Source organism: Lactuca sativa, chromosome 7 (assembly GCF_002870075.4).
Source record: "Lactuca sativa cultivar Salinas chromosome 7, Lsat_Salinas_v11, whole genome shotgun sequence".
In the NCBI taxonomy this organism is placed as follows: Eukaryota; Viridiplantae; Streptophyta; class Magnoliopsida; order Asterales; family Asteraceae; genus Lactuca; species Lactuca sativa.
In genome coordinates, this window is record NC_056629.2 from 163428325 (window position 1) to 163500413 (window position 72089).

At 36.4% G+C, this 72089-nt stretch overlaps 2 protein-coding genes and 1 non-coding gene across 3 annotated transcripts; 1 reads left to right on the top strand and 2 right to left on the bottom strand.

Annotated features, from left to right (window-relative positions):
* Positions 1 to 8434: 8434 nt before the first annotated feature.
* Positions 8435 to 13198, bottom strand: LOC111895672 (cyclase-associated protein 1). The gene is made up of 10 exons (XM_023891749.3): positions 12849 to 13198; positions 12095 to 12263; positions 11937 to 12001; positions 11545 to 11836; positions 10789 to 10939; positions 10353 to 10462; positions 9265 to 9320; positions 9129 to 9185; positions 8884 to 9027; positions 8435 to 8706 (listed from the first exon to the last, which is right to left on the bottom strand). The coding sequence occupies exons 1-10, from the start codon at positions 13119 to 13121 to the stop codon at positions 8620 to 8622; spliced, it is 1404 nt and encodes a 467-aa protein (XP_023747517.1). The 5' UTR covers positions 13122 to 13198; the 3' UTR covers positions 8435 to 8619.
* A 3253-nt stretch (positions 13199 to 16451) lies between these two features.
* Positions 16452 to 20933, bottom strand: LOC111895671 (probable receptor-like serine/threonine-protein kinase At4g34500). Its single transcript, XM_023891748.3, has 7 exons — positions 20192 to 20933; positions 18701 to 18805; positions 18317 to 18439; positions 18051 to 18221; positions 17829 to 17958; positions 16982 to 17191; positions 16452 to 16712 (listed from the first exon to the last, which is right to left on the bottom strand). Exons 1-7 carry the CDS (start codon positions 20767 to 20769, stop codon positions 16635 to 16637), a joined length of 1395 nt encoding a protein of 464 aa, XP_023747516.1. The 5' UTR covers positions 20770 to 20933; the 3' UTR covers positions 16452 to 16634.
* Positions 20934 to 65010: 44077 nt separating this feature from the next.
* Positions 65011 to 65116, top strand: LOC111895755 (small nucleolar RNA R71). Its single transcript, XR_002851674.1, has one exon. It is a non-coding gene; the product is annotated as a small nucleolar RNA R71 (small nucleolar RNA).
* The last annotated feature ends 6973 nt before the right edge of the window (positions 65117 to 72089 follow it).

Below are 72089 nucleotides of genomic sequence, written 5' to 3' on the forward strand. Positions count from 1 at the left end.
GGCATTCACTTCTCTTCACACCTCTCCAACATTCTTTCTCTCTCTAGTTTCTCTCTCTAGCCTCCCAAACCCTCCCTAAAGCCTAGGTAAACCCCCTAGCACCCGAAGGAAGCCCCGAGGCTCCCGGAGTCTCGAGAAAAAGGGTCTTTCGGCTCGGAAACGCTGCTCCAGCGAAGCCCGGTTTTGCGAAAAACCCGCTGTAAGTGAGCTGTACCTACCCTATCTTTAGTATAGCTTATGTTTTAATATAGTAACATTATTAGGAACTTATAATGAGTATTTGGACTATTATTATGAGTTATATTGAGTGTTATTTAACGCTTATATAATAATAATAATAATAATAGCTAGACTATTAGTTTGTCGCGGTTATCGTTAGACTAAACCCTAGTAGTATTGGTACTAGGTTTTCTCGAAGGAAATTGTTTTGAGAGTATCGAAGCGCTGTTCGAGTGTTGAGTCACCACCTACTCAGGTGAGTGCATAGTTACTTTCAGCTTACACATAGATATGAAGTATTTTATAAATTACGTGCTATGTGTGCATATTATCTGATTACTTGCTATCTATGCTGGATGAACGTTGTTATACATGTTTTCAATGATTTAAACTGTATATGTATTTTATATCTACGAAAATGTTGGGGTAAAACATGGGTAGATGAATGACGAGGGATAAAAGCTGAAATAGAGGAACATTAGTAGCATGGACCTAGTGCCCTATAGGTATACATTGGCAGCAGTGGACCTAGTACCCTATAGATGAGCACTGGCAGCTGCGCCACAACCCGTAGATGTTTTTGATCTACGGTAAACGTCCTAGCAGCTGCGCTCTAAGGATAGTATCGGCAGCTGCGCCTAATGGGGAGCCTTATGACCACCTCATAGAAAATGTCACAATTCTGGCAGCTGCGCCTAAGTGACAAGATTAGCAGCTGCGCTTGACCAAAGTGTCATTGGCAACAATGGACTTCATGTTGTTTCCTTAGGATGATCCTTAGGAATGAATGAACGAGAAATAGTTGATTCTTAGGGGAGACCCTTAAAGAATAAAGAAGATAATGGGGATGGGTAATTGGGTTAACTGTTTGATGATTGAACATAATAATTATATTATTGTGGGTTGAAAACCCTATGTACTCACCAGGTTTCCCAACCTGACCCACTCAGTTTATTTATATCACAGGTGTTGATATGAAGTCACATTACACAGAGAGATTTAAAGAGATGTAGATCACTAGTGTAAATAATTGTAAGTTCTGTTTATGCTTATGTTTCTGTATTAACGATGACATCCCAAACGTTTTAAAATGAAATAAATACGTTTCTTCGAAAATGTTTTAATAACGTATTTACCATGTTTTTCTGGGAACAAATTCCGCAACCTTTTTATAAAATGAAGTACTCTGATTTTTTTATAAAGCATAAACAAACCGGTCTTTTCTGGCCGTGATTTTGGGGATGTCACAGTAATTGTAACGCCCGCAAATCCGGGCTAGTCAAATTAGAGGCAATAGGGGTCGAAAACGACTTTTCGACAAAAGATTATTTAGAATAAATAATCTTAACCAAGTTCTAGAGTATGTCACAAGGTTTCCGTACATATAAAGAACGCCGAAATCCGAGTTATAACGAAGAAGTTATGGCCCGTCGAAGTTTTACGGCAAAACCGGCACGGCACCGGGAAGCGTAAATAGTGAATTTACGATAGAGTGAGATTTAGCTTTAGCAATCTAAACAAAAGTTGTAGAATATGTTAAACTAAGAGCGTCGATAAAAAGAACGCCCAAATCTGACTTCGTATGAGGAAGTTATGATTTTTCTAAGATTCAGCTTAGCAGTGCACGGCCCGAAACTCGAATTTTAGTTCGAGCGGTTTTTGGCTTACGCGACCTAAATGAGAGTTGAAGATCTCATTAATAGGAACTCAACGGTAAAAAGATGGATGAAAACGGAGTTCGTATGAAGGAGTTACGAATTCTTCGCGGTCATTTAACAGTCTAAACGCCTCCTACTGTTAAATTTGAGATCGGTCGAGAATTAGCTGACGGAGTCTAAATGAAAGTTGTAGATCTTGATTTTACCTACGCGTGGATATAAAGAACGTCGAAAACGGAGCTCGTATGCGAAAGTTATGATTTTTCTAAGTTTGAGGGCTGATACGCGATAGGGGGTGACGTGGCACCACCAGAATTGGACACGTGGCACCACCAGAAGGCCACCACATGGACCAACTCGACGAGTCATGACTCAGACTCGGCGAGTCCACCAGTCAGGCCTCCTATAAATAGAGGTGCCGGGCATTCACTTCTCTTCACACCTCTCCAACATTCTTTCTCTCTCTAGTTTCTCTCTCTAGCCTCCCAAACCCTCCCTAAAGCCTAGGTAAACCCCCTAGCACCCGAAGGAAGCCCCGAGGCTCCCGGAGTCTCGAGAAAAAGGGTCTTTCGGCTCGGAAACGCTGCTCCAGCGAAGCCCGGTTTTGCGAAAAACCTGCTGTAAGTGAGCTGTACCTACCCTATCTTTAGTATAGCTTATGTTTTAATATAGTAACATTATTAGGAAATTATAATGAGTATTTGGACTATTATTATGAGTTATATTGAGTGTTATTTAACGCTTATATAATAATAATAATAATAGCTAGACTATTAGTTTGTCGCGGTTATCGTTAGACTAAACCCTAGTAGTATTGGTACTAGGTTTTCTCGAAGGAAATTGTTTTGAGAGTATCGAAGCGCTGTTCGAGTGTTGAGTCACCACCTACTCAGGTGAGTGCATAGTTACTTTCAGCTTACACATAGATATGAAGTATTTTATAAATTACGTGCTATGTGTGCATATTATCTGATTACTTGCTATCTATGCTGGATGAACGTTGTTATACATGTTTTCAATGATTTAAACTGTATATGTATTTTATATCTACGAAAATGTTGAGGTAAAACATGGGTAGATGAATGACGAGGGATAAAAGCTGAAATAGAGGAACACTAGTAGCATGGACCTAGTGCCCTATAGGTATACATTGGCAGCAGTGGACCTAGTACCCTATAGATGAGCACTGGCAGCTGCGCCACAACCCGTAGATGTTTTCGATCTACGGTAAACGTCCTAGCAGCTGTGCTCTAAGGATAGTATCGGCAGTTGCGCCTAATGGGGAGCCTTATGACCATGACAGTAGCGTTTAAAGGTTAATACCGGCAGAAGCACCTCATAGAAAATGTCACAATTCTGGCAGTTGCGCCTAAGTGACAAGATTAGCAGCTGCGCTTGACCAAAGTGTCATTGGCAACAATGGACTTCATGTTGTTTCCTTAGGATGATCCTTAGGAATGAATGAACGAGAAATAGTTGATTCTTAGGGGAGACCCTTAAAGAATAAAGAAGATAATGGGGATGGGTAATTGGGTTAACTGTTTGATGATTGAACATAATAATTATATTATTGTGGGTTGAAAACCCTATGTACTCACCAGGTTTCCCAACCTGACCCACTCAGTTTATTTATATCACAGGTGTTGATATGAAGTCACATTACACAGAGAGATTTAAAGAGATGTAGATCACTAGTGTAAATAATTGTAAGTTCTGTTTATGCTTATGTTTCTGTATTAACGATGACATCCCAAACGTTTTAAAATGAAATAAATACGTTTCTTCGAAAATGTTTTAATAACGTATTTACCATGTTTTTCTGGGAACAAATTCCGCAACCTTTTTATAAAATGAAGTACTCTGATTTTTTTATAAAGCATAAACAAACCGGTCTTTTCTGGCCGTGATTTTGGGGATGTCACAATATATATATATATATATATATATATATATATATATATATATATATATATATATATATATATATATATTAATCTTCTAATAATATAATAGTATAGGGTGTATTTTAAAAATTTCAAAATACTAGGGTTTTAATTTCAATTTTAAAATTTTTGAAATTTAAAACTTTTAAATTTTTTAAAATTTTAAATATTAAAACTCTTGATTTAATAATTATCCTTAAATTAAACAAATAATTTAAATTATCAAATCAAGAAGGATTATCTTTTAAATTAAGCAATTAATTTAACCTAATCCCTTAAATCCCCTAAAATTCGAAAATATGGGATGGGATAATTCAAAATATTTAATTACCATATTTAAACTATTAAAAGATAATTACAAGATATGAGATTATCCAAATCCCTAAAATTTAAGATCTTATCTTGGGGAGGAGGCAAATTTCGAAAACCCTAGGATTTGCAAACCCTAGATTTCGAAATCTTGGGGGCTAAGGAAAGGGTTTGAAAAACCCTTATCAAATTTCGAAAATCAGGGTTCAAGAACCCTAATTTCGAAATCCTTGCGTCCTAGGGTTTATTGGTCATAAACCATAAAGTGTCAAATTCATACAATTGTATAATTCTAATTGAAAACAAAAAACCATATGCTCTGATACCACTGATAGGTTTTATACAAACAATCTTATGTATGCATGCAACCCTAGATTTGGATATATGTTTTCACTATTAGATACACAACATTATGAACACATGAAGAACCCTAGAATGCTCCTAGGTATTTCGAAATCTAGATAGTAGAAGGGATTACATACCTCTTGTTGTTATATTGTAATATCAACTCAAATCTTCAATCTTCTTGTCTTTGAAAGCAAGTACCACAAGTGTAGTACCTCTAATGGCTCACAAACACCAAGAGCAAATGGAGAGGCAAGAGAGAGAAGGAGGAGGCTACAAAATTCGGACTTAGGGTTCTTAGAGAAGCAAGTGGGCGAATTCTTGTAGCCTGGGGTCCTTATTTATACTGTGAGCAACTAGGGTTTCCTCCAAAACCCTAATGGACAGCTTAGACATTAAGCAGCCCATGGAACCTTCTGGAATAAGGCCATGGACGAAAATATGATGGGCTCCCATCATAATTTCATTCATCCCTTTGTCCCATTGGGTTCCCCAGCCCAAAATCCAACTATCACACATTTGACAGTTTAAGTCCCTTTATTCAATTAATTTCTTTTACTCACCAAATTAATTCCTAATTAATTTATGACTAATATTAATTAAATAATATGATTTATCTTTTAATATATTATTCTTATAATATATTAATAAATCATAATAACCTCTTTCTCTATTATTTCTCCAGTCAAGTTGCTTTGGTGAAGGCAACCCAAAATGACCATGCACAACCGGGTCAAGTACTTACCAAATATGGTTATGGGCTTAGACACTAATCCAACAATATATATATATATATATATATATATATATATATATATATATATATATATATATATATATTGGAACCGACAAATATTATTAAAACATCCAACCAACAAGTTGCTAGGCGTTGGGAGGGGAATACTTTACGGTTTTACAAGATTGCAATTAGGGTGGGGGTCTTATACGCACATAAATGGACTCCCACACCAATCCACCCATCGAAATGTGCATATAAATCTCCTATGCTTGACCCATGTAAAGACTGTCGACTTGACCATATCAGCCACAAGAGCAGGTGATGTTCGAGTTTTCTTGAAAATCCAGTCACACCTTGCCTTCCATATGAGCCAAGGTGTCCCATAACATATAGCAATTAGACTCCTCCATTTTTTGTGTCATGTTCCCCATTTAGAGGCAAATTCCACAAGGTCTTTTATATGTTTGAAATGCAAACCAGGTATCCCACACTATCAGAATATCTATTCCCAAACTGTCACAACTTTTGGACATCGGAGAATCACATGGTATGTATCTTCAGGTTCTAATCCACACCAGGTGCAAGTAGGGGATGGGATTTGAATGTCACATCTGATTAGGGCTGTAGCAGTAGGCAGCCGATCGAGAACTGCTCTCCACATAAAGCAACTCACCTTTATTGGGATGTCGTTTATCCAGTCTATCAATACTTCGCCATTAACTCGATCCCTTCCATCAATTTGTGACCCGAATGCACTCACCTGGAATACACCATCATGCGAAAGGATACATACCCTTTTGTCACGTCTGGGTAATGGGTGGAAACCTTCGATTCGTGCTCTAATCACTTTGAATTGGTGTATTTGACCGGGTGAAGTAAGGTTTGATTTCCAGTTCCATACCAGATGGCTATGGAGTTACTCGATCGGAGACTTTACATATCTTGTACCTTTCCAGTTTGTAGAGCGCGGGGAAGGAGTCTTTCAGTGTTGTGTCCCCGCTTCACCTATCATGCTAGAACATGGTTTCTTCACCGGATCCAACATCTTTCACAATCACCTCATCAATGTCAATGTCTAATTCTTCTAACGCACTACGGATTCCAGCCACATATTTCCATACACCAGTTAATGTTTTTTTGAACATGTAATATGCCGGTTTGTTATGTAAGTTGTGGATTCCTTTTATGACCTTGCTCCACTGGCTCGTCCCGTCGACCTTAAACCTCCACCACCATTTCAAAATCTGGGCCAAATTAAGTGCCTTCAACGATCCAAGGCCCAACCCACCTGTATTTTTTGGGCATAATACCTTCTGCCATTTGACCCAATTTATCTTTCTCGATTCCTCTGCACCTCCCCAGAGGAAGTTTCGGCGTAATCTTTCTAGAGTTTTAATAACACTGCAAGAGCAACAAACAGTGAGAAATAAAAGGTGGGTAGGCTGCCAAGGAAAACCTTGGTTAATGTAAGACGTCCCCCCCAGTGAAAATGTCTTGGATTTCCAAGAGCTAAGTCGTGTGCGGAATCTTTCAATCACAGGGCGCCAATGCTTTGTGAGGTTCATGTTTGCCCCAACAAGGACACCGAGGTATGTGAATAGGAGTTTAGTGGGTTCACATCCAAGCAGTTCAGCTAAAGTTGCGATCTCATTGGACTCTACCCCAATCCCAAAGACCCGAGATTTATTGAAGTTAACTTGGAGTCCAAAGGATACATGGAAGCATCGGAGGATTCTCGCGAGGTTTTTAATATTTTCAGCACTCCATACGCCAACGAAAAGTGCATCGTCCGCATAGAAGAGATGAGACACGCTACGATTTCCATTTGGGATTTGCCACCCTTTGAATATCCCTTTCTCACATGCCCCTTTCATAGCAATGTGTAGCCCTTCCATCGTAATGATGAAAATGAATGGTGATAATGGATCGCCTTGTTGAATATTATCTATAATGGATGTCTATCACATTTAATTATGGTAATATTCATCATAATTAATACTTCAATTAATGCTTCTTATATGTGCCCTTAGGACATATATTAGAAAAATCCTTTAAATGAATTATTAAAACCTAATGACCGGAAGTTTCCACTAACATTAAACATGCTTCTTACTTTTATAAATTGAAATTTTAATCATTTGTCATTAAGTGTGCTTCTACTTTCCTAAGTTGATATTTTCTATAATTTTACTTTTTAAAAGACTTTGTAAAAAATATTTTCACCTTTCTACTTTTTAAATTGTTATTTTAACTCTCTTTATTTTGAATTTTATAAAATATCATTTTCACTCTTTCTGTTTTGTAAACTTTCCTGTTTATGTATGTGTCGGTATAAATTCGAGGTGATCAATTTTTCAACGTAAATTTAGAACTTACGTTCGTTATTTTTTTTTCTTTAAAAAAAGACTTCGTTTTTTTATGTACGTGTCAACATAAATTCGAGTTTGTCTATGTTTCGACATAATTTTTTTCGACAACGTTTTCTTACTTATTTTTTTGTATGCTTTCTACGTATGTTACATGTCACGCATTAAATTATTTGAATTTCCTTTCGTTAACTTAAGAAAGTCATATATACTTATTTTTTTGTACGTATCAGTATAAATTTTATTTTATTTACGTTTTAGTGTTTATTTTTATATACGTTTCCTAAATTTGATCACATATAATACGTTTTCATTTAACCTTATATATCGAAGTTAATCAGAGATACCAACCTTGTATATTTATCTACCAACAAATGCAACGATACCTAGTTTTTATCTATACAATCGTCAAAATTCAACTTACAAAATGAAATTGATGCTGCTGCAACGTGCATGTAAAATCCTAGTTCCAATTTAATTTCTATGTATTACAACATTATACATTCATCACCAAAATCTATCCAATCATAACATTCATTTTGAACCTTTTTTCTCTATTAAAATATTATACTTTAAAAAAATCTCCATATTTATGGCATTGATTTTCAATTTTTCTTTGTTAGGATATTACACTTTTAAAAAAAATCAGCATCCATTTTCAGTTTCTCTCTCTTAAAAATTTAAAATGTAATACTTTGAAAAATCTATCCAATTATTTCAAAATTTAAGTACAACGCTATAATTATAACGTTTTCGTTGTCGAACATTAATCTTTGTAAAAGAAAGAAAGTGTTTGTAAACTGTAAAGCAATGTATCATGAACACAAATGACAAATCGAATCCCACAAAAAAAAACAAAACTCTTGAGCAATGATTCAGACTTTTTAATCAGACAAATAAAAAAAAAGCCGAAAAGCAACAAAATTTTGAAATAAATGAATATGTGAAGCACTTTGAGGCTTCTAAAAAGAATCAAAGTAATGAGGAAAATGGCTGAAACATTAAACTTGCATGACGAATGAATGTTTCACCGGTTTAAATTAGCCTCCAGAATGTGAGACAGGGTTTGTAACAAAGTTTCCATCCTGGTAAGTGTGAATGTATTGCTGTGGCAAAGGGTGTTCCGCCTGTAACCATATCATTACATTAAACAGTACATGACATGACAACACAGAACAACTTTTACTGTGTTTGACCTGTATTGGACTGAGACAGAAACTTTGCTTTCGATCTCTTGTGTGTGCAAATGACGTAACTACCCCTAGAAAGTTTTTTAAGAAAAAAAAAAACGGAAGCAAGCATACCAGATCAGCATCAGGATCTGAGGAAGGCACCATGACATTAACTTCAGTTGCTTTAGCAGTTGTTATAGAAGTTTCTAGAGACTCTCGGCTCAAGTACAGCTGGCATCCTGCTGTGTTATCTATAGAAATCGTAGGGGCTGCACCCTATACATTTATATAATAACAAAATAACATATTTCTCTTTCACCATATTATTATTATTAACTAATATTAATTCAACAAAACTGATATGTAGGAAATATTACCTGGCATTGCACCTCAATACTGCTACAGTTAACAGTCTCAAAAGCAGCAACCACATCCTGTTTTCCAAATTTAACACTCAGTCATCACACATACACAAATTTACATTAAAAAAATAATCAATAATGTTTTACTTACAGTGAATAAAACGCCCATTTTTGTGCATTTGTCAACAGTGATGTTGTTAACTTTTCCTGCATGCAGTAAACAAGGTCAAATTAATTATCGTGAAAGAATTAGTTAAGTTGTGGGACAGAATGCCTCGTCATCAGTTAGTTGATTCCTTGTTTGGATTTTGTATATGGGCAAATTGCAGGAAGTAAGTAGTAATGTATTTTTTTTCCTTTTTTTCACTTTATTTTCTTCTATAACTAGGGTGATATTACCCCCGTTTTGCGGGGCCGTAATCTGTAAATTTTGTATTAGGCAAGGACCATTTTTGTAATTTTTTTAAACACATTGACTGTTTTTGTGAAAAAAATATGCACAGAGACTTTTTCTGTAAATTACAGGGACTGTTTTCGCAATTTATTTTCTATGTAGCACCAAATCTCACTTTCGTAAATTTGTTATTAGGAAGGGGCATATATGTAGATTTTTTAAACATATGCACCACTCCTGTAAATATAATTATGCACAGGGACCTATTCTGTAAGTTACAAGGACCGTTCTTGTAATTTACTTTCTGTGTAGCGACCAAATTTCTATGTAGGGACCAACATGCCAATATACGAAAGGTGAAGGGGTGGAAAATGTTGTTGTTCAAATTTGAGGGGGGTAAAACTAACATTTTACAAAGTATGGGGGTGGAAAGTGGCATTCGACAAAGTAACAGTGAGGGAAGTGAGAACGTACGAAAATGTAGGGACCAAATCTGCCAACATAAGAAAGTTTTGTGGCAAAAGTCTGAAATAAAAAAATTTGTGGCCAAAATCTAAAATAACAAACTTTTGTGGCCAAAGTGTAAAACTCTAAAACTATACTTTGTGGCCAAAATCTAAAATAAGAAACTTTTGTGGCCAAAGTATAAAACCATAAAACTATACTATTTATAAGTACTTTTGTTTTAATATATGTATCATAATATCATTCTTATTCAATGGGAGTTGAATTTATAGTTCATCATGATACCAAAGCTATGTTTTTTTAGTAAGTCTTTTCAACTTCTAATAATTAAATTTAAATTCTTTTAATTATGGAGGGAGAAAAAAAATCTAATTTATTACCTTTGATCTGTAGAACTGAATCTTTGCATCCAAAAATATATACAGTCTGCTTAGGATCACAATCATCAATCAACAAATCCTTCACACCAATTTGATTCTCAACAACCCATCTGTATATTGTGTAAAAAGTATACAAATAAACATATAATAACCTTATATGTCCAAATGTATTACAAAGCATATAATATAAATCTAAAATCAAGAAATAGCAACCTGCTTTCATTTCTTTCCATTACAACATTACACTTTCAGTTTTTTTTTTCTTATTAAGGCATTGTACTATGAAAAATCTATCCAATTATAACGATGATTGGGTAGATTTTTCAAAGTACAATGTAGTAAAAGGAAGAAGTGAAAGTGAAATGCTATAAATATAATAAACAAATAAATGGAAGTATGTTGCTATTTCTTGCATTTTACACTGTAAAATACTCACTTGCGACCCATTACAAGCTCAAGCTTTGGAGGCCCAGTTTTAGCAGCAGTTTTTGGCGCACTCTTTTGAACTTCATTTTCACCAGAACTCACAAACCCTGCTCTATCTTTGCGATTTTTGGTCTTCATATCATCTGTAACCTTTCTCAATCCTGAAACCATGAAACCATGAGTCAATAACTTTACAATGTACCTGGAAACAAAAAAGGAATAAATGCAATAAATAGCAACACACTTTCATTTCTTTCTATTATAGCATTGTACTTTTAGTTTTCTTTTTTTTATATAGACATTTTCTTATGAAAAATCTATCCAATTCTCGCATTGATGACAAGTGTCTTAAAATATTATTAATTTTATAAAAATGTGACAGTTGTCACCATTTTACATCGGTAGAAAAATAAGTAGGAAGAAAATGTAGGAGAATATTTAATTTCTCCACTTTAAAAACTCTACCAAATTATGGCATTGAAAATTGCTATTCATAAGGCATTGTACATTTGTACTATGATAAATCTACCCAATTATAGCACTGTACTTTCAGTTTTCATTATTAGGACATTATACTTTATAAAATCTACCCAATTATAGCACTAAAAATTGCTATATATTTGGATAACATTAGGTTTTTTCAAAGTACAATATTAAAATAACGAAAATGAAAGTAAGGTGTTATAATGAACAAATCAATAGAAGTACATTGCTACTTCTTACATTTAACCCAAAACAAAAATGGCGTTTTAGAAATTAAACTTACCAGAAGTAACCGGCTTTGAACTAATTTCCTGAAAAACAGCAGCCATTCCTTGGCCTTGCTTTGGTCGGGATGAAGAAGAAGATGCCAAGTTGGCAAGTGAAGCTGATGGAGGATTTGGGGCAGATGGTTGGGCAGATTTTGGGGCAGAAACAACTGCACCCGTTGTACTCCATAAAGGTCCCAAAGGATAGTGAGCTTTCACATAATCCCTTAACCCTGGAACATAAAGTTCCTTAAGAGCTTTAGCCCATTCCACATGATATGGATCTTTATTTTTGTATTCTACAAGAACCTACAATCAATATACCAACAATCAGTCAATCACAAGTCACAACCCCTGTTAACTTTAAGAAAAGGGGGTGGATAAAGATGAAATGATAAGTGATAAGTACCTTGTTGTTGTAAAATTCAGCTGATTGCCAACATTCTTCCACGTGTCCAATAGGCATGCTCATTCCTGAAAAGATAAGAGCAAATAATTGTTGCTTTGATGCAAGATTGATGTTGAAAATGGGAAAATATGAAGTGAGAAGTAAGAGTTTTTGCTTACCACAGCCTTTCCCTGTATATGCAATCCAGATTAAAGCTGATAGACTCTCAGAAGCAGCTTTTAAGTGGTTGAAGAAATCAGAACGCTTTCCTTCTGACATGTTATTTGCTTGAGCTAACTTATCATTTAATGGTTTTAAAAATTCTGTCATTCCTCCCCCATCAGGTTTCTGCATGATTGATATGTAGAAATTAAACTTTGAATACAATGATTCACATTACTTCACATTCACTAACAAAAGAGTCTATGGGTATATAATAGGATTAATGTAAAAAATAAAAGTAGAAGAAAGAAAAGAATACTTCATCTTCTAAATCAATCGGAGACTTTTAGGTTTTGTTTTTATCCCAAAATAAATGTGGCTTCGATTTTTTTTGGTTTTAATCAAATTCAACTACATCTTGATGGAGCTTTTTTCATAACAATCTGTTTTATCGAATCCAAGGAATGTTCATGTCTCGTTTTTCATCCAATTTCACAAACACAAAAGAATTAAATATAATGTACGTAACATATGTGCATGAAACAGCTACTTAGATGTTTAAACACGATGCATTTCTAGTTTTTAATACCTAATTGATCAATCGCGATGATTTACATGATAAATTCTCTTCTGATTTGGTAGAAACACACGAAATACGTGAATTAAACAGAAGAAACGAGTCCCAAACTTCATTCACGATAATCAACATGATTCCATTTATACGCGTAATGCCGATCACGATTGTAAATGAAAAAAATGTAAAAAATTCACCTGAGTTTGTTTGATCTTCATGAGAAGCTCCTTCTGAGTAGCGAAAGCCTGACTGAGAACAATCGTAATATCATGAACTTGTCCGCCGATCTTCTCGGCAGCAAGGGATACCTTAACGACGTATTCCACGAGCAGATCGTCATATGCAACGATTGACGGTTCCGATGCCGCTGATACGGCGTCAAGTGTGCCGGATGGGGGCTTGGAACCGGGGGAGAGCGATTCCAGCCGAGCTATGGCGGACTCCAATCTCTGAATCAACTTCTCATCCATTTGGACGAGCGACTTCCTGTATCGGATCTGGTGTTTGGTGTGTGTGAAGGTGATGCTTTTTTGGTTTTTGAAACGCCAAAACCGGTGAGTGCGTTTGCCGGTGATTTCAGGGGAACAACATGCAATCGTGCGTGTGACACGTGTCGTTTATAAAATATTCTCCCTTTTTCTACGTTCATGTAAAAATAAAAATAGCAAAAAGTAATGTAATGTCAGTTTGTTTAATACGACATAGCTTTAATCGTTTTTTTTTTTTTATGAAGCGTATTTATTTATTATGAGTAACAAGGTTACTTGTTAGTTGTTTCACATTGTAACATAAATGTTTAAACATTAATAATAAAAAAATATCAATATCAGCATCAAGATGCTTTAATGGTGAACTTTCTAAAATGGAGAGATCAATGTTCATTGTCTAAATTATATTGATGTTTTTTTTCTTTAAATTTATTCGATTTAGAGAGTATCGGGTTAATGAGTTGAAGAGATCTCCAATTGATGAGGTACAAACATAAAGTGTGCATATACACCAACTCATGGGTTATAAATTAAAGAATACGACAGAATTTAATACTTTCTAAAAAATGATCATATAATTTCTTTTCTCATAAAGGAAATAAGAGACCAAAATCTTAGAACATTTTGGCATGTCTACTTATAATCTCATTTCATAATCTTCTAATAGACGAATCGTTATATCTCAATCTAGCATAAAGGTTGAATATCAGGGGTGAAAAACCTAGTTAATGAAACATGTTGATTCGAAACTAATAACGGGAGTTATGCATGTCCCTTCTCAAGACCACAATTATCTATATGAAGTTTATATGTATTTGTGTGAAACATGTATCATCAACATACAAAACACATTCAACTTACATTCACCATACCTTGAAAAAAACACAAAAGGTCGAATTTGGGTGTTACATATTCATTTTTTTATATCAGTTAGCCGAGATCTTTACCAAATGACTACCATGACATTTACTTGGTGACATTCATGACAATCAAATAATATGTTTTCATCTTCTTGGACTGACCGAGAGAAATAAAAAAGAGTCGTGATGAAAAAAGTGGAATTTTTCTACGGTTCATTGCTTATTTTTTTGCATGTTTTACTTCCAAAATACAAAGAGACCGAGATGGTGTATTAGATAAATATTTGGTAAATATTGTTGTTGGAATATGAGATCCAAAACACACAATGAAAACATTAAAAAACGTTGACCATCACATAGCACCACAAATCCATGTTCGTCGAATTACAAGCAACAAAAACTAACCTATAGTTACCTAGAGAACCATAATGGAATGTGTGCGCTTTAGAGGTTTTTGTGCTTTATTTTTTTGTATTTACGTTGTTAGTATGTTTTATGGATGATGATGTTAGGTCCATTGACATGACCTAAACAACACTGATTGACAACACCGCATAGCAGCATGACGTGACAACACCGCCAAACAACATTGCATGGACAACCAACCAACTAGTCAGGGGCTAGGCTGGGAAACCAAGTAATACTGTCGGGTGGTCATGTCATTCGGTGCTGCCACGTCGTGCTACCATGCGGTGCAGTCATGCGGTGTTGCAAAATGTGTTGTCAAAATGTTTAGGTCATGTCAATTTACCTAACATCATCACCCATAAAAACATACTAACATTGTAAATACAAAAATAAAATATAGTTGCCTCTAAAGCACACACATTACATAATAGTTTTTTGGGTAACGGGCTTTGAATTTTGTCCATATTTAAACAACCATGTTTTTTTCGTACACGTTTGACCATTAAACTTGTTTGAACTTATAAATGGCTAATATTATTGGTAACTAGAAAAGATTCACCGGCGTTGCCGGGGTCGGAAGGTATTGTTTTGTAAAGTAAAGTAGCATGTTGAATTGCATTGAGATAATCTAGTAAAGGAAGATAAACAATGTCATCTAATTATATAAGTAAGAAATCTAAATCATTATTTCTTGCAATAAATGAGGAAAATAAAGAAATGGTCTCACAAATTGAACTTTATTGTCATGTATGGCAGCGGCCGGAAAACCAATCCGGAAAATATAGACTGTTGTTTTTTGTCCGTTAATGTGAGGGTAATTTGGTCTTTTAAGGTAGTAGGGACTGAATTTGTGACGACGGGTAAACCATATGGACCATTTATGTAATTTGGCGGTGGTGGTGGTGGTGGTGATGACAGCTGGTGGGTGGCTTTATGATATTGGGTGAGTATTTTCTAATAAATAAAACATTAATTTAAAACCAAAAAGAGAAATATAAATTAATAAAAAAATCGGATTAAGAGTAAAAGAGTGATTTCAGTTTCTATTCTTGTCCTCAATGTGTTAAATCTGGTAAACCATAGGGACCAATCGTGTAGTTTTGTCTAATAATAATAATAATAATAATAATAATGAGGGACCATTTCTGCCAAAAGACTAAATACTAATAATATGTAATAAAATGCGAGGGTTATGAAAAATTCAAACGAAAGTGAAAAGGGTTGTTTGTGAACAAAAGCATAAAGGTGAAGGGTCAATGTTGTAAGTAGTTTTTTAAAACCAACATAAGTTGGTTGGAGGACCAAAGTGACAAAAAAAAATTAACAAAAGAAAAGGAGCAAACATACATAACCTTAGAAACCAATCTTGTCAAAGACTTAGAAAGTTTATTATCAAAATAAGTTTACCGATCAAGGACAAAAACAAGTTTACTGGTCAACTACAAAAAAAAAAGGTTTACTTATATCAAGTATTAATAGAAAACAAAATATTGTTACTCGTTTATTATGATTTTGTCAAAATATATTAAAATTCATGTTTTATAAAGATAAAAATAAATTTTATAATAACAAAAGTTTATCGAAACATATTCAATATTGAATGTATTGATTAACTTTATTAAACGGTATAATTTATTTGGAATACTATCTAAATTTTATCAAGAATTAAATAAAAAAAGAAATGATATAAAATGTGTATTGGATGTAATGTAATGACTATAAATGAAATAATAAATTATGTTAATAAAAATGGTGAGGGCCATCCATGGCATATCATTATCCACTTTAATTAACTTCACAGATACCTTTCATATCATTATCCACTATAACTTCACAAATACCTTTCAAGAAAACACCATTAAAAATCTTGTTGTATGTCTTGAATGGCGTTTCTTTTGGCTAAATAAAAGAAGGAATGGAAAGCCATTACTACTACTAGTCCACTTCCTTACCTAGTTGATTCTATTCCATCAAACCAAATATACTCACACTCATATAAAAATAAAAAATAAAAAAAAAAAAGTGACACTTCACGATTTCCCTGTGGTTCTAAAAGCTACCATCTTTAATAAACTAATAATTTCAAGTAAAAAAATGCAAATAATTCGCTAATATTTACAATGCTCTTTGATGTCCATGTTTTAAAACATATGCATATGTGTGTATATATATTATCATATTAGCAATAAAGAACAAACAAATTATGATAACGCGACCCACAACAAAACTATTTCATCGAAGTTGTTTTACTTGCGGCATCCACACCCGAATTGAGCATACCCGTGTCTCTAGGCGGACGATGCTCCTACAAATTGCAACCAAGAAAAACTCATCGTTAGTACGTTAACAACCTTATTCTTCCATCAACCTCTGAGCTGGCTCACACTCACATTACATTATTATCTGTGAGGCTTAGGGCCCACAAGGAGCCCAATCCACGTTGGAAATGAAACTCCCACACTCTGTTTGTTGACACAAACCTTTCAATCCACATTGGAATTGAAACTCCAGCACTGCGTCTGCTGACGCGCTGGTCTGCAAAGATACTATGGGTTAAAGTTTGAGATGACTCACGGTGCGGAAAGGGAAATCGTCTGCTTCGAGCATGTGTACGATTTGGCCCATTTTTGGACGCTTATTTGCATCCATATCTATACAACGAAGACACACTAGCAACACGCGCTTTAAAGCTCTTGAAGGAGGTTGTATGCTAATTTTGGGATCTAACAATTCTTCTCCACGACGACTTGCCACCATTCCTTTAAACCAGTCGACCAAATTCATCTAAAATAAAAAAACCAACACAAACAAGTTTTATCTAAAATGAATAATTTACATTTTTGGTCCTTGAATATAGCTATTTTTTCAATTTTGGTTTTAAACAATTCTCTTGCAATTTTGGCCCTTATTTGCGGTTTTGGTTGGTCCATGTTTCTAGTAAAATGATTAAAGAGTAAATTACATATTTGGTCCAAAAACGTTTTCTCTAGCAATTTTTGTCCTTATTTGAGGTATTTATTGCTAACTTTGGTCCATGTTCCAAGTAAAATGATTATATAGTAAATTACATATTTGGTTTTGAGCATAGTTGATTTTTTGAATTTTTGGTCCCAAAAGGTTTTCTTTTGCAATTTTGGTCCTACATCATTTTTTTTTTTTTTTTTGAATCATGTTCCAGATAAAATGACTATTTTGGGACCAAAACTGCAAAAATCAGCTATACTCAGAGACCCAAAAATAGTAATTTTACTTGGAACATGGACCAGAATAGTTACAAGAAACTCGAATAAGGACCAAAATTGTAAGAGAAAACCTTTTGGGACCAAAATTGCAAAAACCAGCTATACTTAGGACCAAAAATGTAAATTACTCTAAAAAATATAAATCTACAACATGAAAAAGTTAAAAATTTGAGTTATACCTCTCCGGGTGCTCTAGAATAATCAACGGGGCTTCTTCCTGTAACCATTTCCATAAGTAAAACTCCAAAACTGTAAACATCACTACACTCATTCAACATCCCCGTGCTTGCATAGTCGGGTGATACGTATCTGGAGATTAATATATTTGTGGTGTAAGATTAATATAAAATGTAAAAATGTTAATTTCTTTTTTTAAAAGAAAAAGTAAATTTTTTACTAACCCGAATGTGCCCATTACACGTGTGGTGACATGGCTTTTTTCGGATCCTAATAATTTGGCAAGTCCAAAATCGGATACTTTTGCATTCCATTTTCTATCGAGGAGAATGTTGCTTGATTTAACATCACGATGAACAACTTTTGGTTCCAATCCTTCGTGTAAATATGCCAACCTAATGCAAATAAACCACTTTCAATATATATTAAAAAAACAAGCAAAAATATAAAATTATTAGTTGTAAGAAATAAAAGAAAAGTACACACGTACCCTTTAGCTGTCCCAATTGCAATCTTCATTCGAATATCCCATGTTAAAGGGCTTATTGGTCCAACATCACCATGCAACCATTGTTCCAAATTTCCATTATCAACATACTCATACACAAGCAACCTACATTGACCAAGTCAAACCATCCTTAACTAGCATACTCTACTCGATCTTTAAATGTCGCATAACTTACTAAATTAAATATCTAAACAATGACAGATAACAGATAACAGACAGATGACAGATAAAAGATAACAGACAGATGACATGTGATTGTCAAAAGGTTATGACGTTCTGTCTCACTAAAAAAAGTGGGACAATGGCTCCCTTTGGATCTCTTGACTGTTCAAAAGACATGAATGCCCTTCTAATAATTCATTATACCTTTTAGCACCATCTGCGCAAAATCCAAGGAGACCCACCAAGTTTTTATGCCTAACTTTTCCAATGGCTTCAACCTCCACCTTAAATTCCTTTTCTGCTTGACCCCTATAAAATTTTGACATTATTAAAATTAAGTTAGTTAACACACTATGCATTATTTTGGTAATAAAAGTTTCAAGTATGAAAAAAATAATAGTAAAAAAAATAGTATGCACCAAGAGTAACGCATAATCTACATCTAAATTCTAAAGTCTCCTCGAGCCCCATATAAACAGATCAAGGGCATAAATAAAATAAGACCACTAAAAGTAGCAAACATGTTAAAATAAGATATTAAAGATATTCAACACTTTGGAAAGTGTTATATTATATTATATATTTCCTTATTTTTTTGGTGCAACTACTCTCACATTTCTCAAATGAGAAGCACATTCTTTACACCAAAGACCATGTGATCTGATTTTTATTTTACAATTTATTCAGAGGGGACCAATTCCAATGTAGATTGTTTACAGATCCATTTTTTGAAAGGAAAATAGGGGGCAAAATAAGCAACAAGATGATAAATTTGGGATTTTTTTTTATTTGTGTTGATAATTTTCCAGGATGAATGACTAAATGAGGGTATCTTTATTGCAAAGATCAAGACAAATATAGGATTTTAGTTTTTCATGGAAGAACAGTTATGCTTTGGATGAAAGTCACTTCCATACAAAGATTTTTGTTGCTATATATGTAGAATATTAATTTAAAGAAAAAAAACATTTTCGTTTTGTTCTTTACGAAAAGTAAATGAACAAGTTGGGGAATTAAGTGGGGAATAAGATAATGTTACATTCAGTATAAATAAAGAAAATTTAATATTTAAATGTCGAATGAGATGCAATTTAGAGAAAAAAAAATGTGGATGGAATTTTGCTTTATAAAATAATATCGGTGATCAATAAGAAATATATCCCAAAAATCAACGTTTTTCTTTTTCTTCTTTTGAAAAAAGAGGGATGATAATTGATAAAGCTACACATTGCTTTATTTTTTGTTGAATAAGTCCCTTTCAAACCATTATATTTTAATTTATTAAACACGATATCATTTTGGTTTGTAAAAATGCAAAGAGAGAAACATTATGTTTTGCAAGATCATTGTCATTTTGTATAAAAAAGTCAACTTTAATAGTTGTTTTGTATCTACATTTGTATAATTTGTTAGAAACCATTTCAATTTTATTAATTATGGTTTTGTATCTACATTTGCATAATTTGTTAGAAAACATTAATTTTCACTAATTATGGCGTTGTTATCCCAGACGCCGGCACCGGCGAGAATCAATCTTAGATCTAAGAAGTTCAGATCGTCTCTTCCAAAGAAATTCAATGAAAATCTCAGTAAATTTGAAGAGAAATTTTAAAATGAATGTACACAAATAGCATACATTCAATTCGATTTGGAACGGAATTTGAAAAGAGAAGCCGAAGAAATTAGAAAACTAACTTGTTGTTCAGAAGATTCTTCACAGCCACAAAACCATCTCGTACAACACCTCTATACACAATCCCGTACCCTCCTTCTCCGATCACATTCTCCGGCGTAAAGTTACTCGTCGCAATTTCAAGCTCATTCAGGCTGTACCACCTGCCCCAACCTAAATTATTCATACCATCCGCCGACAACGACGTTGACGCCCCTTCACTCCAACTCGTACCCGATTCATTACTACCAGAATTCGTATTCCCTAATTTACCCTCAACAACATTGATTATCGGTCTAATCTCTTCCTTCTCTCTATCATCCTTCTGAAAAACACTGATTTTCGATGTTTTCTCAATCTTCTCGATGTTGATCGCCTCCGAGACCAACGGCAACAATCCCGAGCTGTGCTTCACGCGCATCCTACGACGTCGTTTAGAATTCAAATTTCGACGAATACAACAGAAGATCGCTACGAGAACAGCTGTAACAATTAGTACGGTGACGGCGACGATGACGTACAGTTTTTGGCCAAATATTGGTGTTTTCGAGGTGAGACTGACACCGCCGTCGGTGGAGGATGTGTTACCGGACACCGCCATTGTTCCGGAGGAGATCAGAGGCCAAAAATGAAGATCAAAATGCAGGAATTCAATGATCTTGTGAAGAATTTGTAGTGGAAGGGAAGGAAGAAAAGGGGGAGAGCATTTTTGTTAGAAAGAAAAGAGAGAACAGAGCATTCTAACGGACATAATGATGGTGGAGAGTGTAAGAGAGTGGAGTTAACACAATTGGGTTTGATTTATTGTGATTATTACGATAGTGCCACTGCACTATTAATCGTCAATGGGACATTATTGACTAGGTAAAATGACAGAAATGCCACCCGCGTCGGTGTGCTTACGAAGTCAAACGTATTAGGTCACAAATTTGTTAAGTATTTACTATAATTTAAAAGTATAATAATTAGTTTCTACTATGTCTTGATAAATTATTACATTATATAGTTTTTGATAATCAATTATATTAAAGAGACAAAAATGATTGTCGTATGATAAAAACAAACTCATATATCTATATCATCTTTTCATTTTGATATTAGATATTTTTATTTAGATTTTACATAGACATGTCCTTTTTATTCTATCAAATATGGTTCTCTCATTTTTATGGTAAGGATATGGAAGTCGACTAGAACATATTTGTTAGACAAAAAATAATTTTTGAGTGTCTTCAAATACCTGATGTGTTTATAGACATGTCCTTTTGTATTTTGATACATTTGTTTTTTTCATACAAAGTCCAGCTAGTCATGGATAATATTTTATATCTTTTAAATCCATAATTTTTTTCAAAAGTATTAGTTTTGTCATTTAGAAAATGCTTATCTGCATTCCATTCGATATGCATTGACTTTATGCATATAACTTTTTTCTTTTTACAAATAAATTCTATTAAATAGTTTAATACTAAAAATTTCAATAAATTTAATTATCAAGTTTTTGCAAAATTTGAAAACAAAATCACAGGTGGATGTTGCCTCGTAGTTTATTTGTAGAGTAAATTATAGAAATGATCCCTATGGTTTGATCGAATTCATATTTTTGGTCCTTAAGTTTATAATTTAATAGGTTACATCCTTATCGTTTGTGAATATTGCACTGTAGCCCAAATTATCATTTTTTTTTCTTTTCTCTTTGTAACAACGTAAATTTTCAAAACAAAATTTTCATTTCTTAAAAACATGTTTTCATCCGAAACAAGTCATAAAGATCCAATGTATCATATCATAATACAAATCATATAAATCCCAAGATCATAAATCCCCCATCGGTGTGTACAGATCATGTCGACGCCTTCCCACGGTCATCGCTAGTACCTGAAGCACATAACACAACAACTGTAAGCATAAATGCTTAGTGAGTTCCCCAAAATACTTCTTACGCACATACGCCTTTCCAGGCCATGACTTCTTACCCGCGTCGACCTTCCGGTCCACAACACAATGCCTTCCGGCCCATAACATAAATGCCTTCCGGCCCATAACATAATGTCTTCCGGCCCACATCAAGCATAACATACATAGCACATATAAACAGCTAACTTAATCACATACAATGCATATAACTCATAACATAACCGACCTTCTGTTCACACAATAAAACCCTTCCAGGTACAGTATAGTGAGAAAACTCACCTCGTGGAAAGTCTAGAATCTCACGCGCTTGCTATCTCCGAATCCCAAACGAAGACTCAACCTCGCCTAATCATAACGAATATCATTTTAATTAATATAGACTTCCACCACTAGACTTTACCCCTTATTAACATTCCTCAGAGGGGTAAAAGACCATTTTACCCTCCCTTGACTCAAAGTCCACATGTTGACCAAAACCCTAAAAGTCAGCAAAAGTCAACATCTTCAGTACGTGGGGCGTACAGACTGATGTACGCGGGGCGTACATCGCCAACTCAATAATCGAGGTCTCCATCCAGTACGTTGCGCGTACTAGGAGTTACGCCCAGTGTAATAGTCAGATCTAGACACACTTCATTTCTGGTCTTAATCGGTTAAGCCACTACTTAAACTTCTAGATCCGGCCTTATTTAAGCATCCTTACTCATAAAGTCGGAACCTTTAAGCCTTGGCATGGCTGTAAAGGCTCTTATACTTCTTAACACCTTTCCATTTCAACTCAAGGATCTAGATCTCATGCATGGCTAATCATTCACGTCCAATATTACATTTTTATGGATCTGCAACTCAATTGGACCAGAAATATGATGGATCTAAGCTAATGGAGACCACTTGCTTATAAAGTCTCCACCTTTGGGACTAAAACCCTAGAAAATGGTCCATAAAGTATACCACAAGATCTACAAGTCAAGATCCGAACTTTTTACCTTAGAAGGAAGCTCCAACCTTTGCTAAGCCCGGATCTACACTTGAACACCAGCTTCTAGCCTTCACAATGGACTCTTCTTCTCCTTTGCTACCTTGAAATGACAACACCAAGCTTAGAACACTCACAAAAGGGCTAGGAACGAACACTCTCTTAGGGTTTCTTTCTGAAGGATGGTGGCTGAGGAACCAAGCCATCTCATTCCTTTTATAGCCAACAACTCAAATTAGGGTTTTGGGTCTAGATCGGTTACGCCCAGCGTACCCGGGTGGCAACGCGTTCAATTTAAGCGCGCGAGTACGCGCAACGTACTCGTCCCAACACAAAAGGGCCAACATGACATTTATGAAAAGATGAAGGGCTAAAAGGTTATACCTGAATTCCGGGCTGTTACAATTCTCCCCCACTAGAACCAGACTTCGTCCCCGAAGTCTTATACCGAAAACAGCCCCGGATACTGCTCCCGCATCTCCGACTCGGGCTCCCATGTCAGCTCGGACCCCTTCCGATGCTGCCACTGCACTTGCACCAAGGGCACTTCCTTGTTCCTCAGAACCTTAACCTTTCGATCCCTAATTGCCACCGGTCTCTCAATATAGTTCAGGCCCGTATCCACTTGGATATCCTCTAATGGTACCACTGCTGACTCGTCGGCAATACATTTCCTCAACTGCGACACATGGAAGGTGTTGTGAATCTGTCCCAGCTCCGCATGTAGATCTAGACGGTAGGCTACCCTGCCTATCCTCGCGATTACCCTGAAAGGCCCAATATATCGAGGCCCCAACTTGCCCCTCTTCCTGAATCGGATCACTCCTTTCTAAAGAGAGACCTTTAAGAGTACAAGGTCGCCAACCTGAAACTCGAGCTCGGACCGACGCCTGTCCGCATAACTCTTCTGGCGACTCTGAGCGGTCAACATTCTCTGCCTGACCTGCTGTATCTATTCTGTCGTATGAAGCACAATCTCCGTACTACCCATTACCCAATGCCCCACCTCTCCCCAGCAGATGGGGGTCCGACACCTCCTCCCATACAACAACTTAAAGGGTGGCATACCAATGCTCGAATGACGGCTGTTGTTGTACGAAAACTCTACCAAGGGTAAATAGGTGTCCCAACTCCCTCCAAAATCCAAAACACACGCTCGGAGCATATCCTCGAGCGTCTGAATCGTCCGCTCACTCTGCCCGTCCGTCTGTGGGTGGTACGCGGTACTGAAATGCAGCCTCGTACCCAACTCCTCGTGAAACTTCTTCCAAAATCTGGAAGTAAATCTCACGTCTCGATCTGAAACAATCGACATCGGAACTCCATGCCGCGATACCACCTCCCTCACATATAACTCTGCCAACCTCTCAGCAGAAGAGCTCTCGCTGATTGCAAGAAAATAAGTGCTCTTCGTCAACCTATCCACAATCACCCAAATTGCATCAACTCCTCTCACAGTCCTTGGCAATTTGGTGATAAAGTCCATGGTAATCTGTTCCCACTTCCACTCGGGAATCTCCAGTGGCTGCAGTTTACCATGCGGACGCTGGTGCTCGGCCTTAACCTGGCAACAGGTTAGGCACCTCTCGACAAACCATGCAACATCCCTCTTCATATAGGGCCACCAATACTCCCTCTTTAAGTCCAAATACATCTTAGTGGCCCCGGGATGGATCGAGAACTTCGATCGATGTGCGTCCTCCATAAACATGGTACGCGTCCCGCCCACAAATGGTACCCAAATCCGACCCTGAAATGTTATAACTCCCCGACTATCGGTAACGAACTCTGACACCTGCCCAACAACCTGCTCCCGCTTTCGGTTCTCTGGTCTCGCAGCCTCAATCTAGGCCCCTTGGATGGTGTCCAATACCGGAGTCATCACCGTCAACCTCATACAAATGTCTCGGATCGGAGCGCTCCCCGACCTACGGCTCAAAGCATCGGCTACGACATTAGCCTTGCCCGGGTGGTACAGGATCTCGCAATCATAGTCCTTCACCACATCCAACCATCTCCTCTGGCGCATATTCAGGTTTGGCTGATCCATCAAGTACTTCAGACTCTTATGGTCCATGTATATGGTACACCGAACCCCATATAGATAGTGCCGCCAGATCTTGAGGGCAAACACCACAGCCCCCAACTCCAGATTGTGGGTGGGATATCTCGACTCATGAGGCTTCAGCTGCCTTGATGCATACGCTATAACGTGCCCCCTCTGCATAAGCACTACCCCTAACCCATATATAGATGCATCACAATATACCACAAAATCCTCCATCCCTTCCGGGAGTGCGAGCACCGGGGCCTCGCACAACTTCTGACGAAGGGTCTCAAATGAGGACTGCTGCTCCGGACCCCAAGAAAATGTAACACCCTTCCGGGTCATCTTGGTAAGTGGCACATCGATCTTGGAGAAATCCCTAATAAACCTCCGATAATAGCCGGCCAATCCCAGAAAGCTCCTGATCTTAGTGGGTGATCTCGGCACCTCCCATCTCATCACTGCCTCAATCTTGGCCGGATCGACCAATATCCCTTCCTGGTTAACAAGGTGTCCTAGGAACTGGACCTCTCGTAACCAGAACTCACACTTGGAGAATTTGGCATACAGTCTCTCCGATCTCAGAACTCCAAGGATCTCCTTCAAATGCTCCTCATGCTGCTCTCTAGACCTCGAATATACCAAAATATCATCAATGAATACGATCACCGACCGATCCAGCATCGGCCTGCACACCCTGTTCATGAGATCCATGAACACAGTTGGGGCATTGGTGAGCCTAAAAGGCATCACCACAAACTTGTAATGTCCATAACGAGTTCTGAATGTAGTCTTCTGGATATCTTCATCCCGAACCCTCATATGATGATAACCCGACCTCAAGTCTATCTTGGAGAACCAAGATGCCCCCTGCAACTGATCGAATAGATCATCGATCCTAGGTAACGGATACCGGTTCTTGACCGTCAACTTGTTCAACTCCCGGTAATCGATACACATCCAGTGCGAACCATCTTTCTTCTTGACAAAAAGGATCGGTGCTCCCCAAGGCGAGCTACTCGGTCGAATAAACCCCTTCCCCAACAGCTCCTGAAGCTGCGAGGATAACTCCTGCATCTCTGGCGGTGCGAGGCGATAAGGCGCCTTAACGATAGGTGCTGCTCCCGGAATCAAGTCAATACGGAACTCCACTTGTCTTTCCGGAGACACACCCGACAGTTCCTCAGGAAAAACATTCGGGAACTCGCGCACTACCGGAACCTCATCAACTGAACTTGGCCTCCCAGTGGCCACTCGTGCGTCCATCACATAGGCTATGAATCCACCGCAGCCCTGCTGCAAACTCTGCCTCGCCCTGGCAGCCGAACAGAACGCTAACCCATACCGGGTCCCCTCGCCATACACAGTAAGCACTCCCCCACTAGGGTCTCGCATAGTCACCAGTTGTCTCCTGCAATCAATGACCGCTCCAAACTTACTCAACCAGTCCATGCCCACGATGACACAGACATCTCCCATAGTGATAGGAACTAGGTCTATAGGAAAATCGACACCAAAAATCTCGAGCACACATCCTTGAATCACGTCGGTGGCATATACCGCTTTCTCATCAGCTATGGAAACCCTCAGAGGTCGACTTATCACCTATCGCTCAATACCAAGGTGCTGACTAAAAGCCAGAGATACAAAAGACCGACTCGCACCCGAGTCGAATAATACCAAGGAAGGTACAAAATTCACATGAAAAGTACCTACGCATATCATAAAATAAGCATAACATCTCAACATAAAAATAAATACACGAAAGAATACATACCAGCCACAACATCGGGTGCCGCACGGACCTCCTCCACAGTCAACTGAAAAGCTCTCCCACGAGCCTTCGGAGCCTCGGCCTTCGCCGGTCGAGCCTCGGTAATCCTAGCAGCCGGCGTAGATCCCTACGCTGATCCCTGATGTAGCTGAGGGCACTCGGCCTTCCGATGGCCAGTCTGGTTGCAATGGAAGCAAACCATAAATCCCTTGGGGCAATCCCTGGCGATATGCCCCTCCTTGCCACATTTGTAGCAAGCACCCTATCGACAGGTCCCCTCATGACCCTTGTCGCACTTCCTGAAAGTGCGGCCCTTCTGGCCTCCAATCCTCGAATCAGCGGACTTGGTCCGCTTGGCTGCCGGCTGAGACTGAGCCGGCTGCCAATCCATCCTCTGAGACTCGGCCTCCTCCCTGGCCTGAGTCTCCAACTCAATCTCCCTCTTCCTGGCATTTTCCTGGAGCTTAGCAAATGTCTGGTACTTCGAGTTCGACACGAACTCCCGGATGTCCCTCCTCAGAATACCCAGATACCGACTCATCCGAGCCTGCTCAGTAGCCACCTGCTCAAGGCAGACCATCGCCCTCTCATGAAACTTCCGGATGACCACAGTAACCGAATCATTACCCTGCTTGAGGGTCAAGAACTCCTGAACCAACCGTTCCCTCTCCACCGGGGGAACATACTCGTCTATGAACATGGTGGTGAACCTCTCCCAGGTCACCGCTGAAACCTCTGCAAGAGTGAAGTTCACCGTCACGAACTTCCACTAATCCTTCACTCCCAAGCGGAGCTGGTTCAAAGCGAACCGTACCCTCAGATGCTCCGGACATGAACAAGTATAGAAGCATCCCTCAATGTCAGCAATCCATCTCATCGCAGCGATCGGATCCTGCGTCCCATCAAACTCGGGTGGCTTCGTGTTGCTGAACTCTCGGAACAGCAACGAGTTACCTCCCTGAGGCCTAGCAGCAGCCACGGTTGCCATAGCTGCAGCGGCTGCGGACTCAGTCACCACGGTGTACCGCTCATCAAAAGTCTCCAACAGCGTGGTCTTGATAGACCCAAACATCTCTGGAATCTCGGCCCGGATCGCCGCAGCCACCTCATCATGGATCATCTGACGAATCTCCTCGTCACTCACGCCGCTCGTCTCAGGTTTGTGGCGTGTCCTAACCATGATGCCTATGAAATACAACATAAAAATATCAAAGACCCAATCGAGCATACTCGCACTCGATAACGCAACCCTACTCGACCTCTGATACCCAAAGGATTCTTACTTGGACTGCCCACTGATCCGGTGTCTTCAGTAGTATGGGCCCTATACTACTGACTACACCGCATCAGCGTTCACCCCAAGTCCTCCTCCTTGGACCCCGAATCACGAGTACTCTATTCTTGCTATGCACTGATTACCTACTCGCTCTCAAAGCATCTCATAGCAGCAGGTTTCCCCCTAGACTAAGGCATCACAAATCAAGCCACTCTAGTCCTAATATGAATACCTAGTGTACTCTAGCATGCATAACATATCGCAACACATCTTATAACACATTTTGTAAGGGTATTTTGGGGATTTTATCATTCGGGCGCTGGCTGACCGTACACATTGCTTCTCCTTTGGTTATTCCAAAATCTCTTATAAAATTTTTATGCCTTTATTAATTGAAAAATTCCTCAAATCCTCGGTTTGAGTTCAGTTACGCCCGAAGGTGCATCCGAATCCCTCAAACCAAGGCTCTGATACCAACTTGTAACAACGTAAATTTTCAAAACAAAATTTTCATTTCTTAAAAACATGTTTTCATCCAAAACAAGTCATAAAGATCCAATGTATCATATCATAATACAAATCATATAAATCCCATGATCATAAATCCCCCATCAGTGTGTACAGATCATGCCGGCGCCTTCCCACGGTCCTCGCTAGTACCTGAAACACATAACACAACAACTGTAAGCATAAATGCTTAGTGAGCTCCCCAAAATACTTCTTACGCACATACGCCTTTCCAGGCCATGACCTTCCGGTCTATGTGTCTCAGGGGACTTCCGTCCCAACCCGGTAAACCTTCCGGTCTTACCCGCGTTGACCTTCCGGTCCACATCACAATGCCTTCCGGCCCATAACATAAATGCCTTCCGGCACATAACATAAATGCCTTCCGGCCCATAACATAATGCCTTCCGGCCCACATCAAGCATAGCATACATAGCACATATAAACGGCTAACTTAATCACATACAATGCATACAACTCATAACATAACCGACCTTCTGTTCACACAATAAAACCCTTCCAGGTACAATATAGTGAGAAAACTCACCTCGTGGAAAGTCTAGAATCTCATGTGCTTGCTATCTCCGAATCCCAAACGAAGACTCAACCTCGCCTAATCATAACGAATATCATTTTAATTAATATAGACTTCCACCACTAGAATTTACCCCTTATTAACATTCCTCAGAGGGGTAAAAGACCATTTTACCCTCCCTTGACTCAAAGTCCACATGTTGACCAAAACCCTAAAAGTCAGCAAAAGTCAACATCTTCAGTACGCGGGGCGTACAGACTGATGTACGCGGGGCGTACATCACCAACTCAATAATCGGGGTCTCCACCCAGTACGTTGCGCGTACTGGGAGTTACGCCCAACGTAATAGTCAGATCTAGACACACTTCATTTCTGGTCTTACTCGGTTAAGCCACTACTTAAACTTCTAGATCCGGCCTTATTTAAGCATCCTTACTCATAAAGTCGGAACCTTTAAGCCTTGGCATGGCTGTAAAGGCTCTTATACTTCTTAACACCTTTCCATTTCAACTCAAGGATCTAGATCTCATGCATGGCTAATCATTCACGTCCAATATTACATTTTTATGGATCTGCAACTCAATTGGACCAGAAATATGATGGATCTAAGCTAATGGAGACCACTTGCTCATAAAGTCTCCACCTTTGGGACCAAAGCCCTAGAAAATGGTCCATAAAGTATACCACAAGATCTACAAGTCAGGATCCAAACTTTTTACCTTAGAAGGAAGCTCCAACCTTTGCTAAGCCCGGATCTACACTTGAACACCAGCTTCTAGCCTTCACAATGGACTCTTCTTCTCCTTTGCTACCTTGAAATGACACCACCAAGCTTAGAACACTCACAAAAGGGCTAGGAACGAAGGGACACTCTCTTAGGGCTTCTTTCTGAAGGATGGCGGCTGAGGAACCAAGCCATCTCATTCCTTTTATAGCCAACAACTCAAATTAGGGTTTTGGGGCTGGACCGGTTACGCCTAGCATAGCCTTAGGTACGCCCAGCGTACCCGGGTGGCAACGCGTTCAATTTAAGCGCGCGAGTACGCGCAACGTACTCTTTGTATGCCCAGCGTACTCGTCCCAACACAAAAGGGCCAACATGACATTTATGAAAAGATGAAGGGCTAAAAGGTTATACCTGAATTCCGGGCTGTTACACTCTTTTTATTATATATATATATATATATATATATATATATATATATATATATATATATATATATATATATATATATATATATATATATAGTTATATGTTTAGGTTATTCTATTCAAACTAATTATTGTGTTATTGTATGTATAAATATGGATAAATCATTTTACTTATTTTAAGAAGGTGATTAATACATATTATTGAATTAAAAATAATCGAAAAATACCGTCTAATTTAACTAGAAGGGTATTTTAGTCAATTAATATAGATTTAATAAAGGAAATTTGCATATTTTAAAGGATCATTGATTCTATTAATTTTAAAAATCCGATTTTACAAATTATAAGATTTTTAATTCGGATGTTCTGACAGAATATGTTTGAGTATGTTCAAAAATGAAAATATTCTAGAACCATAAAATATTCTTGAACATATTTCTTGTAAAATAACAAATTCTCGAACCAACAATTGAAGAATTAAAACAAAAATTATATTAATTCATATAGAATACATGTAACAATTGCTAAGAATTACATTTATTGTTAAAAGATAAACCTAAAAAACTTTCAATTCGGGAAAAAAACATCAAAATCTAACAAATACACTAATTTATTCTAAAAGAATAATGTTGCTAAGAGGCGTCTTTCAAATTTCGTGGTCCGTTCTTCAAGCATCAGCTTCTGTGGAAACAAATCTAATAAATACATTAGTGAGAAAATATTCATATTCCATTCCAGCATAATTGGAATTCGTGATTCCATTCTGATAGAATTGAAATTCATTTACCAATAATTATATTAATTTCGGGCATTCTAACAGAATATGTTCATGATTATCATAAAAAAAACATTCTTTTCTGATACAATACTATAAACAAAGAAATACCATTCAGTTGAAGCATTTTAGTGAGCGCTTGGTGTGCATCAAAACAACTTATAATTTCCTGTGAAAATTAGACAATCAGAACAAATTCCCAATAAACCTAAACACGTTGAGTCTATCAGAAAACCATTGTACCTTACATTCGTTTCTACCAGATTATCATTAATATATGCCTTGGAGCTTGTAAATGTAAGCAATTTTGCACAGGTTTCGTTCAATGTCATCATTCAAGACTGTATTTTTGAATCATCCAACAAAAGATTCCTAATTTCGTACATTTTTATTAGGGATTTCGTTTGGGATGGATCAATAAGAAATCAGAAAATAAGAAAATCAGTTTTCAACAGTGCATTTGAAGGGTGAAGAGTCAACTAGTGGCTTGTTATTTCACTCTAGATCAACAGGAACATTTGATCGGTTTCAAGAAAGCAAGAAGAGAAAGAAGGGTATGATCGATTAATGAAGAGAAAAGATCCAATTTCAAGTTTAATATTGATACCTGCGATTTATTCTTGTGTGTGTGGCGTCGATAAAAGGTGGAGACAGAACAAGAGCCATATCGGTTTTTGGGGATGTGATTGTTAAAACAAGAACAGGAAGAACTGAAGAAGGTACACAAGGAGAGCTGTTGTTTTTTTCTTATTTCCTTGGATCATGTCGATCAATTTTGCAAGAGGTGAAGGAAGGCGTGCCTATTCTCATCGATTTTTGACCTGCACCTGCGAATATGCGACGGGTCAAACGGTGGTTGTTGCCTTACTGGCCGCTGCTTGCTATTGATTATGGAGGGAATGAGTCAATGACGGGTGGAAGAGTCGATGACGGCTGGAAGAGAAGGGACGTGATTTTGGTGTCGATAAGATCCGTCGGTGACAGGCAATTGATACACCTTCCCGCTTCTTGCTTCAGCACTTGGCGGACCTAGGTAGATGGTGGTTTTAAAAAGCCGATGGATAAAGAAACCCTAGGTAGCTGAAGTCAATGGTTACCATAATTATAGGATATTATTTGTAGAAACTAATTATCAAATTACCTATTTACTCTTATTTATTTATTTTTATTTTGAATTTTGATTGGCCCACATTTATGCATACAATAACACAACGATTACTTTAAATACACGAACCTAAATTTCTCTCTCTCTCTCTCTCTCTCTCTCTCTCTCTCTCTATATATATATATATATATATATATATATATACACACACACACAATTGTTTTTTATCTTTATTTTAGTAGAATTAATATAGATAATTTATAAAATTATTTTTATTTTTTAAATTAATTATCTAAATTATATAAAATCATATTATTATTATTATTATTTATTGCTTTATATATTTATCTTTATTTTTATGGTTTAAAAATCTTTTAATATTTTTGATATTTTATCTGAATATATTATTTAATGTTCTTTTTTTTTTAACGTTTTGTTCGTTTAAATTATATAATGGTTTTTTTGATGTTTTTTTAATAAACAAATTAAAACAATAACCCGGATAGTTATCAGTCTTCCAATAAAATTATTTAATGTTCGTTTTTTATTCTCATTTAACGATATATATATATATATATATATATATATATATATATATATAGAGAGAGAGAGAGAGAGAGAGAGAGAGAGGTAGGTTCAAATGTTTTTCACATCTGTTGTGTGCTAGAATGTACCAATAGGAATTTAGAATTAATTATACGTATATTAAATGCTATCCATACGTAACTAATTAAATTCGTCATTAATGTAAATAATAATATTCTTTCAGAATGAATTCATATCTACAAGAATGAGAGTGTATTCTAATATAATACACTCTCGTTCTTCATATTTCATGTAACTTTATAGTATTTTAAGTGAGTGGGTCCTGAAACAAAATATGAACTCATGTATAAAAACCTAGATGCGAATTCATTCTGAAAAAATGTTATTGCTGACATTAATGACGGATTTAATTAATTTCAATAAAAAGAGAATTATAATTATAGATATCATTTAATATACATATAGTTATGAAAATCATTTAATATCTATATTTATTTAATTAAATAATTATTTAATTTACTAAATTACTATTGGTGCATTCTAGTACAGAGGCGGACCTAGGGTGGTCCACGGTGGCTCTAGCAACCCCTAACTTTTCCGGCCATAGTGGAAAATTTTTCGTAAATTTTAAAATTTTTATTTTTTCTACTACCGTGCAACCCCAACTCTCCCGTGCAACCCCTACTGTAAAATCTTGCGTTCACTTCTGTTCTAGCACACAATAAATGTAAGAAAATATATATATATATATATATATATATATATATATATATATATATATATATATATATATATATATATATATATATATATATATATATATATATATATATGATTGAATAGTTTTACTTTGGTTTTTTCATAAATAGTTATACGAAAAAATATAATTATTTAGGCAATAAATGAAGAAGCATTGACATATAAACGAATGATGTAAATGAAAACACATAAAACTGAATAAAAGAACAAACACCAACATATAATTGGATGATGTAAACAAAAAACAACATTAAATAATTGTTTTGGATGATTTGTAGTTATCCGGTTTATTATTTTAATTTGTTTATTTAAACAAAACGTAATCATTATATAATGTAAACGAACAAAACATTAAAACAAACAACATCAAATAATATATTCAAATAAAACGTCAAAAAATATCTGGGTTATTGTTTTAATTTGTCTATTCGAACAAAACGTAAAAAAACATTATTATAAAATGTAAACAAACAAAACGTTAAAAAAACATCAAATAATATATTCAAATAAAATTTCAAAAATATTGAAAGATTTTTAAATCACCAAAAGAAAGATAAACAAATAAATCTAAAAATAAATAACAATGTGATTTTATATAACTTATATAATTGATTTAAAAAAAAATAAAAATAATTTTATAAATAACCTATATAAGTACTATTAAAATAAAAATAAAATAACATCTATAATATATATATATATATATATATATATATATATATATATATATATATATATATATATAGCTAAAAGAAAAAGACAAAAGAAAGAAAAGGGAATTTAATATTTTTATATGAAGCAAGGACCTATAATGCAATATTCACAAACCATAGACATATAACCTATCAAATTTTAAAGTTAAAACCAAAACTATGAATTCGATCAAACCATACGGACCATTTAGGTAATTTACTCATATTTGTATCTATTTTAGAGATGTGACCAAGATCAAACCGAGGTAAAGGTAGATTCCCCAAACCCCTCCCAAATTCTCATGTTTCTCTGTCCCGGTCCCGTTTACATTGGGAAAATGACTTAGGAGGGTAACTACCTCTTATCTGTGTTCACATATTAGCAACTTCTTCTTTTTTGTACATAATAAAGCAACTAACTTGTTTTAACTGTTTAAATTACACCAATATTACCAGCTAATACATGTTTTAACCGGTAACTCAAAGGGAAAATGACTTCGGAGGGTAACTACCTCTTATCCGTGTTCATATATTGGCAACTTCTTATTTTTTGTACATAAGAAAGGAACTAACTTGTTGTAATTGTGTAACATCCCAAAAATCATGACCAAAAAATTCGTTTTTAATTTAATACTAAAACCATAATTGTCAAACCATTAATTTAATACTCCGGCATCGGGGCCCGTCCGACATTAGGCCCTGCCTGGCATCGATCCCCGATCGGTATACAGATCTGTCTCTCTTAGGCCCCGCCTGTCTCCAGGCCCCGCCCGCTAAACACCTACAATCATATAACATGCTAACATATAAAGAAACATACTCTACTGTATCTGTGTCCTAAGAAACATACTCTGCTAATAATGAGATACAGAACATCGTCCGTACTCAGCTAGTGATGGGATACGGGACCTCGCCCACACTCACCTCTTTACCAGGCACATACAAGTATCACACAGACAACAAGTATAATCTAACATGCAAACATTCATCGGGCACCCGACCGACATCAGACCTTGGTCTGGAATAACATACTAGCATACAATGCCTAGGGCTAACCCCCGGGTCTTCTTACTCATAGACTACATGGGCTGGCATTGTGGCCTTAGACCCATTCACATAGTGAGGAGACTCACCTTGCACTACTGAAGCTCTGGCTAGAACTAGCTGAGTACGGACAAAGTTCTGTATCTCATTATTAGCAGAGTATGTTTCTTAGGACACGGATACAGTAGAGTATGTTTCTTTACGTGTTAGTATGTTATATAATTGTATGGGTTTAGCGGGCGGGTCCCGGAGACAGGCGGGGCCTAAGAGAGACATATTTGTATACCGAGCGGGGCTCGATGCCAGGCGGGGCCTGATGTCGGGCGAGGCCCAATGCCGGAGTATTAAATTAATGGTTTGACAATTATGGTTTTAGTATTAAATTAAAAACGAAATTTTTGGTCATGATTTTTGGGATGTTACACAATTAAAACAAGTTAGTTGCTTTCTTATGTACAAAAAATAAGAAGTTGCCAATATGTGAACACGAATAAGAGGTAGTTACTCTCCTAAGTCATTTTCCCTTTGAGTTTCCGGTTAAAACACGTATTAGTCGGTAATATTGGTGTAATTTAAACAGTTAAAACAAGTTAGTTGCTTTCTTATGTACAAAAAATAAGAAGTTGCCAATATGTGAACACGGCTAAAAGGTAGTTACCCTCCTAAGTCATTTTCCCGTTTACATTCAAACAACTTCATAATGTAAATATAGAAAATAGAAATCATTTGTACAAAATGCTAAATAAATCAAATTACAACCACATGAAAATAGGATTAATAGAAATCATTTTTCAAAAAGTTTATAATTTGAATTACATATACATAACACATATTTTTGAATTGCATTCAAATATTTAAACATATTTGAAAATCATTTGAACAAAAATGTTATGGAGACGATTTCAACAAAAATGTTCTAAAGATTTTCTCAACATAAATTACAAAAAGCGAGTACTCAAAATAAGTAGGAGAGATGGTTGATGCTTGAAAACTGAAATGATATCGACTAATCATTTGAGGCTTAGGAGGGAACTTGAGTCTTTAGGCTTGAGAGTTGAGATGGAATGTAATGTGTGAGGTGAGCCATTGCTTCCTCACCACGGCTTGCCACCAGATGGTGACACGTGGCATGGGAATGCCCAACGTTCAGCAAGGTAACGCTCAACGTTCTTCCATTAGACAACATATAAATAGAGGCGCAAATTACTTCATTTCTCCACACCTCTCTAACCTTTTCTCTCCCAAATACTGAGACATCCCCATTTTCACGGCCAGAAAAGACCGATTTTGTTTATGCTTTATAAAAATAAGAGTACCTCTTTTAATAAAAATGTTGCGGAATTTGTTCCCAGTAAAACATGATAAATACGTTATCAAAACATTTCTGAAGAAAAGTATTTTTATTCATTTTAAAACATTTGGGATGTCATGGTCAATACAGAAACATAAGCATAAACAGAACTTACATTCAATTACACTAGTGATTTATATCTCCTTAATCTCTCAGTGTAATGTAACTTCATATCGACACATGTGATTCAAATAAACTGAGTGGGTCAGGTTGGGGAAACCTGGTGAGTACATAGGGTTTTTAACCCACAATAATATAATTATTATGTTTAAACAATCAAACAATCAACCCAATTACCCATCCCCATTATCTTCTTTATTCTTAAGGATCTACCCTAAGGATCAACTATTTCTCGTTCATTCATTCCTAAGGATCATCCTAAGAAATTGGCACGAAATCCATCGTTTCCAAGGTTTACCCAACGGGCACTAAATCCATAGTTGCCAGGGTTTACTCAGTAGGCACTAAATCCATAGCTGCCAGGGCTATTTCATTTATCAACATCATCGTTTCCGAGAATCCACTCACAATACATGTCAATGGGTTTTTAGAGTACACCGGTGAACACATCGTTCACAACACCTACAGGTTGCAAGCCTGCTAGTGTTCCACTGGACTGTCTAGAATAGTCCGTGGTTGTCATCCATACTCTGCTAGATGACGGGGCCATCGCTTGGGTCATCGCTTAGGTTATCGTTTGGCTCATCGTTTAGGTCATCGTTTCTCACCATAATTTACCACTCATATATCATCGCTCATCATGCATCTCATCTCTCATCATTTATCTCATATCCAATCTACCCATGTTTTACCCAACATATTTTGTAGATATAAAATGCATATACAGTTTAAAAAATTTAAAACATGTATAAAATTGTTCATCCAACATAGATAGCAAGTATACAGATAATATGCACACGTAACACGTAATGTATATAAAATACTTCATATCTATGTGTAAGATGAAAGTAACTATGCACTCACCTGATTAGGTGGTGACTCTGTACTCGGACAGCGCTTCGTTATCTCAAAACAATTTTCCCTCGACAAAACCTAGTATAAAAACCACTAGGGTTTAGTATGACGTTAACCACGACTAATTAATAGTCTAACTATTATTATTATTATTATTATTATTATTATTATTATTATTATTATTATATAAGCGCGACACAATACTTTTCACCCACTATATACAGACGAGGCCAGACATGGAACACCGGGGGCAGGATCATTTCGGCATAAAAGCACTTCTGAATCCAGCAACCCAAGCGGCCCTCCAAACCGGAACCCCTGTAACGCGAGTGGTTAAAAAGATATTATAACGACGCTTAAATAACCCATAATAATAGCCTAAATAATTATTATAAGTTCTTAATAACGATACTATATTAAAACATAAGTTATACTAGAGGTAGGGTAGGTATAGTTCACTTACAGCGGGCTTCCTTGGAAACCGGGCTCCGCCGGAGCAGAGTTTCTGAGCCGAAGGCTCTTCGGGGCTTCCGCCTCGTGCTAGGGGGTTCCCTAGGCTTTTTTTTGGGGGGGGGGGGGGGGTTGGGAGGTTTAGAGAGAGTTTCTAGAGAGAGAAAGAAGGGGTGAAGGTGTGAGGTTGAAGGCTGCCCCGTCACCTATATTTATAGTGCTCATGGAGTGTCACCACGTCGTGGTGTTGCGTAGGCTCCAAGTTTTCACCTGGTGCTGACACGTAGCATCGCACACAGGGTGGAAATCAGCCGATTTTCAAAAATTCATAACTTTCTCATACGAACTCCGTTTTTGACGATATTTATATCCACACGTAGGTAAAAATAAGATCTACAACTCTCATTTAGACTCCGTTGGATAATTATCGACCGATCTTAAATTTAACAGTAGGAGGAGATTATACTGTTAAATGTCCGCGTAAAATTAATAACTTCTACATACGGACTCTGTTTCCGTCTATGTTTTTACTGTTGAGTTTCTATTAATGAGATATTCAACTATCATTAAGGCTGCGTAAGCCAAAAACCGCTCAAACTAGAATTCGAGTTTCGGGTTGTACACTGCTAAGTCGAATCTTAGAAAAATCATAACTTTCTCATACGAAGTCAGATTTGGGTGTTCTTTTTATGGATGTTCTCGGTTTAATGTATGCTACAACTTTGGTTTAGATCACTAAGGATAAAAAGTCCATCGTAAATTCACAATTTACGTCTCCTGGTGTTGTGCCGGTTTTTCCGTAAAACTTCGACGGGCCATAACTTCTTTGTTATAACTCGGATTTCGGCATTCTTTATATGTACGGAACACTTGAGACATATTATACAACTTGGTTAAGATTGTTTATTCTAAATAATCTTTTGTAGAAAAGTCATTTTCGACCCCTATTATCTCTAAATTGACTAGCCGGATCTACGAGCGTTACAATTATCTCCCCCTTAGGATGATTACGTCCCAGAATCACCAACGAAATAGGGCTCAAATGATGACTCCATAAATTATATCTTCATCCTAAGTATTAATCATAACTGTGATGTTTCTTTGAATGAGTATCTAACTCTAAGACTCCCTGACTGCAGGCGGTGCTTGATCTTGCACTTGCTCCCTATATCACGTTAGACTCCAAATTATGACCTTCAAGTCACAATCTTGATCCTCACTGGATATGAACTTAACATAAGTTCTTTTATTACTATCATGGACCGATGTATTATATTATAATGACCCCTCATCGTATGTTGCAACACTCAGACTCAGGTCTCTTAGAGTCAAATTCCAGAACAAAATATACCTTCCTTCATGTTCTAATGTGATACAATCACATTTCAATATGTAGCATTTCTAGCTACAAGCTTCTTACTTTAACGGCGATTCGTGATACTCTTATTGGTTGCTTCGATTATCTTTTATTTCAATTTTCCGGCTTAAGTCAGATGCTACATCAAACTTGGTTCTCCGAACCACGTAGCATATTCATCTCAGTCGGAATCGATTTGATATGACCACTAGGGTCAGAATAACAATCATCTTCTTAGTCGTTACCGAAATGATGGTAACGACATACTTGAATAAAATGGAATCAATTACTAGCTCCTTGGTAACCTTGTGACTTTCCCTGATCCAAGTATGAGTCATGTGCTTCCGGTAGTATAGGCCTCTACTACCATTCACATCTACTCATACTCGTCCCAAGTATTGTCTCGCAGTTTTCCAAGTCACCATACAAGAAAATCACATAACAACTTAACACATCAGATGACAAAATGAAGGTTTTATATTATTCCTTGAAACGTTTACATAGGTGTTCAAGTTCACCCTAGACTATGCCTCTAATAGGCTACATCATACAATACTATGGCTACTGCATAACTCGATCTTCGGATATGAAGTCCTCATCCTTAATTCCTTGCGTTGTTATCTGCTTCGTCGAGGATCATGTGAAATGCCCTTGGCTTTGGCGGTGCATTTGGCCTTGTTGCTTTGTTTTTCTTTGGGCAGTCTCTAGAAATATGCCCTTCTTTGTTACATCCGAAACATACCTTCTTGTTAAATGTGCATTCGTTGGCGTAATGGCCAGACTTTCCACACTTGAAACATATCACCTATTCGCCACATTTTCCTAGGTGTTTCTTCTCGCACATATCACACCATCTTGCTTCACCTCTTCCTCCTCCTCCAAACTTCGAGAATTTACTCTCTTTGTTGGGCATTGAAGATCCTTCAAACTGATGGGTTTTAGCCATATGAACATTCATATGTGCACATATAAACCCTAATGCTTGGATCTAGGTTTCTCTAATTGAACATGCATTGAATCCAAGACTTCTAATGATAATTCTAGTATAATAACATAAGAAATCAAATTTAGATGATTACCTTGAATCACTTGCTTGAATCTTCTTGTCCTTGGAGCTTTAGAGTCACAAGTGTCACTCCTTTAATGGCTTACAAACACCAACTATCAAGAGGATGATTATAGAGAGAGGAGAGAGGAGGAAGAAATTGGCCAGGGTTTCTTTATAGACAAGAGTGTCGATTTCCCTTAACCCTTAGGGTCTATTTATACTAGTGAGGCTCCTAGGGTTTCATCCTTAAACCCTAATTGGATAACTTAAGCCCTAAGCAATCCAATACCCTAATGATAAGCCTTGGATGATTTCAAGGTCTATCCTAAGCCCGAAAACCGTCCCCCCTTATCCATAAGGGATTATAGCCCAAAGTACAACTATCATACAATTGACAGTTTATGCCCCTTTATTCAATTAATCTCTTTAAGTCACCAAATTAATTCCTAATTAAATTATGACTTATATTAATCAAATAATAATATTATTATTCCTTATATTATTCTCATAATATATTAATAATATTTCTTCTCTCATTATAAATCATCCTATCAAGTTGCTATGGTGAAGGCAACCCAAAAGGACCATGCACAACCGGGTCAAATACTTGCCTAATATAGTTGCAGCCTTAGACACTATTCCAACAGTCTCCCACTTGGATAAGTCTAGTAACTATATATACAAGTATAATCCGATTAGCAATCATAGCTCTCAAAGACGCTGTCAAACTCTGATCTTATCAATCTTGTCCTTCAGATAAGGGATCGTATAGTCCTCCGTTTAGATATCATGCAGACATTTACATGGAACCAATTGTCTAGAATTTGGTTTCTCGATCTCAGATTTATTTGACATAGAACTTAATCGAACACATCAATTCAGTTCTGACCGGGCCCGATACATAAGTCAAATCAAATCATCGAGCGGCCGAGATATCGCTTTTACCCTCCTAGGATAAAAGTAACAGATAAACTTCGACTTATATGCATTTACTTATTCATTAATCAACTATACACAACAATGCGTTTTATAACATCAAGTACTGATGCGGTTTCGCATTATCAATGCACAACCAATTAACAAATAACAAACCATATATCTAGGTTTTAAGACCATATGATATTATCGTCTTGCGATCACCCCTTTTATCATATTCCATACGGTGATTCCAGCAAGCGTGGGTTTGTTCCAATGCTCAAAACTAGTTCATAAGCACTCATGAACGTTGCAGCAAACTTTTGCTATGTCTAATACCATTTAGACAATCTACACACCAATTCATGACAATCTTCATTCATACCTACTTCCAACATATGAACGATTGTGGACAATTTGAATAATTCGATTATTCTTAATAAACTCAATTATTCTGGAAGTCAAAACATGCAAAGTGAAATAATAGGTAAACAATTAACATAAGACAGTAACATTACTCATAAATAATACTCTTTTATTTAATCATCAAATGTTAATTACATTTATCTATTACACGTTTCTAATACTATCTAATCTATACTAATATCATCCTTCAGCCCAATACTCCTAGCATGCTGCAAGTGCTTAACCCTGCTCAGTCCCTTCGTAAGCGGATCTTCTGGGTTATCTTCTGATGATATCCTCTTAACCACAAGTTGTCCTTCTTCTACTCGATGTCTAATAAAGTGATATTTTCTGTCGATATGTCTAGATCTACCATGATCCCTCGGTTCCTTGGTCAAGGCAACCGCTCCTTCATTATCACAGAAAATCTCCATGGGCTCCTTTATGGCAGGCACAACTCCAAGATCACCGATGAAGTTCTTCAACCATATTGCCTCCTTCGACGCTTCGCTCGCTGCAATGTACTCTGATTCACACGTTGAATCAGCTATGGTTTCCTGCTTGGAACTTTTCCAAGTCACTGCTCCTCCATTCAGGGTAAAGACCCAGCCCGACTGTGAACGGTAGTTGTCCCTGTCAGTCTGAAAGCTGGCGTCACTATACCCTCGCACCTTTAAGTCATCACTCCCTCCGAGGACTAAAAACCATTCCTTCATCCTCCGAAGGTACTTAAGGATATTCTTGACCGCAATCCAATGGGCTCTGCCAGGGTTCCCTTGATATCTACTAACCATGCTCAAAGCAAAGGCTACATCAGGGCGAGTACAAGTCATAGCGTACATGATTGAGCCAACTGCGGAAGTGTATGGAACTCGGCTCATTTCTGCTATTTCAGCTTCGATACTCGGACTTTAAGTCTTACTCAACTTGGCATTACTTTGTATCGGTAATTTTCCCTTCTTCGAGTTTTCCATTCTAAAACGTTTCAGTACTTTATCTAAGTAAGTGTTCTGACTAAGTCCTATTAGTCTCTTACTTCATTCTCTCACTATCCTTATTCCCAGAATATAAGAAGCCTCTCCGAGGTCCTTCATAGCGAAGCACTTCCCGAGCCAGGACTTGACCTCCTGCAGAGTCGGGACGTCATTTCCTATGAGTAGTATGTCATCAACATATAAAACGAGGAAGCTTACTATACTCCCACTGGCTTTGACATATACACATGATTCATCTTCGCTTCGTACAAATCCAAACTCTTTGACTTTCTCATCGAAGCAAGGATTCCATCTGCGAGACGCTTGCTTAAGTCCATAAATGGACTTCTCAAGCTTATACACTCTATTCGGATGCTTCGGATCAACAAAACCCTCTGGCTGAGCCATGTAAACACCTCAGCCAACTTTCCATTAAGGAAATCTGTTTTGACATCCATTTGCCAAACCTCATAATCATGAAATGCGGCAATCGCTAGCATCACTCTAATAGATTTTATCTTCGCAACTGGTGAGAAGGTCTCATCATAGTCAACTCCGGGAGTTTGAGTAAAGCCCTTCGTAACCAATCGCGCCTTATATGTGTGTACGTTTCCATCCACGTCGGTCTTCTTCTTGAAGATCCATTTGCACCCAACGGTCTTACATCCGGACACATTATCAACCAAATTCCAAACTTGGTTATCATACATGGACTGGATCTCGCTGTCCATTGCCTCTTTCCATTTCGCAGACTCCGGGCCTGCCATGGCTTCCTTATAGCTATTAGGTTCATCTAGATTTATTAGTGTACCATCACTAATATACATGTCCCCTTCGGTAGTAATATGAAAACCATAAAACTGGGGTTGAACTCTAACTCTTTCGGAACGTCTAATAGGTAATGACTTGTCAATCGGTTCAACCGGAGTTTTCTCCTCGGGTTGAGCGCCAGCGGTAGAGGTTCCTTCATCAATTGACTCTTGAATCTCTTCAAGCTCAATTTGCCTCCCACTTTCTCCTTGGCTTATGAGTTCTTGCTCTCGGAAAACCCCTCTCCTCGCAACAAAGACAACATTGTACTTCGGTCTATAGAAGAGATATCCAAATGATTTCTGCAGGTAGCCGATGAAAATACATTGCTCACTACGAGGTTTGAGCTTGTTGTGAGTATCTCGTCTTACGAAAGCCTCACAACCCCAAACCTTGATATGTGCTAACGAGGGAGCTTTCCATATCCACATCTCGTGAGGTGTTTTGGCAACCTTCTTAGTAGGGACTTGGTTTAGGATATGGGCGGCATTCTCTAAGGCATACCCCCAGAATGAGATAGGTAGTGAAGCACGACTCATCATAGAGCGGACCATGTCTAACAAGGTTCGATTACGCCTTTCTGCCACACCATTCAACTGTGGTGTCCTATGTGGCGTCAAATGTGAAACTATTCTACCCTCCTTGAGATAGTCGTGGAATTCAAGACTTAGGTACTCTCCTCCTCGATCGGATCGAAGCATCTTGATTTTCCTGCCCAATTGATTCTCCACTTCATTCTTGAACTCTTTGAACTTTTCAAACGTTTCTGACTTTTGCTTGATTAAGTAGATATACCCATATCTACTATAGTCATCGGTAAAAGTCACAGAGAAGCAGTTCCCATCCTTTGTGGTTGATCTAAACGGTCCACATACATCGATATGTATGAGGTCCAATAGACCCTCACCCCTTTCACATGTACTAGTGAAGGGTGTGACATCCCCAAAATCACGGCCAGAAAAGACCGGTTTGTTTATGCTTTGTTTAAAAATCAGAGTTACATTTTAAATGAAAGTGTTGCGGAATTTGTCCCAAAACAAAAATATGATAAAGATTTATCAAAAGCATTTCCATAGAAATGTATTTCATTAAAAGACTCGGGATGTCATGTTCGTACAGATCAAAAGCATAAACAGTACAATATAAGCCTTACTACATTATTTCATATCTACAGGCCTATATCCGTAATCCCTCGTCCAAAACATCACACCTATGCTCATGCGCCACTACCTGTAATACATAAAACTGAGTGGGTCAGGCTTGGGAGCCTGGTGAGCACATAGGGTTTTCAACCCACAATAAATAAGTTTATTAATTTCATCGATCAACAATAACCCGATTACCTGTTCCGTTATCCTCACTTTACGTCCCTAAACACCTATCATAAGGGACCTAGCCTAAGGATCATCATCGGGACGGACACTACTGCTAAGGGGATTCCTCAGCAATAAATGTCCTAAAGGCAACCATGTGGGGGATGGAGTACACCGGTGAACAGATCGTTCACAAACACCTACAGGTTGCGAGCCTGCTAGTGTTCCACTGGACTGTCTAGAAGAGTCCGTGGTCGTCATCCATACTCCGCTAGATGACAGAATCAACAACATCAACATCGAGGCCTCTCATCATTTTATCACACATCACCTATTGCATCTACCCATGTTTTACCCCAACATTTTCGTAGATATAAAATACATATACAGTTTAAATCATTGAAAACATGTATAACAACGTTCATCTACCATAGATAGCAAGTATTCAGATAATATGCACACATAGCACGTAATTTATATAAAATACTTCATATCTATGTGTAAGTTGAAAGTAACTATGCACTCACTTGTTAACGTGATGATTCCAAAATCGGGCAGCGCTTGCTTCTAACGATTCTATTTTCCTTCGACGAAACCTAGCATTATTATCGCTAAATTTTAGTCTAATATTTACCGTGACTAACTATTAGTCTTAGTATTATTATTATTATTATTATATAAGCGTTAAACAATATTTTCCAACCACTATGTACAAACAGGGGAAGACATAAAACACCGGAGGGCAGGTTCATTTTGGCATATAGCACTTCTGAAATCCAACAACCCTATGCGGCCCTTTAAACCAGATTCCCCGTACCGCGAGTAGTGAAAAAAAATATTATAACGACACTTATATAAGTTATAATAATAGCTCAAATATTTATTATAAGTTCATAATAACAATACTAATTTTGAATATAAGCTATATTAAAATAAGGTAAGCATAACTTACTTACAAGGGGGTTTTAGCTAGGAGTCGGGCTCTGCAGGGGCAGAACTTCGTCGCTGAATCTTTCTAAGAAAGATTCGTGCAGCGCTTCAGCGCTCACCTTACTATACTAAGCTACAGAAAGAGAAGTCGAATCACGAGGGACCGAAATGCTCGGGGGATAAGGAGAGAAAGACTCTTGAATCAAGAGAATGGTGCAAAAAATATGAGAGCCCAAGGCTCTTATTTATACTAATTGAATTTTCAAAAACTACCCTCCATAATTACTTAATGACCTTTTAGTTATATAAACAACTAAACACCCCTCTATAATACTATTATAAATGGATTTAATGATATTTGTACTAAACTAATGTCGAAAGAACTCAACATTAGTCTTATAATGACCGCATCGTCGCTACCTTTCTAATGATATATACATATGTATATATATGTGTACGTATACATGATTTATACTTTATTTTAATACGTAAATATGCTATTATAATTTGTAACTCGTTCATACGAACTCCGCTTTTGACGTTCTTTATATCCACGCGTAGGTGAAGACGTACTCTACAACTTTCGTTTAGACTCCGTCGGCTAATTTTGACTTTATTTTTAAAGTTATATTTTTAACAAGCCGGGACAGGATTGGTCTGTTTAAAATCTCATAACTTCTTCATAGGAAGTCAGATTTGGGCGTTCTTTTTATCGATGTTCTTAGTTTAACATATTCTACGACTTTCGTTTAGATCACTAAGGCTAAATCTCGCTCTATTGTAAATTCACTATTCACGCTTCCCGGTATCGTGCCGGTTCTGTCGTGAAACTTCGACGGGTCATAACTTCTTCGTTATAACTCGGATTTCGGCGTTCCTTATATGCACGGAAACCTTGAGACATATTCTACAACTTTATGTAGAGATATCGGGATTATCTCACACTTTAATTTTGATGCTCATTTTTATTCTTTATTAATTATACATTTATAATTAAATAATAAACACATATAATTCACATAATACTCAAATATTTCATCTTTATTACTTCAAAAAGAGTTACAAGAGTTGACCTAGACTATTACATTGACAAAAATGCTTAGCCCTGAAACCCGGGCGTTACAAAGGGTGACTTGGTCATCTTTCCAAGTAAACAAGACTCGCATGTGTCATCTTCCCTAAGGTCGAATGACTCCAACACTCCATCCTTTTGGAGTTGGGCTATGCGCTTCTTGTTGACATGTACAAGACGACAATGCCACAAGGATGCTCTATCCATACTATTGGAAGAATCCATGCGTAAAACATCATTTCCTAGGTTATCTACAATCATAACAGTTTCATAAATTCCATTACATGGTATTGCTTCAAAATATAAGACACCATTTAGATAAGCATAAATAGAACCATTCTCATTATTAAAAGAAAATCTAAATCCTTGTCTAAACAAACCATGAAATGAAATGATGTTTCTTGCCATTTCTGGCGAATAGCAACAATTATTCAAATCTAAACATAAACCATTCCTAAGCACTAGAGAATACACTCCAATCTTGGTCACATGCGACGATCTTCTGTTCCCCATGATTAGATTTATTCTTCCATGCTCCACATCCCTATTTCTTTTTAGTCCCTGCAATTCATAACAAATGTGGTAACCACACCCGGTATCTAGTACCCAAGAAATAGCATGAGATGAATCATTAGATTTAATTGTGTATATACCTGCGAAAGACGGCTTGATCTTTCCTTCCCTGATGGCTTGCAGATATTCTGGGCAGCTTCTCTTCCAATGCCCTATTTTGTGGCAATGGTGGCACTCTGCCTCCTTTGGGTTAGGGTTAGGCTTAGCAGGATCAACTTTGGTCCCACTAGAATAGGAACCATCTCGGGACTTTCCCTTGCGGTAGCTTTTAGACGGAGCCTTCCTCTTCTTACCCCTACCTTGCCCAATTGCCAAAACAGGAGCAGCTGGTGGATTGGGAGTTGGTGCAACAGACTTGTCCTTGAGGTTGCTCTCAACAACCCTAAGGAGACCTTGGAGCTTACTTAGGGTGACCTCTTATTTGTTCATGTGGTAGGTCATCCTAAATTGATTGTAACACGGAGGAAAGGAGTGAAGCACCATGTCGATAACCAAGTCTTCCCCAAAGTCAACATTCAACTTGCGAAGACGATCGACATACCTTTGCATCTTTTGCAGGTGCACGGTTAGAGATTCTCCATGACCCATTTTAGCGGAGATCATGTTAGTGAAGATCTCGTAACGTTCCTGCCTCACGTTTTGGTGGTATCTCTCCTACAAGTCTTGGTGCATTTCGTACGGATACATGTCCTCGTAGGACTTTTGGAATCCGACGTTCATTGTGGCTATCATGATGCAATGAACCTTCGTCGCATCACGTTCATGAGTCTCAAAAGCAGTCATTTCAGTCGGAGTAGCGATTTCTGGGTTGATCTTCTCGAGCTTCTCATCGAGGACATACTCCTTGTCCTCGTAGCGAGCAATCGTGCGAATGTATCTTATCCATTCGCTAAAGTTCGTCCCATCGAAAGTCACCTTTTGGCAAAGGCTCATCAATGTGAACGAGCTAGCAGCAACGTTGTTCGCGTTCGACATCTACAAATAGAAAGGACAAAGATAGATTAGAATTTGAATCCCTAATTATCACCCAATAAGAAAAATTAGGGCTAGGATCCAACAACAATATTTACATATTAGAAAAGGGATGCCGTAATCTAACATGCAAATAATTTGAAGGTAAGTGAATGACGATTCACTAATTCTCCACCATGAAAACATAACTATAAGTTCTAAATGTATTGAGAATTCCTAGGTTTCGATGAGATTCATTGAACCTTTCAATGGCATGTTTAAATCTCGATATGCTCCTCTCGTCTGTGACTGGGATACCGAGGATCACAAAGTGGGTGTGAATTACCATGCAAATTCACACGGTGCTTTCGTTGTAACAATCACCTATTCGATGTGCCGGTAAACCACACACGCTCCATCGAATTATGATAAACAATGAATCACCCTTTGCCACCTTTGCTTAGAACCAATTAGTGTGCCGGTAAACCACACACGCTCCACTAACTTCTTAGCAAGGGTGCAAAGTGTAATTTCATGGGATTGCATCAATTCACTTTTCCTAAAGTAACTAGGATTGGGAATTTTGAAAAACATGTAGTTACTTTGTATTTCATATTATACTTTTAATGAGGAGATGAGGTTTCCCTATCCTACCCGTTCGGTTAACGACCCTCTACCGATCAAGCAAGCGGTGGGTGTGAGTGTACACCCATTAAGCGCCATTTTATAGGCCACAACCTTATACCCACCTTATAGACCGGCTTCGTGAATGAGGCCTACTAACGGTAAGACTAGCATTTTAATTATACATACATATATATATATATATATATATACATATATATATATATATATATGTATATATATATATATATATATATATATATATATATATATATATTAATCTTGTAATATTATATAAGTATAGGGTTGAAAACTTGAAAAATTCTAGGGTTTGAAATTTAAATTGTTTAAATTAAACTTTTAATCACAAAACATAAATTTCAAAACTTGAGGGCAAGTTTTAAACTTTTCAAAACATAGGGGATCAAATAACAAATAATCCAAATTAACATTTAATCACATAATTATCCATATTTGATTTATTTAATTATTTCTTGCAAAACAATTTACCAATTTAATTAAAACAATTAATCAATTATCACATAAGGAAATTAATATTCAATTAATTGATAAATATCTTCAATTAGGTCAAGAATATACTCAAATACATCATAAAATCGGATTTATATTGACCCATTAAGATTAAGGTAAGTTACCAAAAGATAAACAACAAGAAATCCTAAAATTAGCTCTTTCTGACGCTCGAACTCGCCGAGTACCACAATGGACTCGCCGAGTTGAGGCCTACTCGCCGAGTCCACTATGGAACTCGCCGAGTTCATCAGGCAGAATGACAAAATTCGAATTTTGCAAGCAACAAACAAGCAACCAATGCATCAATTCAATAGAAACCAATCAAGGCTCTGATACCACTGATGGGTTTTAGCCATATGAACATTCCTATGTGCACATACAAACCCTAATGCTTGGATCTAGGTTTCTCTAATTGAACATGCATTGAATCCAAGACTTCTAATGATAATTCTAGTATAATAACATAAGAAATCAGATTTAGATGATTACCTTGAATCACTTGCTTGAATCTTCTTGTACTTGGAGCTTTAGAGTCACAAGTGTCACTCCTCTAATGGCTTACAAACACCAACTAGCAAGAGGATGATTATAGAGAGAGGAGAGAGGAGGAAGAAATCGGCCAGGGTTTCTTTAGAGACAAGAGTGTCGATTTCCCTTAACCCCTAGGGTCTATTTATACTAGTGAGACTCCTAGGGTTTCATCCTTAAACCCTAATTGGATAACTTAAGCCCTATGCAATCCAATACCCTAATGATAATCCTTGGACTATTTCAAGGTCTATCCTAAGCCCCAAAACCGTCCCCCCTTATCCATAAGGGATTATAGCCCAAAGTACAACTAGCATACAATTGACAGTTTATGCCCCTTTATTCAATTAATCTCTTTAAGTCACCAAATTAATTCCTAATTAATTTATGACTTATATTAATCAAATAATAATATTATTATTCCTTATATTATTCTCATAATATATTAATAATATTTCTTCTCTCATTATAAATCATCCTGTCAAGTTGCTATGGTGAAGGCAACCCAAAAGGACCATGCACAACCGGGTCAAATACTTGCCTAATATAGTTGCAACCTTAGACACTATTCCAACACAAACTTCCTCTTTTCTCCTGCCTTATCTTTTTCCAGACCCCTTTCTCTTATATGTGTCTCTATATTCTTAGCTGCTCTAACGGCCGTTTTCAAAGTAGTTGCCATTTTGACCGTTGGGCCAAAGTCTGCGGGCAGTCTGTTAGTGAACCTATCTATCTTGGAGAGTTCATTAGGAACCAAGTAAGGAAATAGCTTCATCTTCTCAGTGAATGCGGTGGCATACTCATCAACACTCATCTTCCCTTTCTTTAGGTTCTGAAACTCGTTGTTTAGGTCTATCAGATCTATCTCTGAGCAGTATTGCATTTTCAGCTGTTCCAAGAACTTTTCCCATGACATTTTTAGGGCTTCTCCTCATGGCATCGTATCTGCCAATAACTTCCACCAGCTCAAGACTCTGGTCTTCAGTTGCCTAACTGCAAAGACACTTTTCTGTTTCTCGCTACACATGCAGCTCTCAAACACCATCTCCATTTTGGAGATCCAGTCCATAATCTCAACAGGCTTTGGGCTTCCTAAAAGACTTGGTGGCTTGGTACCCAAGAAATTCTTATACTTCCACCCATCCTTGTCGTTTCCCCTCTCTGGGTCATTCCTGCGTTCTCTTTGAGTCCCAACTTGACTCACATGGCGGCTATAGTTCCATTCCTCCGATTGCTCGGTTGCTCAATGGGCATGCTAGGTTCGTCCCTATTTTCGTTCAACATCCGCCTCATTTCCTCCCTTTGTTCTGCTAACATAGCCCGTATCATGGCTTGTACTCCAGCCATGGTGATTGGCTCAGGTGCAGCTGCTACTTCTGGCGCACACTCAATCACTTGTGGCTCAAGCTGTGGGTTACCGCTTCCCAATCCACTCTGAGTTCTAACCATGTCGTTCTATAAACCCATTCAGACGTTCGGTGTCCAGTGATGAGAATTTAGATAGGAAAGATTTTATTTACGATTGATGTGTAAATCTCCCTATTACTCTGAAAAGTTACATGCCAGTTCTAATACCGTAATTAAACGTTTAGAAATCTAAACACATAATTTTTTTTCCAGATCCGGTCGGTAATAGACCATAGATCTAATCATACATTTAGCATCATAAACCATTTAGCACATAAAAGCATGTTAGGAATTTTCTCTAAATAAGCTAGTGCTTGTGTCTATTCAGGTGTATTACCTAAGACACACTCCTCACAATCATTGCTTAACATTCTAAGTTTAAGTCTAGAAATAAATCCATATTCCTATTTCGCATAAACTAATGCTCTGATACCAACTGTGAACACATCGTTCACAACACCACAGGTTGCGAGCCTGCTAGTGTTCCACTGGACTGTCTAGAATAGTCTGTGGTTGTCATCTATACTCTGCTAGATGACGGGGCCATCGCTTGGGTCATCGCTTAGGTCATCGTTTGGCTTATCGTTTTGGCACATCGCTTTGGCTCATCGCTTTGGCTCATCGCTTCTCACCATAATTTACCACTCATATATCATCGCTCATCATGCATCTCATTGCTCATCATTTATATCATATCTAATCTACCCATGTTTTACCCAACATATTCCGTCAAGCACTCCGGGGATTCCGCCTCGTGCTAGGGGGTTCCCTAGGCTTTTGGGGGGGGGGGGGTTGGGAGGTTTAGAAAGAGTTTCTAGAGAGAGAAAGAATGGGTGAAGGTGTGAGGTTGAAGGCTGCCCCGACACCTCTATTTATAGTGCTCCTGGAGTGTCACCACGTCGTGGTGTTGCGTAGGCTCCAAGTTTTCACCTGGTGCTGACACGTAGCATCGCACACAGGGTGGAAATCAGCCGATTTTCAAAAATTCATAACTTTCGCATACGAACTCCATTTTTGACGATCTTTATATCCACACATAGGTAAAAATAAGATCTACAACTCTCATTAGACTCCGTCGGATAATTCTCGACCGATCTTAAATTTAACAGTAGGAAGAGATTATACTGTTAAATGTCCGCGTAAAATTAATAACTTCTACATACGGACTCCGTTTTCGTCTATGTTTTTACTGTTGAGTTACTATTAATGAGATCTTCAACTATCATTAAGGTTGCGTAAGCCAAAAACCGGTCAAACTAGAATTCAAGTTTCGGGCTGTACACTGCTAAGCCGAATCTTAGAAAAATCATAACTTTCTCATACGAAGTCAGATTTGGGTGTTCTTTTTATGGATGTTCTCGGTTTAATGTATAATACAACTTTGGTTTAGATAACTAAGGATAAAAATTCCTCCATCGAAAATTCACTATTTACGTCTCCTGGTGTTGTGCCGGTTTTGCCGTAAAACTTCGACGGACCATAACTTCTTTGTTATAACTTGGATTTCGACGTTCTTTATATGTACGGAACCCTTAAGACATATTATACAAATTGGTTAAGATTATTTATTCTAAATACTCTTTTTTCGAAAAGTCATTTTCGACCCCTATTATCTCTAAGTTGAATAGCCCGGATCTACGGGCGTTACAAATACCCCCAAACACTCTCTTCCTTTCCCGAGCACTTCATAAGTGTTAGAAGTGAGTCCCGGAGCGCCGAAAAGCCTCGTGAAGAAGAGCCTTCGGCTCAGAAGTTCTGCCTGCGCAAAGACCGACTCTTCGCTAAAACCCCCAGTAAGTGAGTTATGCTTACCATACTTTAAGTATAACTTATGTTTAAGTTCATTATCGTTATTATGAACCTACAAACAAGATTTATCAGTGATTCCAAGTTGTTATACTGATTGATCTACTTACGGGGATGATGTCTAGGCTGTGATTTAGTGAGGTGTTTAAAATAGGATTTCCAAACAGTATACTTCGTATATCGAACGGACCCTACCTCCGATATGATCCTACCTGGTTGTTTCCTTACTTGATAGATCATGAAAGTAGACTTTTAGTTAATGATAAATCTAGACTAATAATTAGTTTCAATAAACATTAGACTAATATCTACTAATAATGATACTAGGGTTCGTCGAAGGAAAAGAAAATTGTTAAAGCGACGCGTTGCCCGAATTTCGAGTCATCACTTTAACAAGTGAGTGGATAATTACTTTCATCTTACACATAGATATGAAGTATCAAGATAATTACATGCTTATGTTCTTATCATCCCAACTAAGACTATTATGTGTTAGATAAGATTTTATGAGATGATGTTTAATTGATTTAATTATATAAGTATTATATACTTATAAATATGTATTGGGTAGTGACGAGTGATGAGAGATTGGTGATGATTAAAGGTGATGATAACTAGGTGATGATGAATAAGTGATGTGAGATGAGATATGATTACGAGATACCATAACATTGACCTGCGATGTTGCGATGTAGTCATCTACCAGAGTATAGATGGCGACTACTCACTAATATAAACAATGATGAGTTTTGAGAAAAAGAACATCATATGTGCACATGCAAAACCCTAAAGCTTTGGATCTAGGTTTCTCTATTGTACATGCAAATTTATCGAAAGTTCATAAACCCTAATCTAGCATACTTTGAAATCAAGATCTATAACAAAACAAGTTTAGATGATACCTTTCAATAGTTGCAAGAATCTTCAATCTTCAAGAGGCTTAGCGTCACAAGTGTAACACCTCTAATGGCTCACAAAAACCACAAGCAAGAAGATGATCTAGAAGAGAGAAGGAGAGAGGCAGAATTTCGGCTATAGTAACTCTAGGGTTTCTTCGTGTAGCTGAAACTGAAGTCTTGGGGTTCCTTATATAGCTGAGCTACTAGGGTTTTAGTCAAAACCCTAATTGGATGACTTAGGCCCTAAGCAGCTTAAGAAACTTCTGGAATAAGGCCCCTTGGACGAAATTAGAGTGGGCTTACACTCTAATTTTCGCCCCCCTTATATCCATAAGAATTCACAGCCCAAAATCAATTATCTTATAATTGACAGTTCCAGTACCCTTTATTTAATTAATCTCTTTCGGCCACAGAATTAATTCTTAACTAATTCTTGACCAACATTAATTAAACTATATGATTTATCTTTTAATATATTATTCATATAATATATTAATAAACCATAATAACTTCTCTCTCTCTCCATAGATCATCCTGTCAAGTTGCTTTGGTGAAGGCAACCCAAAAGGACCATGCACAATCGGGTCAAGTACATACCAAATATAGTTACGGGCTTAGACACTAATCCAACAGTCTCCCACTTGGATAAGTCTAGTAACTATAAATGCAAGTATGGCTTCAGGATCCGATTAGCAATCCTAGCTATCAAAGGCGTTGTCGACCTCTGATCTTATCAGTAACCTATCCTTTAGATAAGTGACCGGGCTCGTCACATAAGTCAAACCAAATCATAAGTCACATAAGTCAAACCAAATATAGTCCTGACCGGGCTCGTCACATAAGTCAAACCAAATCATCAAGGGGCCCAGATATCACACTCGTAGGATAAAAGGAATAGATAAACTTCGACTTATATGCATTTACCATTCACTCATGAAATCATGCACAACAATGTGTTTTATAACATCAAGTTACTGATGCGTTTACGCATTATCAATGAATAACCAACTTTGTGACATCCCCATTTTCACGGCCAGAAAAGACCGATTTTGTTTATGCTTTATAAAAATCAGAGTACTTGTTTTCATAAAAATGTTGCGGAATTTGTTCCCAGAAAAACACGATAAATACGTTATCAAAACATTTTCGAAGAAACGTATTTTATTCATTTTAAAACGTTTGGGATGTCATTGTCAATACAGAAACATAAGCATAAACAGAACTTACATTTATTTACACTAGTGATCTACATCTCTTTAATCTCTCAATGTAATGTGACTTCATATCAACACCTGTGATATAAATAAACTGAGTGGGTCAGGTTGAAAAACCTGGTGAGTACATAGGGTTTTCAACCCACAATAATATAATTATTATGTTTAAACAATCAAACAATCAACCCAATTACCCATCCCCATTATCTTCTTTACACTTAAGGATCTATCCTAAGAGTCATCTATCCTGCATTCGTTTATTCCAAGGTCCCTTACTTCCAGGGTTATAGGACTAGCACTAAATCCATAGCTGCCAATGCTCGTTCGTGAAGCACTAATTCCATAGCTGCTATAGTTTATTCATCGGGTACTAAATCCATAGCCACCAGTGTTTATCGAGTAGGTACTAAGTCAATAGCTACCAATTCCTAATAGGTACTAAGTCCATAACTACCAGTGTTTATCTAGTAGGTACTAAGTCCAAAGCTACCAGTGTTTATCTAGTAGGTACTAAGTCCATAGCTACCAATTCCTAACAGGTACTAAGCCCATAGCTACCAGTGTTTATCTAGTAGGTACTAAGTCCATAGCTACCAATTCCTAATAGGTACTAAGTCCATAGCTACTAGTGTTTATCTAGTAGGTACTATATCCATAGCTACCAATTCCTAACAGGTACTAAGTCTATAGCTACCAGTGTTTGTCCAATAGACACTAAGTCCATAGGTGCCGATGTTGTTTATTAGACACTAAGTCTATAGCTGCCAATGTTTACACACATCATCTTTTATCTCTCATCATTCATCTAGCCATGTCATACCGAACATATTCGTATATATAAGATACGTATACAGTTTAAATCATTTAAAACATGTATACAAATGTTTATTTAGCATAGACAACAAGTATTCAGATAATATACACACATAGCACGTACTTTATATAAAATACTTCATATCTATGTGTAAGATGAAAGCAACTATGCACTCACTTGATACGGTGGTGACTCGGTACTCGGACATCACTTCATTACTCTTAAAACAATTTCCCTCGACAAAACCTAGTATCAATACCACTAGGGTTTAGTCTAACGTTAACCACGACTAATTAATAGTCTAGCTATTGTTATTATTATTATTATATAAGCGTTAAACAACACTCTATATAACTCATAATAATAGCGCAAATAATTATTTTAAGGGCCTAATAACATTACTATAGTTATTTGAAAGATATATTAAAAATAGTGTTGGCATAGCTCACTTACAGTGTTGGATAAAAACCACTCGATCTAATATTCGAATTTCGGGCTGTACACTGCTAAACCGAAACTTCGAAAAATCATAACTTCTTCATACGAAGTCGGATTTGGTCGTTCTTTTTTTGGACGCTCTCGGTTTAATGTATTCTACGATTTCGTTTAGATCGCTAAGGCTAAAACTCACTCTATCGTAAATTCACTATTTACGCTTCCCGGTGCCGTGTCGGTTTTGCCGTAAAACTTTGACGGGTCATAACTTCTTTGTTATAACTTGGATTTCGGCGTTCTTTAAATGTACGGAAACCTTGTGACATATTCTACAACTTGGTTAAGATTATTTATTCTAAATAATCTTTTGTCGAAAAGTCTTTTTCGACCCCTATTATCTCTAAATTGACTAGTCCGGATCTACGAGCGTTACAATTATCTCCTCTTAGGATGATTACGTCCCTGAATTATCAATGAAACAGGGCTCACATGATGACTCCATACGTTATCTCTTTATCCTAAGTAATAACCGTAACTTTGATGTTTCTTCGAATGGGTATCTAACTCTACGACTTCCTGAAATCAGGCGGTGCCCGATCTTAGACCCGCCCTCTATCTCATAATCTTCATGTCACGATCTTGATCTTTATTGGAGGCTCCTTCTTTAACAAACTTGATATAATTTTCTTCCTTTGATTATAATAGACCGATGGGTCATGTTCTAACGACCTCTCATCGTATGATGCATTTCTTGGACTCAAGTCTTTTAGAGTCAAATTCCAGAACAGATTATACCTTCCTTCATGTTCTAATCACATCTTAAAAGGTAGCATTTCTAGCAACCATCGCGATACTTCTACTGATCTATTTGATTAATTCTTCCGACTTAAGTCGGGTGCTGCATCGAACTTGATTATCTGAACCACATAACATACTCAATGTAGTCGGACTCAATTCGATATGACCATTAGGGTCAGAATAACAACAATCTTCTTAGTCATTACCGAAACGATGGTAACGACATGCTTGAATAAAACGGAATCAATTATTGGCTTCTTGGTAACCTTGTGACTTTCCCTGATCCAAGCGTGAGTCCTGTGCTTCCGGTAGTATATGCATCTACTACCTTTCACACCTGCTCATACTCGTCCCAAGTATTGTCTCGCAGTCCCCAAGTCCTAAAATCACAAAACAATTTAACACATACGAGTGTGTCCAAATAATCATAAAAATTCCCCTAGACTCTACTAGGACTTCTTCCATGCGTATCTTCAATCATCAATTCTGCTTCAACTTGGTTGGTGTTGGAAATTTCAGATGATAGGAAAACTTTAGGAATTACACCAATCGTTCTATCATCATGCCAATCAAATGTGTACATTCAGGTGTACCGTACTTCTCTAGATGTACTGCTATTTTATCAGACGTATTCTAAAGGCAAGATACCTCTCTTATGATATCTTCCGATAGGTATCATTCACTATCGTAAGCCATCTCATTCCCTCTATTTTCTCAGTCTGTCATGGTTCGCATCACTTCCTGAACTTCTGCCATTGTGATAGGTTCGGGTGCAGACGCAACGACCGATGCATGACCCATCACATTCTTAGGCTCAGGTTGTCATCTTCTTCGGATATTTCCTAGTCTGTCTTCACCATGACATTTTGTACACCCAAGCAGACGTTCAGTGTACCGAGGCGAGAATTTTAAGATAGGAAAGATTTTATTTACGATAGACGTATAGATCTCTTTGTCGCACCGAAAAGTTATATGCCAGTTCTAATACCGTAATCAAACGTTTAGAAATCTAAACACATAAAATTTCCAGATCCGGTCGGCAACAGACCATAGATCCGAACAAATAATAACATATAAGACATCTTTATAGCTATAACATAAAACATTTAGCACATAAAACATTTTAAGCATCTTTCCTAAAATAAACTAGTGCTTGTGTCTAAAATATAGCAGACACTCATCTCACAATCATCGCATAGCATTCTAAGTTTAAGTCTAGAAATTTCCTACAAATTCCTAGTTCTCTTAAACTAATGCTCTGATACCAACTGTGACATCCCCATTTTCACAGCCAGAAAAGACCGATTTTGTTTATGCTTTATAAAAATTAGAGTACTTCTTTTCATAAAAATGTTGCGGAATTTGTTCCCAGAAAAACACGATAAATACGTTATCAAAACATTTTCGAAGAAACGTATTTTATTCATTTTAAAACTTTTGGGATGTCATTGTCAATACAGAAACAGAAGCATAAACAGAACTTACATTTATTTCACTAGTGATCTACATCTCTTTAATCTCTCAGTGTAATGTGACTTCATATCAACACCTGTGATATAAATAAACTGAGTGGGTCAGGTTGGGAAACCTGGTGAGTACATAGGGTTTTCAACCCACAATAATATAATTATTGTGTTTAAACAATCAAACAATCAACCTAATTACCCATCCCCATTATCTTCTTTACTCTTAAGTATCTATCCTAAGAGTCATTTATCCTGCATTCATTTATTCCAAGGTCCCTTACTTCCAGGGTTATAGGACTGACACTAAATCCATAGCTGCCAATGCTCGTTCGTAAAGCACTAATTCCATAGCTGCTATAGTTTATTTATCGGGTACTAAATCCATAGCTACCAGTGTTTATCTAATAGGTACTAAGTCCATAGCTACCAATTCCTAATTGGTACTAAGTCCATAGCTACCAGTGTTTATCTAGTAGGTACTAAGTCCATAGCTACCAGTGTTTATCTAGTAGGTACTAGGGGGGGGGGATACAAGTTAAAACACCAAGAACACAACTAAACTTTTCCAACAGCTTTCATCAAGAAAGTTTAACTCCATTCACAGACTGTTTTGGTCAACTTAAACATTTTAGTTTTCAAAACTATATTAGATGCAAATAGTTCATGTTTATACCTTTAAAATTACTACTTGCACATCTTCATACGATTTTTCTACGATTTATGGTGATTTTTACAAAACAGCCTATCATTTCATTTCAAGAACAAATCCGGACCAGTCTGTGAATATGGATATTTTAACACAAGTTAAAGACTTCCAAAAATCATAATAAAAATTATGAATAAACTAGACACATTTTATGAACTCTCAAAATTTACATATTCAGTTTTCGACTTCGTATGATTTTTCTAAAACAGTGCAGAAAGGTTAAAAACTAGTTAACAACTTATAACTTTCATAACACTTTGTATTATGTTGAGCAAAGTGTATAACAATAAGTTCTAAATATTGAATGTGTTTTCTTGTTAGTTTATCATCATAAACTGAAATTTAGTCATTCGTGATAAGATTCTTCATTCATTTAGAACACATATATTAAGCTATAATAAGCATAGTTTATGGATTCATAGCACTAATGTATTTTCATAAAAGAGTTCTTTTACATTACAAACGTTTTGGATAAACTATAATAGGTATAGTTTATGTATCAGTTACTTTTCAAACTTATTTACCAAAGGTTTTCAGTTTAGTTCACGTAAATTTGTTAATGAATAAATTTGTGAGACATTCCCTTCGTGTTACCTTCATGGTAACAAAGTCAAAAGTCCTGTAAATTGTAACCAGAGTCTCTTGTAGGGAGAGCGTGATAGTTGTGTATAGATCTATATTGGGTCTGAAAAGCCCGCACCTGAGCTGCTTGTAACAGCTAGACCGGCAGGTCTGAGGTGACAAGTGTCATTTAACGTGCAACGCCTGAAGAACGTCGTATTACGAGGCCGTCTGAATCTTAGCATGGTTATAATAACTCACATGTGGTATTAACAAATTATAAGATTTACGGGTTCTATTTTTAAATTAGTGAGTTATGTCGATTTAACTCACAGGAATTACTTTAAGTATGGAAAAATACTTGTACACTTTCATATCAAAAAGGGTTTTATGCCGATTTAAAATCACTTTTATATCTTTAAGTACGGAAAATACTTGTTTACTTTCGGTCCTGGGATTTAGGACTACCTAACTCTTATAAGGAAAATATTGGATTTTCTTTGGAAACATATTTCTGTTAAAACTACATTCATCTAGAATTGTTAGGCTTCGGCTATAATTGCTAAGTGTATGTATTAGAGTTATATAAGAATCTATTCATAATCGAATTAGAATTGGTGGGCCTGCCTTTCTTCCTGTTCCTTGATTGGTTGTGGACCTAGGGCAGACCCATTATATTCGACGGTTTATTTAATTTAAATTTTATATAACTTATATATACTGGGTGATTATAGAAGGAATCTACGGGTCTTTCTAGGGTTCATTATCGCATAACATAGAAGCATTCATTTCACACTTAACAAAGAAAATATTGGGTTTTCTGGAATCATACTTTGTCGCTTTTACAAAGAAAACGGTTTCTTTCTCAAACAAAAATCTTATGGACTCACCAACTTAATTGTTGACACTTTTTCAAAACTACTTGTATTCTCAGGAAATTAGTGAAACAGGAAAACCAACAACATTTTAAGGATGGGACGATAAATCGTCAAACAGTTCGTTTTGTCATCATAATGTAATTGATTTTGAAACATGTAAACTTACTATGATGTAACTTTTTCAATTATATTTATGATGGTTGTATTTACTTTGAGCACTATTATACTCGTTGTTATGATACTATACATGAAGTCCTCCACCCCCGGACGTTTCCGTCATCCTTGGTTTGGGGGTGTGACACATAGCTACCAGTGTTTATCTAGCAGGTACTAAGTCCATAACTACCAATTCCTAATAAGTACTAAGTCCATAGCTACCAGTGTTTGTCCAATAGGCACTAAGTCCATAGCTGCCGATGTTGTTTATTAGGCATTAAGTCTATAGCTTCCAATGTTTACTCACATCATCTTTTATCTCTCATCATTCATTTACCCATGTCATACCCAACATATTCGTATATATAAAATACATATACAATTTAAATCATTTAAAACATGTATAAAAACGTTCATCCAGCATAGACAACAAGTATTCAGATAATATGCACACATAGCACGTAGTTTATATAAATAATTCATATATATATATATATATATATATATATATATATGTGTGTGTGTGTGTGTGTGTGTAAGATGAAAGTAACTATGCACTCACTTGATACGGTGGTGACTCGGTACTCGGACAACACTTCGTTACTCTTAAAACAATTTCCCTCGAAAAAACCTAGTATCAATACCACTAGGGTTTAGTCTAACGTTAACCGCGACTAATTAATAGTCTAGCTATTATTATTATTATATAAGCATTAAACAGCACTCTATATAACTCATAATAATAGCCCAAATAATTATTTTAAGGACCTAATAACATTACTATAATTATTTGAAAGTTATATTAAAAATAGCGTAGGCGTAGCTCACTTACAGCGGATTTTATCGAAAATCAGGCTTTGCTTGGAGTAGTGTTTCCGAACCGAAAGACCCTTTTTTCTTGGGACTCCGGGAGCCTCGGGGCTTCCCTCGGGTGCTAGGGGTTTTACTTAGGGTTTAGGGGAGGTTAGGAGCCTTAGAGAGAGAAACTAGTGAGAGAAAGAAGTGAGAATGGAGTGATTTCCTCGGCAACCTTCGTAGCCCTTTTATAGGCACGAGCCTTCGGACTACGCTGCGCGTTAGGAAGGGCTACGCTGGGCGTAGTTTCGGATAGGATGCAAGGTGTCGGTCTCCGGGTGGTGCGACGTGGAGCTTGCTGGGCCGAGGAGTGCAAGGCGTACGCGGCACGTTCCGAGCTTCGTACGCGGGGCGTAATGCGAGGACAGGTGCCACCCATCCGAAGCGAGGCGTGATCAGCAAGCGACGGTCCAGATCATGCCACGTCATCAATCGAGCAACAAGTTTTGCAAATTTGAGTCTAAACTTTAAAAATTCGTATCTTTCGCATACGAGCTCCGTTTTTGACGTTCTTTATATCCACGCGAAGGCAGGAACGTACTCTATAACTTTCGTTTAGACTTCATCGGCTAATTTTGAATTTATCTGAAAAGTTATATTATTAACAAGCCGAGACATGATTGGTCCGTTAAAAATTCGTAACTTCTTCATCCGATGTCCGTTTTCGTCCATCTTTTTATCGTTACGCTACTATTAACGAGATCTTCGATTCTCGTTTAGGTTGTGTCGGCTAAAAACCGCTCGATCAAATATTCGAATTTCGGGCTGTACACTGCTAAACTGAAACTTCGAAAAATCATAACTTCTTCATACGAAGTCAGATTTGGGCGTTCTTTTTTTGGACGCTCTCGGTTTAACGTATTCTATGAATTTCGTTTAGATCGCTAAGGCTAAAACTCACTTTATCGTAAATTCACTATTTACGCTTCCCGGTGCCGTGTCGGTTTTGCCGTAAAACTTCGACGAGTCATAACTTCTTTGTTATAACTTGTATTTCGGTGTTCTTTAAATGTACGGAAACCTTGTGACTATTCTAAAACTTGGTTAAGATTATTTATTCTAAATAATCTTTTGTCGAAAAGTCATTTTCGACCCCTATTATCTCTAAATTGACTAGCCCGGATCTACGGGCGTTACAAACTTGCAAACAATAAATCATATATCTAGGTTTAAAGACTATATGATATTATCTTCTTGCAATCACTCGTGATAAATTCCATGAAGTGATACCAGCAAGTGTGGGTATCGATGGGATCTACGGGCGTTACAAACCTGCAAACAAGAAATCATATATCTAGGTTTAAAGACTCATTAACGTTGTAACAAACCATTGTTATGTCTAATACACTTTAGACAATCTACAAACAAATTCACGACAATCTTCTTTCATACCTACTTCCAAAGTATGAGCGACTGTGGAGTGTTCGAATAATCTTATTATTTAGGAAATCAAAACATGCAAAATGAAACAATATGTAACCAATTAACATAAGACATTGAATTTACTCATAAATAATACTCCTTTATTTAATCATGAAATGTTAATTACAATTTATCTATTACACGTTTCGAAGCTATCTAATCTAAACTAATATCGTCCTTCAGCCTAATGCTCCTAGCGTGCTGCAAGTGCTTAACCCTACTCAGTCCCTTCGTAAGGGGATCTGATGGGTTATCCTATGACGATACCCTCTTCACTACGAGGATTCCATCTTCCACCCAATGTCGAATAGAATGATATTTCCTATCGATATGTCGAGATCTACCATGATTTGATCGTGTCATGTGTCACTCGCAGATTACTCCAAAAACTAATTATCTTCTAAAATTCGTAACTTTTGCATACGAGCTCCGTTTTTGACGTTCTTTATATCCACGCGTAGGTATCGAGGGGATCTACAACTTTAATTTAGACTCCGTTGGCTAATTTTGACTTTTTTTAAAGTTATATTTTAACAGGCTTAGATAGTTAAAGTCCGTTAAAAATTTATAACTTTATATCCAACGTCCGATTTCAACTACCTTTATATCGTTGAGCTCCTATTAGTGAGATCTTCAATTCTCATTTAGGTTGTGTCGGCTAAAAATCAGTCGATCTAAAATTCGATTTCTGAGTTGTGCTAAATCCGAGAAAAATCATAACTCCTCAAACGAAGTCAGATTTGGACATTCTTTATATGCACGCTCTTGATTTAACGTCTACTACAACTTTCATTTAGATCGCTAAGGCTAAAAAGTATTTCGTCAATAATTCACTTTTTACGTTATGCGGAGCCATGCTGGTTTTGTCGCAAAACTTCGACGGGTCATAACTTCTTCGTTTCAAGTCAGATTTCAACGTTCTTTATATGTACGGAATCTTTGTGGCACATACTATACTTTGGTTAAGATTATTTATTCTAAATAATCTTCTATCAAAATGTCATTTTTAACGCCCGTTTTTCTCTAAATTGACTAGCTCGAATCTACGGGGGTTATAGTAAGAACCGTAACTTTCTTGCCTATAATTTTCCTCCTTCGGTTTTTGATACTCATCATAGGGCAACCATTCCTTCTTTGGTTTCTTCCAGTTCTCTTCATACCTATTTCCATTAGAGTAGCAAGGTTAAAATTTTCGATTTCTGTCCTTGTCAAGGTTACAATTTTTTGTTAAATGAGGACCGCTACAATTTTCACTTCCAACCTGAATTGCATGGACGGATTGATCCATCTTCTTCATCCTTTGGTTCATTGATTCTAATTTTTCTAAAACTGTCACCATATTGTCATTTCCTCCATCTTCGTCATATTCGCGTGAATGTTTTGTGAATTCTTTGATCGATTGCTTAATAGTAGTTGGTTTTTGTTTGTCATTGGTCCTTGAGAGTCAAGGAGATTTCTTGTGGTAACAGTCACCCCATCATAGAAAATAGCTACTTCTTGTTATACATTTAGATCGTGTTGGGGGCAACTTCCTAGCATGCCTTTATACATTTCCATGCTTCAAACAAGGACTCACCATCATATTGGTGGAAATTTGCTATCTTTTTATTGAGCTTGGATATTTTCGATGGTCGAGTATACTGCTCAATGAAAACTTTGCGTAGATTCGTCCAAGTAGTGATTGTTCCGGGTGCAAGGGATTTTAGCCAACGTTTTGCATCTCCTATTAAGGTTACTGGAAGCATTCTTAGCAATACTATTTCTCGTGAAACATGAGTGACATTGAAGTAATTTGAATTGTCCTTGACCTCGTCGATGTGATTAAATTCATCTTCATAATCTTTTCCGAAAAATGGAATGTCCTTAAGCATCCCTATTATATAGCCTTTGAGCTCAAATTTGGTTTTAGTTGGAAATTCTGGTAGAGCCAGTCCTGACCCTTGATCGTTGCACACTTGTTTCTTGTATGCGCCCATCGTCATATGTGTGATATCCGTCATCTTGAAATATAACTGCAATAAACAGAAACCAACGCGTAGAAAAGGAACAAAAAATAATAAACTAAATTGTCAGGTCGTCAACCACGTCGTGGTGATAAACCGCCATGTCGCGGTTACGCAATAAAAACAAAAATCAAAAACAAAAATTTTTGAACTTTATTTGAAATAAATCTCACACAAAGGATCGAAAACAAATAGAAGATAATAATTAACTAAAATTTGAACCATTCCCTGACAACGGCGCCAAAAACTTGATATTTATTTTAAGTACTAAGTAATAAACCGACTAATCCAGACTAACTAATACGCGATAGGCAATGTACCTAATCAAATAACAGGATAATTCAGGTAAGTGGGGTATAGAACTCGGGGAACAGAAATATCAGCTAAATACTACTAAATGTTAACTAATTCAAACAACTAATTAAAAGGGGATTTTCTAGTTTTACAAGTCTAGAAACTTAAAACTATTATTACTAAGAGCAATTAAACTAACAAGTAATTCAAATTAAAAATTAAGACAAGATATTAAAGAGACTTCTGTTTAGATTCGATTCACAATACTCCTATGGTTGATTTCTTGGATAATTGCAATCGATTATGTTGATTAATGTTTACCGATTCCTAAGTTGACTAAACTTTATGGTCAAAAGAATAATCCTTTAGTAAAACTAATTCATTCATGCATTGATAAGGTGAACGAACAAATAAAACTACTAGTATTTAATTCGAGTTATGCTAGACTTGAACGATGATTGACATTAATGGGTAATAAGATCAATTCAATACATGAATGGTCATCACATATTAGCTTCCATATTAACTTACATATTCTTCTATTTAACCTTAGGTTTATGGTCAAAACACTAGTCTTATAAATTTTATGATCACAAATTTATAAGATTCAAGTTTACTAAATAAGAATGGTCTATCAATTTCAGAAAAACTCAACAATAAACAGAAAAGATAATTATCATTAACACAAAAAGATCTTTAACAAGCTATCATAACAAATAAGCAACTAGCAACAATCCAAAATCCAATAAATCAACACATAGTCATAATGATCATCTACTCTAAGCAAACGTTAGAGTTTTTATCCCATGATTTCAGGAAACAAACTCATAAAAACGAAGTTCACAACGTAAATCATAATGAATACCAAAGTAAATAAGTTTTAACAAGTAGTATTGCCTCAAATCTCTTCAAAAACTAAAACTTAATCTAAATTTGAGCTTCCTTTGTGTTCCAGCACTTCTATGATCTCCAAAAGTCGACTAAAACTCCAAGCAATTGATAGGTTTAAGAGAATAATCGCAATATTTATAATTTTTAAAATCTTGCCCACCACATCGTGGTTGACCGCCACCACGACGCGGTCTTTATTAAAAATACTTAATCAACAAATCACTATTCCATTGGAATTTCCCACATCACCACGTAGTGTTGAGACAACCACGATGTAGTCTTCAAGTTTTAAGGCTTCTTTGATTTTTATCTATTTTTCCGCTTCCAGCTCCGCAATAACTTCTTTTTTATCATGAGCATGTCTTCACTGCTATAAAACATATTTTAAACAAGTTAAGTATATTTTGCTCTATAATTAGCATAAATGTAGCAAAAAGTATTGAAATAATGCATGAAATATATAACTAAATATGCATATATCACTCACCAGATCTTAAGATATCTAAAATACTATTGGGTGTTGGACAATTAGGAAATAACTAGGTTTGTTTTAATTCTTTGAGAACAATAGAGAAGTGAACTGAAAAAGGGACAACCATAGCCACCAACGTGGTGGTCGTATGGTGTAATGGTGGTTTATGATGGTTGTTGGTGGCTAATTAATTTATATTAAATTTAATCATAATAATTTAATAACTTTGAATAATTAAATAAAATAAAAAAATATAAAAAAATATTCATGCCTTTTTTTTGCCAAATTATTTTTAGATATTAAAAATGTTTTTTTCTGAATACAATTTGATAATGTATTTGTAAAGCAAAAACGAAATAATTAGATACAAAGCAAGCAAGAAGGATAAATGAAAGCGAAAAGAGAAAGGGAGAAGTTGTTGTCATGACATCATTTCTAAGATAGGCCTTTAGATCACAAAGTGTTAACGTTCCTTTTACCTTTTCCTTTCTTATTAGAAAATATACCCATCCATCTTCATGTTTATATAAATGGTATCTATTAATTTTATCTTTTAATTTCTGATTTTAACACTTAATATAATATATTGAAACAAAGAATAACACGATATTTGCTCTCGTATTTTTTTATTTCTATTTTATCATTTCGACTGAGAGTGTCGAAATGTATTACAACACGTTTTTTTATTAGATTGGGTTGGGTTAATCTAAATAGTTTTCATATCCATAATTAATTTGTTTATATAGGAAAGAGATTTGTATAAAACTCATGTTGACATGCAAATATTTTTCCTAATAAATGAAAGTTTTTTGCTATATGTCATTCTCTCATGCATTATGTCACATGTCATTTTGTTATAATTTTAAAATATTTATTTTCCATTTGTAATTTACTTCATTTTTCATTTTTCAATTCAATATATCACTTAGTTTCTATAAATTAAATATACCATAATTACTATATTAATGTCAAATTTCAAATTTAATTTTAAATAAATTTACAGTTTAAACCTTTATATTTAACATTTTGTTATAATTAACACGTTTAGTACACAGGTCTAACAACTAAACAAATAATTTTAATTTTTTTCATGTTTTTTTCTTATAATTTAATACTTACTTTAAATTTCAAATTAAAATATACTTTCCATTTAATCATTCGTATTTAACATTTTATTTTAATCAACCCATATAACATACGAGTTTCACACATAGTTATTATATCAAACGGAAAAAAGAAAAAAATATGATTATGCTAATCTTTCAATCTTTCAAGTTGCATTGCTCTTATCAATAAATGTTTATAAGTTTATCTTATTGATGAAATATGATCTAAACAAGACCAATTTACACAAAGATCAATAGGTAGGCCCCACTTAAGAGGGAGGCAAGTTGGTAGAATGCCCAAACCCCCCGAAATGTTGGGGCCCTAATTTCCAAAGAGTTAGGCCCCGTTTGATATTCATCTTTCCAAGTTCAAACACATTTTTCTTTCTTTCTCTCTCTCTTTCTCTCTCTCTCTCTCTCTCTCTCTATATATATATATATATATATATATATATATATATATTTCAAAATAATTAGAAAAGCTTAATACAGACTACTAGTAAAGCTATGGTGTACTTTATTACCCGTTTGCTAATATTTTACCTAATATTTAAAGAGATAACTACTTGAAAGGGTAACCAATTATACAATTTGTACATATTTGGTTACTTAACTTTTTTTGGTGCACTATTAACCCTTAAACTTGTTCTTTTGTTTAAAACATACCAATATTACCTACAATAGCAGACAAAACATGTTTTGAGGGGTCTAAGTTCCACCTCCGACGACATTTCTTATCTTCGACGACATCTCCGGTCACATCAAATTTGGAATTTTATTTTTGAGTTATTGTGTTTCTAAAATGGAGTTGTTAGAGCATCTCGTTATGAAATCTAAAAACAAAAACGAGTTCTTGATTTCATTTAACCAAGAACTCCAGATCAGCCGTCGTTAACCAGAAAATCGAGTTGTGAAAGATGAAATCGTTTGCAGTTGTGTTCAAAAATTGATTTTGAAAGATGGAATCGATTGCGGTAGGGTTTTGAAGCTAGGGTTTTTATATGTTCATGTTTATCCTCATATGAGTTCATCAGGAATGCACAGCTGAAGGAGGAAATCAATTTTAGGAACACAAATCCGAAAGAGGAAATCGTGGGTTCATCTTTATCTTCATCAAGTTTGGTTTCAAGAACACAACTGCAAAATCGCGGTTTGAAGCTAGGGTTTTTGTGTGCTCATCCTTATTTTCATATGTGTTCGTTTTCTACAAATCTAAAGGAGGAAATTGATTTTAGGAACACAAATCCGAAGGAGGAAATCGTGGTTCATCGCTATTCATCATCTCCATTAACGAACATGAAACACCTTCGAATAACATCACAACCATCGAAAATCATCACCACTACCGCCATCAAGAACTGTCACACATCCACCTCTGTCTTCGTTTACCATCAGTCGAACATCCATGGCAGATTTTGAGTTCATCCATGGTAGTTTTTTCGAGTTTAAACCCTTCATCAAAGAAAAAAATATTTATAATTAATAATGATAATGAAAAATCAAAGATCTATAAAATTTTATTGAAATAATAAGAAATAAGTTTTGTTATGACTTTTATATTGATTATTTAAAATCTCTCATAAATAATATATATTAATTTGAATATCCGATATACTTCTGTATATGTAAACATTAAATAAAATTATGATTTTATATAAAGACTATAAATTTGAATAGAGTGTAAAAAAACATAATCAATCATGCCAATAACATTGATATACGATAAATTAAATATAAAATAAATGTAATACAAATAAATAAATGCGACACAATAAATTACAAATTAATGGTTCAAAACATGAAGCTTTTTTCTAAAATGTAACCCCATAACCCTAAGCAATTAGCACATAAATTTATAAAGTTGAACTAATCTTCTTTTATTATCACCAAGTTCAAGAACAAAAAATCAAAAAGATATGCAATTTCAATGTAGACTTTTAAATGCTAATTGATTTAACAGTGAATATGAGATGAATCTTATGGAGCATTAAAAGCAATTTCTTGGTCAAGACAATGCTATTTTGATCACGATTTCTTATTCTTTTAAAAAGCATAATGCCTGAAGCAAGAAACAAAGTTTTAAGCATAGAAACTAAGAAAGATTGTTCTTTTTATAGATGGAATGAGGGGGTGATTGGATAAATAATTTTTAGCTTATTAGCTTATTGCTTATTTACTTATTGCAGTGGGAATAAACACTTTTTTAAAATGTGTTTGGATTAGTTTATTGCGGTAAGAATAAACAATAAGCAAAAAGCATCTTAAATGTCTGGCAAACAAAACAACTTATATGAGTAAAATGACCAATAAACAATAAGCATTCCCCCATTGCTTATTAAAATCAGTTTATTAGCTTATTCCTACCGCAATAAGTTGATTTTTAAAGACTCATATCCAAACACTTAAATTTATTTATTGCGCTGAGATTAAGCAATAAGCAATAAGCAGTCTATTTTTTCCTATCCAAACACCCCCTGAATGTGCATAACCAATTTACCCTTCAACCAAAAATTGTGATTTCTCCCCAGCATTATCATATTTCATAGCACATAAAAATTTATATTAGAGGAAATGAAAACAAATGACCATTTTATCCATCGAACAAAAAAATGTGATTTTCTTGAAATCGTAATCATAGCACCAAATATCCATATTAAACCGAATGACATAAAATGACCATTTTTACTCTTTTAATAATGAAAAAAACTTCAAAAATGGTCCCTGTGATTTTCGAAAATATCAAGTTTAGTCACTAAGTTCAAAAAACCTCACAGATGGTCCCTGTGGTTTCAAAACTTTTAATGTTTAGTCCTTCCGTCTAACTCCGTCAGATTTCTACCGTTAAGTGAGGGGTATTTTCGTCATTTCAATACCCGGGACCATTTATGAAGTTTTGTTTTTTTAAAAAAAAATAAAAATAAATAATTATATAGTATTAAAGGTCTCTCTCTCAAAAAAAATAAAAAAGAAAAAAAAAAGAAACCACACCTACTTCCCCCATCCCATCTTGTTCTTTTTGTTCCTCACCTGCACTACATAAACCATCAGACTTATTTATACCTTAATTAAACTACCTCTGAAATTGATACAACCTCATAGTCGCCGTAGTCATCGCCATACACATAGTTGCCACTGAAGGTGAAGGTATTTGACCACCATGATTGCCATTACCGCCTCTGAAATACCGATTACCACGAAACGAAGCACTATTTCAACGAAAGCCTCCATTGTTAGGCAGACCTCAACCTTGATTTCCACCGTTATCGAACCTCTAGAAGCACATCAAAGCCATATGCCCATTTTGTGACTTTTTTGACAATTGTTTCCAAAATTGATGCTTCCTCGACCTCCCTTCATTAGAGACAGACCTCAACCTTGATTTCCACCGTTATCGAACCTCTAGAAGCACATCAAAGCCATATGCCCATTTTGTGACTTTTTTGACAATTGTTTCCAAAATTGATGCTTCCTCGACCTCCCTTCATTAGGGATTGAGTTCTTATTTTGACCTAGATGAAAACAAATACTATGTGATTCTCGCATCCGTCTTTGTTCATATACCGGTTAAAGCATGTATAACTAGGTCAGAATCGTCAATTTTAACACCTAAAGCCAACGATTGTGCAATAGTGTTAATTTCTTTGCAATATTCAATCGATTTTCCTTGTACCTTATTTAATATGATGGATTCGAGTTTGGAGATGTATTTTCTTGGCTGAGATTTGTTGTAGAAACAATAATTCGAGTTTCTTCCATAACTCAAACACGGTTTAAGTGCCCACAACGTCGAGATGGAGGCGGACGACGGTGGAGGAAGTCGACT

What these genes read in the sequence shown, in the direction of transcription:
- LOC111895672 (XM_023891749.3), bottom strand. Translation starts at nt 13,121, where the DNA reads ATGGATGAGAAGTTGATTCAGAGATTGGAGTCCGCCATAGCTCGGCTG. An exon ending in TTCAAAGCCGGTTACTTCTG is followed by an intron (nt 10,940 to 11,544) that starts GTAAGTTTAATT and finishes TCATGGTTTCAG; the next exon opens with GATTGAGAAAGGTTACAGAT. An exon ending in CAGATCCTGATGCTGATCTG is followed by an intron (nt 8,707 to 8,883) that starts GTATGCTTGCTT and finishes ATATGGTTACAG; the next exon opens with GCGGAACACCCTTTGCCACA.
- LOC111895671 (XM_023891748.3), bottom strand. Translation starts at nt 20,769, where the DNA reads ATGGCGGTGTCCGGTAACACATCCTCCACCGACGGCGGTGTCAGTCTC. An exon ending in GCAATTGGGACAGCTAAAGG is followed by an intron (nt 18,222 to 18,316) that starts GTACGTGTGTAC and finishes TATTTGCATTAG; the next exon opens with GTTGGCATATTTACACGAAG. An exon ending in ACGATTTCCCTTTCCGCACC is followed by an intron (nt 16,713 to 16,981) that starts GTGAGTCATCTC and finishes TGCAATTTGTAG; the next exon opens with GAGCATCGTCCGCCTAGAGA.